General features: G+C 38.5%; 8 protein-coding genes, 1 non-coding gene and 1 pseudogene across 13 annotated transcripts in view; 5 read left to right on the forward strand and 5 right to left on the reverse strand.

The window, feature by feature from the left end:
* Positions 1 to 1912: 1912 nt before the first annotated feature.
* Positions 1913 to 3531, forward strand: LOC121769442 (piriformospora indica-insensitive protein 2-like). Its single transcript, XM_042166248.1, has one exon. It carries the CDS (start codon positions 2046 to 2048, stop codon positions 3402 to 3404), a length of 1359 nt encoding a protein of 452 aa, XP_042022182.1. The 5' UTR covers positions 1913 to 2045; the 3' UTR covers positions 3405 to 3531.
* Positions 3532 to 3649: 118 nt separating this feature from the next.
* Positions 3650 to 5371, reverse strand: LOC121772075 (CRIB domain-containing protein RIC6-like). Its single transcript, XM_042169028.1, has 4 exons — positions 4986 to 5371; positions 4802 to 4905; positions 4600 to 4699; positions 3650 to 4393 (listed from the first exon to the last, which is right to left on the reverse strand). The coding sequence occupies exons 1-4, from the start codon at positions 5053 to 5055 to the stop codon at positions 4020 to 4022; spliced, it is 648 nt and encodes a 215-aa protein (XP_042024962.1). The 5' UTR covers positions 5056 to 5371; the 3' UTR covers positions 3650 to 4019.
* Positions 5372 to 11507: 6136 nt separating this feature from the next.
* On the forward strand, positions 11508 to 17446 carry LOC121792653. Its single transcript, XM_042190679.1, has 3 exons — positions 11508 to 15671; positions 16089 to 16205; positions 16341 to 17446. Exons 1-3 carry the CDS (start codon positions 11699 to 11701, stop codon positions 17333 to 17335), a joined length of 5085 nt encoding a protein of 1694 aa, XP_042046613.1. The 5' UTR covers positions 11508 to 11698; the 3' UTR covers positions 17336 to 17446.
* Positions 12251 to 12357, reverse strand: LOC121793204. The gene has a single exon (XR_006049042.1). It is a non-coding gene; the product is annotated as a small nucleolar RNA R71 (small nucleolar RNA).
* A 6855-nt stretch (positions 17447 to 24301) lies between the features above and the next one.
* LOC121779583 lies at positions 24302 to 26493 on the forward strand (annotated as a pseudogene).
* Positions 26494 to 30363: 3870 nt separating this feature from the next.
* On the reverse strand, positions 30364 to 31729 carry LOC121768163. The gene is made up of 3 exons (XM_042164546.1): positions 31500 to 31729; positions 31153 to 31220; positions 30364 to 30933 (listed from the first exon to the last, which is right to left on the reverse strand). The coding sequence occupies exons 1-3, from the start codon at positions 31656 to 31658 to the stop codon at positions 30465 to 30467; spliced, it is 696 nt and encodes a 231-aa protein (XP_042020480.1). The 5' UTR covers positions 31659 to 31729; the 3' UTR covers positions 30364 to 30464.
* A 3496-nt stretch (positions 31730 to 35225) lies between these two features.
* LOC121792654 (mitochondrial intermembrane space import and assembly protein 40 homolog) lies at positions 35226 to 36985 on the reverse strand. The gene has a single exon (XM_042190680.1). It carries the CDS (start codon positions 36123 to 36125, stop codon positions 35502 to 35504), a length of 624 nt encoding a protein of 207 aa, XP_042046614.1. The 5' UTR covers positions 36126 to 36985; the 3' UTR covers positions 35226 to 35501.
* Positions 36986 to 47909: 10924 nt separating this feature from the next.
* Positions 47910 to 53085, forward strand: LOC121792655 (protein NPGR2-like). Of its 5 annotated transcripts, none has more exons than XM_042190682.1 (7): positions 47910 to 48253; positions 48394 to 48463; positions 48813 to 49067; positions 49512 to 49764; positions 50419 to 51632; positions 52093 to 52246; positions 52585 to 53085. In XM_042190682.1, the coding sequence occupies exons 3-7, from the start codon at positions 48831 to 48833 to the stop codon at positions 52902 to 52904; spliced, it is 2178 nt and encodes a 725-aa protein (XP_042046616.1). In that variant the 5' UTR covers positions 47910 to 48253; positions 48394 to 48463; positions 48813 to 48830; the 3' UTR covers positions 52905 to 53085. The 5 variants fall into 5 exon arrangements, with proteins under 5 accessions (XP_042046616.1, XP_042046615.1, XP_042046618.1 ...); XM_042190681.1 differs by having other exon boundaries at positions 48817 to 49067; XM_042190684.1 differs by lacking the exon at positions 48394 to 48463.
* A 1349-nt stretch (positions 53086 to 54434) lies between these two features.
* LOC121765880 lies at positions 54435 to 56797 on the forward strand. Its single transcript, XM_042162163.1, has 4 exons — positions 54435 to 54688; positions 55099 to 55202; positions 55319 to 56419; positions 56495 to 56797. Exons 1-4 carry the CDS (start codon positions 54602 to 54604, stop codon positions 56505 to 56507), a joined length of 1305 nt encoding a protein of 434 aa, XP_042018097.1. The 5' UTR covers positions 54435 to 54601; the 3' UTR covers positions 56508 to 56797.
* Positions 56798 to 62814: 6017 nt separating this feature from the next.
* Positions 62815 to 70040, reverse strand: part of LOC121792657 (telomerase reverse transcriptase-like) — a 7688-nt gene continuing 462 nt past the window's right edge. The window contains exons 2-13 of the mRNA XM_042190686.1: positions 69640 to 69717; positions 69396 to 69461; positions 69137 to 69305; positions 68490 to 68597; positions 67939 to 68399; positions 67488 to 67614; positions 67020 to 67164; positions 66550 to 66688; positions 64920 to 66041; positions 63672 to 64240; positions 63317 to 63589; positions 62815 to 63245 (exon numbers count right to left, since the gene is read on the reverse strand). Of these exons, the coding sequence (XP_042046620.1) occupies positions 62975 to 63245; positions 63317 to 63589; positions 63672 to 64240; positions 64920 to 66041; positions 66550 to 66688; positions 67020 to 67164; positions 67488 to 67614; positions 67939 to 68399; positions 68490 to 68597; positions 69137 to 69305; positions 69396 to 69461; positions 69640 to 69717 (3528 nt within the window). The 3' untranslated portion in view covers positions 62815 to 62974. The remainder of the gene's footprint in view (positions 63246 to 63316; positions 63590 to 63671; positions 64241 to 64919; positions 66042 to 66549; positions 66689 to 67019; positions 67165 to 67487; positions 67615 to 67938; positions 68400 to 68489; positions 68598 to 69136; positions 69306 to 69395; positions 69462 to 69639; positions 69718 to 70040) is intronic.

Below are 70040 nucleotides of genomic sequence, written 5' to 3' on the forward strand. Positions count from 1 at the left end.
AAATTTTCTTATAATATTAAATATCATGTCAAATATAATATCAGAAATTGTATAAGTGAAAATAATTAATAATTACTCATCTAAAACTTAATGTAAAATAAATATTAATTAAATAAAAATATATAAATGATAATATATTAAAATTTCAAAGTAAGAGCTAACAATTTATCAGTCATTATACCCAATTATTAATAAAATCATTTGGCAAATATGAGCAATTACCTTGAGATATATTTGCATTTTTTATAATTATAGCCCATTAATTAAATCCCATTTAACATCCACAATTAATAGAAACCTAAATTAAAGCGTAGTTTGTGTTAATCTTCTTCCCCCTATCCTTTGCGTTCTGTCTTCTCCTCGGTTCTCCGTCTTCTCCCTAAAATTTTTGCATCAGACGACATGTTCTCCACAAATTAAGGTAAGTCTTCTTGTTTCTATTCGAAAATACACAAGCAGAATGATCCAATTGCAATTTCAGAAAGTTCATAAACTGAATATGCAGTAGCTACAGTGCTACTGTATTTTTGGTGTGTTACTGTTCAATATCCCAAAAAAAGACAGTTTAGGGATGAGTTATGGAGTATGGTTGGAGCTTAATTCTACTCCAAAGATGCGTTTTACAGTATGGTTGGTGATGCCCTAAGAACTGTATTATCGTCGTAAAAGTTTAAACGAGAGTGACCCCTAGTATTTCATTTTTGGTTTTGATGTTATCTCTTTAAATTAAATTTATATGACCATATATGTTCATACACATGAAATTATTTGGTAATCCAAACACTCAGTAGTCAATACGTCAAAAAGAGGTGGAATAAACACGTATAGGCGCATGCGAAATAGAGAAAGGATTGTATACCATTTGTGTTGGATCGGCATTTCCAATGTGTTTTGTTTGTCTTTTTGAGTGCAAAGAGAAAATAGTGATGAGGGAATGCAGGCTACATATACTGATAGATCAGACCTACTTTTGCTGATTTAAATACGACAAAAGTGTATTATGCAGCAATTAATTGGCTGGTGGATTATTAATCACAGCCGTCAGACACTTCGACACTTTTTCATCGAATAAAAGGTGGTGTTGATGTGACTGACTTATCACCTCGATCTCTACTCCCCATGCACCTATAACTTCTCACTCACTAATTAACCCCTCTCCTATCTCTCATTTCAAATAAGTATTGGTAATCAAATAGGAATAGGACTAGTAGTATTCAATTCTTAACTATTTTGTTAATCATTATTAGTACAGTACATGTTTTATTTTAATTTGCTATTTTCAAACGTCCATATTACGTCAATAACAATTTTCTATTCACATAACATGCTTAAGGAATATAAATCTCTTATATAACTATTATTTGGATCATATCACAATCTATCAAATAAGTAGAACATGTATAGAGATTTGAACATTGTAGTTAAATTTGTCAAATCATTCTTTTTATGGAAAGACAATGTGATTGCATAAACTTTATTAATTATGACAAATATAGGTTAAGATTATAGTAACTTCATAGGAAAACCATACACGCAAATAAATGTACATTTGAAACCTTTCAAACCACTTCATGTCCTACTGTATTATGACCTACTTTCTGTTTGATAATTATTTCCTAATGCTCACTAATCTAATCATGGTATATAATTACGCTTCGTTTTAAGCATCATCAAAATATCTTACGTCTTTTATACATAAACAGAAAAATTTAGAAAATTGAAATTTATTAGTTTAATATTTCATGTAAAAACCATATACTACTATAAAGTAACTCTGATTTGACATGATAATTAGTACTACAAGTTTATGAGAATAGATGCAAGTAATAAAAGTATGGAGCAAGGGGTTGGAAAATAAAGGAGAAAATGGTCATTGCATTTGACAGCAAATCTGTGCACGACAATCCTGTTGCTTGATTTGTTGCTTTTTCATACTTCCACAGTTACACATATCCACTCCACCCCTAAAACCCTCTAATAAAACCTCGCCTTATTTCTCCGTTCCTTTAATTCATCACTCCCCTTTCTTCGCTTCCAACCTCGATATGGCGCAGTGGCGTCTCTCCCTCACCATTTTCACCATTCTCGCCGCCGCCGCCGCCGCCGCACAGTCGCCGCTCAACCCGGAGGAGCAGGAGGCGGTCTACCGGATCCTCGACTCCGTCAGCCCCGGCACCCCGTGGCGCTCCCTCTTCCCCGACGACCTCTGCTCCTCCGCCCCCCACGGTGTCGCCTGCGACTACTTCTCCTCCGCCGCCACCCCTCACGTCACCGAGCTCAGCTTCGGCTACGTCTCCGACTTCTCTCCCAACCCCGCCTGCAGCCCTAACTCAACCCTAAACCCTTCCCTCCTCTCGCCGTTCCCCCGCCTCAGGAAGCTCATGTTCTACAAATGCTTCACGCAGTCGAAAACTCCATTCCCCAATTTCTCATCCCTCAGCCAGGCTTCCTCGTTAGAGGAGTTGATCTTCATCGAGAATCCCGCCCTAATCGGTACCCTCCACGGCAGGATCGGAAACCTAAAACGACTCCGGCGGCTAATTCTCACCGGAACCGGTGTCTCCGGCGGGGTCACCGACTGGATCGGGAAATTCGCCGATCTCGAGAAGCTTACCCTCTCGAGAAATGGATTCTCCGGCGAGATTCCGATTAACGCCTTCCGTAACATGACGAAGCTCAAAATTCTTGATCTGAGCAACAATGAGTTTGAAGGATCTCTGCCGGAATCGATTGGATTCGCAACTTCGTTGCTCAAGGTTGATTTGAGCCACAACAAATTCTCTGGCAAAATTCCTGAGAATCTCACGTGCTTGAAGAACGTCCAGTTTCTCGATCTGAGCTACAACAATTTTGGTAAATTTGGGTTTCCTTTGTCTTTAGCAGAGATGCCAAATTTGAAGGAAGTGTATCTGAGCGGCAATTCCCTCGGAGGGGAGATTCCTGACATATGGGATAACATGAGGGGTATAATGGGGATAGGCCTTTCCAGCATGGGGCTTGTTGGCAGCATTCCCAGATCAATGGGGGTACACCTCAGGAATGCATGCTACATAGGGCTAGACAACAACATGCTTCAAGGGGTTGTACCTCATGAGCTTGGTGATTTGGAGCTTGTGAGAGACTTGAATTTGGAGAACAACAATCTGAGTGGGAGGATCCCATTTTCTGCAGACTTCTTGTCGAAATTAGGGGGGAAGCTGAAGCTGGAGGGCAATTTGGACCTTTGCATTGATGAGACTCTCAAGTCTGCAAAGGTCAGTCTTGATCTTGGCCATATCAAGGTGTGTAGAAAGCCTTATGTTTCCAGAAATGCCCTTTTCCATGAGAGCTTTTCTCCTAGTTCTACTTTTCCATTTTTGGCTTTGGTTTTGGGGGTTTTAGCATTAATCGTGGTTTCAATGTAATACTACTACATATTATTACAAGAATGTACAAAGTTGCTCTAACTAAATGATACAAGAGGCTTTATCTTTATGTAATTATTGTTTAAGATTCAAGAATTTGTACCAACGCATTTAGCTCTATCTATGAAATGACATCATCTATATATACCTGGCCAAAATAGTCTACAATCCACACTGAATGATGCTCTAAGCCTAACTAAATCATTATGTAATTATTATCAAGATTCAAGAATTTGTGCCAATGCGTTAATCTCTACCTTTACATTATATATATGAAATGACATCATCGATATATATTTGGCCAAAAGTAGTGTATAAATAAATACCACACTAAAAGAAATTGAGAGATCACAACAATGTTAAGCAAGAACCTCTGCCAAAATAAACTGGCATTTACATAATAAATATGATGCTAGATATACTAGTTGTTGCCTAGCAACATATCCCTTTTAAGAAGGAAAAAAAGAAAGAAAATAGAAAAGAGGGGAAAGAAAAAGTATTATAGTTTATTTTCTAAGGAACCATCATATACCCTTGATATGTTGAAAATTTATCCCTTGGTGTATTAGAGCTAACAATGGATCAAAAAACACCGACAATTGTTGAGAAATATGGTTAGTTGTTTTGGTTGTTATCCAATTTGGAATTCTTGACAGATGATTCACCATCGGGACCGGGATCGATGTTAGCCTTTGATCGTGGCCGTGCGGATCCGCTTGTCCCGTTGGACTCCTTCGACTTTTTTCTGCGTGATTTCTTGGCTGGATCCGGGACCCCCGGGTTGGCCTGGTCGGATGGCTCCCGGTTCGACTTAACACTGCCTCCTTCTGATGTTTCCCTTGAGTGGTTTCTCCTCTGCTTTACCTTGTTGGGATCTTTCTGCTTCTTCGGGGACAACTCGCCGTTGCCTTCCGCTGATTCACTGCGCCTTGATGATCTCGGCACGTCAGGTAGATCAGCACTTCTGTTACTTCTCTTAGTGCTTGGATCTATCAACGAATATTGCTTGTTAAGACGTTTTTCCTCTCAATCAATTGAATCTCTTAGTACGACACAGTGTACATAAAGTTACATTTTTAACGTGGTGTGCAACATTCACGGCCCAAATAGAAAAACTACTAATGTTGACATGCCTAATAGACTCACTGCCACCAACAATATCATCAAATATATTCAAGATTATGCAAATTAATACCTTCAGATACCCATTTAATTTCAGGCTCCCCCTTTTCTCCACCAGTTGGGGGACCTAAAGGTGCAGAATCCAGATCTGGAGATCCACTGAATTGATTCATCTGAGAAACAAAAAATTATTTCTTGCAATAATAAATAAATAATGTAATATTTTATAATAACCCCTAAATAATATTATAAGAATATCATAATTAATTTATTACCCAGCTTGGGGTATCAACAGCAGGTCCATCCCACCCAATATGAGCTACATGCTTTACATCTGTGGGCAAACCAATTTGTATGTCGTCCTCTTTTTCTTCATCCTCTAATAAAAAATGAAAATTAAGATAATGAGTAAAATAAAATAAAATAAAATAAACTGTTATGATATAAAAGAATGCTAACCAAAAATCTGGGAAATGTACTTGAAGCCCTTGAAAAAACCCTTCATCTTAGGCTTGGACGCACTTGTCATTCAAATATTATGTATTTACAGATTTTATATATTCAAGAAAGATATTGGAGATATTTTACAAAGTTAAAAGAAGATATTAAAACATGAGCCAAACCAACCCCCTTTTTTGTGAGGAAACTCAGCTTTTTCTTCCCATCCCATGTAAATACAGGAAAAAAATTAACTCAGAAATCGATCTTCAAACAAAATTAATAATAAAAAGCTCGAGGAAGATCAGAGAAAACACTCTAACATCTGAATTTCCTCTTAGGGTGGTTTGACTCTTTTTTTTAATTTAATTTTATTTCCTTTTTGAATAAAGTTGATAAAAAAAAGGATAACCGTATGTGGGAAAAAAAAGAAAATAAAAGAGGGATTCCACAATGGGAAAAGACGAAGTTGTTAATGCAAAATAAACCTTTCATTTTTCAGTGGCAACGAATTGTTGAGAGCCCTCGAAAATTTAGGTGGGAATTAGATAAAACTAAATCTAAAAACAGGATTGTTTTACAACGTCAATTGTCTAGTAAACATTTTGGATTATATAAATTAAAAATAACTCAAATTATTATTGCTCGGCTATATCTTAAACTATCGATTTTTAACCAATAAAAATTCAAGTCACGTAAAACAATGCAAATTGATCATTTATAAAAAAAAAGGTACATAAAAAGTTAATTAGAGCATCCACAGCGGTGGCGGTCGTCGCCACCGCCGTCCGTGCCAGCGGCAAGGAGAAGGGTCGCCGCCGCTGCGCTCGCGCCGCTGGAACGGCGCTGCTCGATGTATCGAGCACGTCCGTGCCAGCGGACGCACACGTGGCGGCACGGGATTAGGCAACGGCGTAGCCGTTGCATTCAAATTTTTTTTAAAAAAATCGGTATTTAATTATAAATAATGCTAAAAAATAAAAAAAAATATTTTCCAAATCCCAAAAATATGGCCGTTTTTTCCCGTTTTTTCTGATTTTTTTTTTATTTTTTTTTAATTTTTTTTCCCAAAATCATCTATAAATACACACATTCATCACTCATTTATCACATCAATTCATCTCTCATTCATCTCTCATTCATAATTCTTATACAAACTATCAACACATTCAACCTTCACTCAAAACATCAAATGGATTTCACTCATCTCATGGTATCTACCCAAGGTGGTCGACGTTCGTGAAGACGCTCCACAACCCGCATGACCCGAGACGGGTTCTTTTTGCGCAGCGTCAAGAGTCAGCGCGGAAGGACGTCGAAAGAGCCTTCGGGGTCCTCAAGCTCGATTCAACATTGTGAAGGCCCCGGCTCGGCTGTGGTACGTGAATAATATCGCCGACATCATGTTCACGTGTATTATATTACACAACATGATTATAGCCGACGAAGGGCCGAGGGCGGCTAGCTTCTACGACGAGGACGAAGCCGGAAGCTCAACAGCGAGGTCTCCCCCACGCCGAGGCGAGCATACGACGGTTGGCCAGAGGATCGAGACAAGACACACAATGCGCGATACTCGAATCCACAATCAACTACAAGAAGACCTAATCAACCACATGTGGACGAAATTCGGCAACGAGTAGTGGTTTTTTTAATTTTTAGGATTTTAATTATGTAATGTTTAATTTTATTTATCATTTGTAATATTTATTGTGGTTTTTAAATGAATTTTAATATTATGGAAATGTTATTGTTTAATTGAATTTTAAATTAATTGTGCTCGTCCTTGCGGAAGAGCACAGTTGTGGGTGTTGTGCTCTTGCCAGAGAGCAGGCATGAATAGTACCGCCCGGGCCCACAACCGTACCGCTGGCAAGAGCACGGTTGTGGATGCTCTTAGAATATTAATTGATAATGCTAGTTTTTTTTTCTGAGAAGAATTCATTTTGATTTATTTTCTCTATTTCCATTATAGTTTCAGCATGTTGGGAGAGTTGGGAGCAACTGAACAACTTACTAAGTTGAGGACTAGTTTGCAAATAAGGAAGAGAAAGGGGGGTTTAAGGTGTTGAAGAAGAATCAACTCACTTGATTAGTTTGAGCTGAAACCGTAAGCCATGGAGAGTATATATACATCTCTGATTCAATTCCTTGAGTTAGTTAATCAGTTATGGTTGATTTTACACTTTTTTTTGTGAGATTATCATATTCTTCAAGATCATCCGAGAGCAAGAGAGTTCTTGAGAGATTGTGATAGTTTGAGTGTGAATTGATTGTATTATTCTTCTATAAATCTCATCTTGAGGGTCAGTGAATAAAAGAGGCTCATCTTCTCCGTGGATGTAGGCTTTACAGCCGAACCACATAATCCTTTGTGTCTCTTAGATTTGGTTTATTCAATTTGTATTTGAATCAGCATTGCAATTATAAGCATATATGAAATTACTTTTAACTATTTGGAAGCAATCATCCATTGATATCTAAGTAGTAAGTAGTAGTAGTTAATAATCTTGGTATCAATTAAGTCACACTCGCACTATCGGATTCGAATTTTTCGTTGATATCTCACGAGTAGTAGTTAAATCATTTAAGTCACACCCGCTCTTTCGGATTCGATTTTTTCATTGATATCTATTGATCTTCCATTGATGATGAATGCTGATTTCTTCGGAATTTGATGCCAATTGACTTGTCATCGTAATAGGTTTTAGCGTGTGGGATTGGTATCTTGTTCATTTTCTCTAATTTACATAATAGTACCCTCTGTTCTTCATCTTTTACTACCATATTTTAAACAAGGAACAATAGTCATTATTTAAATTTTAAATCAATTTTTTTAACTTCGTTGAAATATCAAATTTAATTTTACTCCGTCCGTCCGTCCTTAAATATCGCATTTTTCCTTTCGTCCAGACACCAATAAATATCACATTTCACTTTTACTATATTTAGTAAGTGGACCCTACATTCTACTAATTCATTCCACTAATATTTTATTATAAAACTAATATATATATATATATATATATATATATATATATATATATATATATATATATATATATATATATATATATAGGGTCATGATCTATGGCAAACACCTCTTAACCATATAACTAGAGAACAAATTATAGCCACAAGATCAAAAAAATCAAGGGTTAGTATTAATTTTCGAATTTAAGGAGAAATTAGTTCTCTCAATCACAAATTTACTCCACAATAACAAGACGGGGGTATAATGGTCATTGCATAGCCAAAATTAGGTTACGTCAGCTTGTGAGAGTCAAGGTCGCCGACTGTTTCAACCATAAAAAAAATGGGGTATGACTATGAAAACGTGGACATTCCATGAGTGAGGTCGAAGCCGCCGCAGAGGGCGGCGGCGGTGAACATCCAGGATCTGTTCCCGCTCAAGCTGAGGAAGACGACTAGGGTTTTGGTGGTGAAACCGACAGTGGGGAAAGCTGATGAGGTGCCGGTGCTGGAGAATATAGTGACGGATAATCGGAAGCTAATTAAGCTCGACGTGTTTGTGAACGATGAAGATGATAAGCCGGAGGAGGTGGATAGGGCGGAGTATGCTAGGGGTTTCACGCAGGATACAAACGGCGGATACAAGCTCTAGGAGGTAGTTTATACTTGTGATTGTGTGAGGGATTGGGTTTCGTGGAGGTTATAGAAAAATAACAATCAAATTGTAAACGCAGAGAATCAATTTTGCATTTACGCATTACTATTTCATAATTCATTCGATTACAACCATATTGGTATTCATTATTCGGTATACATAAATGCTAAATCCCCAATTAAATTTGTTGATTGCCAGGTTTCTGTTAAATCATTTATTACTACGCCACTAGTTTGATTCCTAACCTTCTCCGCTCGCAATTCTCTCGTCAAATCCGCCCAGATTTAAAAACGAGATCAATCCAACCCCACACATACACTAAATTCATTCAAAATCATGCTAATAGTGATTTGTTTTGTTAACAAGAGTGAAGTAAAATCATGCTAATAGTGATGTGTTTTGTAAACAAGAGTGAAGTAAAATCATGCTAAGAGTGATGTGTTTTGTTAACAAGAGTGAAGTAAAATCAGAATAAGAGTGATGTGTTTTGTTAACAAGAGTGAAGTAAAATCACAATAAGAGTGATGTGTTTTGTTAACAAGAGTGAAGTAAAATCAGAATAAGAGTGATGCGTTTTGTTAACAAGAGTGAAGTAAAATCAGAATAAGAGTGATGTGTTTTGTTAACAAGAGTGAAGTAAAATCACAATAAGAGTGATGTGTTTTGTAATCAAGAGTGAAGTAAAATCACAATAAGAGTGATGTGTTTTATAATCAAGAGTGAAGTAAAATCACAATAAGAGTGATGTGTTTTGTTAACAAGAGTGAAGTAAAATTGTGATGTGTTTTGTTAACAAGAGTGAAGTAAAATCACAATAATAGTGATGTGTTTTGTTAACAAGAGTGAAGTAAAATCACAATAAGAGTGATGTGTTTTGTAAACAAGAGTGAAGTAAAATCACAATAAGAGTGATGTGTTTTGTTAACAAGAGTGAAGTAAAATCAGAATAAGAGTGATGCGTTTTGTTAACAAGAGTGAAGTAAAATCAGAATAAGAGTGATGTGTTTTGTTAACAAGAGTGAAGTAAAATCACAATAAGAGTGATGTGTTTTGTAATCAAGAGTGAAGTAAAATCACAATAAGAGTGATGTGTTTTGTAATCAAGAGTGAAGTAAAATCACAATAAGAGTGATGTGTTTTGTTAACAAGAGTGAAGTAAAATCACAATAAGAGTGATGTGTTTTGTTAACAAGAGTGAAGTAAAATCACAATAAGAGTGATGTGTTTTGTAAACAAGAGTGAAGTAAAATCTCAATAAGAGTGATGTGTTTTGTAAACAAGAGTGAAATAAAATCATGCTAAGAGTGGTGTGCTTTGTAAACAAGAGTGAAGTAAGATCATGCTAAGAGTGATGTGCTTTGTAAACAAGAGTGAAGTAAAATCATGCTAAGAATGAAGTGAAATAATGCTTGAACAAACATTATTTTCCTAGCAGAGTAATGAATAATTACAAAATTCATGAGCTAATTGATGCGAAGCATATTTCTTATATTTTTCCCCCTAAACTACACACTTTCCATGTACTTGTCACTCATCAAAGTGTATTTGTAGGGAAGTTTAGGAGAGTGAAAGCTGGAAGTTCGCAGGTGAAATGGGCAAAGCATGAGAACGCCCGGTCGGGCGATTCTGAGCTTCAAAACGCCCGGTCGGGCGTTACGCATAAGGATTCCAGAAAGTTCGCCCGGTCGGGCGGTTAGTGACGACACAAAACGCCCGGTCGGGCGTTTCACCGCGATACCCCTAGAAGCCTTTCGCCCGGTCGGGCGTTTCGTTCGTTAAATTCGCCCGGTCGGGCGTATTTGCCGAGTAACTTCTAAATGGCAGTTATTTCAGAAAAGGAGGGGATAAGTTAGAGGAAAGAAGAGGAGAAAGGTGACGAATTTTACAGAGAAAAAAAGACAGAACGGAGAAGAAGGAAGAAGAGAAGAGAAGGAGGAAAATCTACCCGACACTCCGACGATCCGACTCCGCCATCCAATTCTACTCCGAAAGAGCATGCCTTCTACGGTTTTAATCATTGAGTTTATCATGTATCAAGGCTAGGCTCATTTGTTGCTCCAAGTTGTGAATTAGACTCGTTAGAATGCTTCTACACTTTTGAACTCATGTTTGATATCATTGATTGTGTTTAATGCGTAATTCTATTACTTTAGAGGCATCTTTTGTGATAGATATCTAATCCTTGTTTATTGTCTCTTTAACATAGACATGGATGGATTAATCAATTGTTATGCTATCAAATTAAAATTGTTCAGAGGATAATTTGATAGTGGATTAGGTAAGCTCGTATAGTAGATGATGTTAGATTCCCGCGCTTCCGCAGGAGTTGAATGCCTTCGAAAATTAATTCATGGAACAAGTGTTCAGCTGACTGTGAATTATACGTCGCAAACATGTTCAGTGCAAGCGATTAGGTTGATAAGTTAATCCCAAATTTGTGTGTGATAAATGTGTAGAATGATTCGAGTCTAAGGAGCAACTTGGAGTGACCTGTTCTTCTCGTGTTTAAAATCCTTGCGTAGTTAGTTTGTTAACTTAGTGTCATTAATCATCAAAACCAAAAATCGAACCTTTTTATGCTTTGTTTAGTGTTAAGCTTTAATAATCATTTCCTTCCCTGTGGATCGACACCTAAAATACTACACACGAAGCTGTATTCTTGCAGTTAGTGATAATATTTGGGTAATTAAATTGAACTTGCGTGCGAAATTGATCTGTTTTACAAACCAGTATTATCCACATTAAGTTTTGGCGCCGTTGCCGGGGAAGGCAATCGATTATTTAGCTTATAGTTTTTGTTTGTTTTTATTTTGTTTGATTTTTCTTTTTGAGTTTTATAGGTACATTGTTCGTGTTCTACGGTGTGATAGCCATCTACCACGTCCGGACTTGAAGACGAAGGAGTGTATTATTTTAGGTAATTTTTACCTAACTCTTAGTTTAGTTTTAGGTAGTTTTGTTTGCACACTAGCACACACGTTTTATAGGACTTACCCCGAAGTTGTCGAGAGGTCTCGCTTTCGGTAATTAGGAAATATTTTATGCTTGTGCTTGGTGTATTTTCTGTTGTGTAGGTAAAAATAAAAAAATAAAAATAAAAAAGTGAATGCACACGCGATCACAGGGTACACCACCGTTTGGGTTGCTCTGTTATCAAAGAAGAAGAGTTAGAGGATCGCCTACTGAAATCTTCCCGGACTATCCGAGTCCAATCAGAGGCAACTTGTTCAGCGAGCCGAGTACAGAAAGAGATTCAGAATCAGAAAGTGAGATGGCAGATAACAATGAGATACCACCACCTGTTGTGAGGTTTGGCGATACACTGAGATCGGGAATTGAGTACCCCGGAGAGTTTGCTTATGCGAACAACAACATCAACATTCCACCTCACTATATTAGTTTGGTGAATGGGGGGAATCTTTTCCATGGACGGGATGATGAGGACCCGGTGAGCCACCTCAATGCCTTCTACGAGTTGACGAACTCTCACAGACCCCCGAATGTGGAACACAATCTAATCAAGAGGGTCTTATTCCCATTCTCTCTGAGGGAGAAAGCAAGAGCTTGGTATGACTCTATCCCGGGCTACAACATAGCAACGTTCCAAGAGTTGAAGACGTTGTTCCTCTTGGAATACAATTCTCCTATGAAGATTGAGAAGTTGAGAGAGGAGATCACCTCTTTCCGACAAAAGTATGACGAGTCCTTCGCGGAAGCATGGAAGAGATTCACGGAATTGATAAGGAAATGCCCAAGTCACGGACTAGCTCCGGGGCATGACCTTTTGAAATTCTACAAGGGACTCAACAGTGAAGGCACGGGATTGGTGACTGCAGGTTCGAATGGGAACCTAGATGATCTAACTCACGATGAGGTGAGGGCTTTGTTTCAAAGGCTGGCCAACAATCAACGGAATTGGCACAATCCAAGGCGAGGGGCTGATAGAGCGGGAGATACATTTGGTGCTACCAAGGATGCGGAAAGAGTGACCGCAATTGAGGCTCAACTGGCGGACATTAGCACTCAAATGTCGTCGATGACAAAGGCAGTTAAATCTCTTCAACTGACTCCTCAACCCCAAGCTGTGACGGTGATGAGATGTGGGTTGTGCCAAGGCGGGCATCATACTGATCAGTGCCCAAATCTTCAAGGACCACCTGTGGAAGATGTGAACTATATTGGCAACAATCGCCAAGGGTTCAATCAAGGCAACCAATACAACAATCAGCAAAATTGGAGACCTCAACAAACGGGATGGAATCAGGCTGGTCCTAGCAACAACTCGGGAAATCAATGGAGGAACAACACTCAACCGCCGGGTTATGAGAAGAAGCCAACCGTCGAGGATCAGTTGGGGCAGATTCTCTCTTTCATGACTAAGAGTCAAAAGGAGAACGAAAATTTCAAGGAAAGGACGGTGGAAAAGTTTGGGCAGATGGATGCGACAATGAGGAATCTTGAGACGCAGATAGGGCAGCTTGCCACGGCATCACACACGAGGATTCCTAACACCATCCCGAGCAATACCGTACCTAATCCGAGAGGCAATGAACAGTGTAAGGCAGTGGTCTTGAGAAGTGGTCGTGAGTTGGATTCGACACCATCAATGGACGGCCAAGGTACTTCCGGCATCTCACACGCAGGGGCGGATGAGATGTTAGGCTTGCATTCCTCGCACGCAGGGGCGGACGAGGCATGTAAGGGAAGTCCCGCGTTGGTGCAGGGTGCCCAACATGGTCAAGAACAGGCTGCATCCGGCAGCAAGGAAAATGGTGTAGAAGCCGAGTTAAGTGAGAAGTTTTTGGCAGAAAAGAAGGGAAAGCAGAAAGTAGAGATGGGATCAAATGGACAGTTGATGACAAGTCCGGCATTAGACCCGAAAAGCAAGTTCAACTTCCCTGATCACATTCCTCCTCCACCATATCCACCGAAGAGGAAGAAGAGAGCTCCAAAGGAGAAAAGCTTCGAGTGGATGATGAACGTGATTCGAAAAGTGAATGTGGATGTATCGTTGGTGGACCTCTTCACTAATTTCCCCAAGTTCTCCAAGTTCTTTAAGGACATGATGGCAAACAAGGAGAAACTTCAAGACGAGGGAATAGTGGCATTGAGCATGAATTGCTCACAATTGATTTCGGGAATGATGCCCATGAAGAAGAGGGATCCGGGAAGTTGTGTGATTCCTTGTGAGATAGGCAACACAATTTTCACCAAATGTCTATTGGATCAAGGATCGGGGATCTCACTGATGGCATTGAAAACAGCACGTGCCATTGGACTGGAGAACAGAATGGAGCCCATCGACATTGCTCTACAACTGGCTGATCATTCCATTGTGAAGCCCACTGGAATAGTAGAGGATGTCTTAGTCAAGGTAGACAAGTTCGTCATCCCCGTTGATTTCATAGTATTGGATATGCCGGAGGACAAAGAGGTGCCAATTCTGTTTGGCAGACCGTTTCTTGCCACAGGGGACGTGTTGCTAGGAGCAAAGGACAACTCGGTCACGTTTAGAATTAATGGTGAGCAAGTGACCATTAATGTGGAGAAAGCGATGAAGCATCCTAGTGATGCAAAAGCGTGCTTTAGAGTTGATGTCCTCGACAAGTGTATCTTTGACAAGATGCGTTGCTCGGCAAGTATAGAAGGAAGCGTTTATGATAAGGGGAGCTTGGAAAGAGACTTTGGTTCGACAATTAAAGTTGATTTTGATTTTGATGAAAGTGAGGATGCTCAAATTGATCAACCAAGTCTAGAGAATGAATGTGTGGTGGATACTTTCGTGGCGGATGTGCAGCCCTCAATTGAAGTACCACCAAAGCTAGAATTGAAGCCACTCCCGACAAATCTGAAATACGCATTCCTTGGTGAGGATGAATCTTTACCGGTTGTGATATCGGCGATGTTGAATGATGAAGAGGAATTGAAGTTGATAGAGCTACTGAAGTCACACAAGAAAGCTCTAGGTTGGTCCATTGCCGACATCAAAGGAATTAGCCCCGCAATATGCATGCATAAAATCTTGATGGAAGATGGAGCTAAGCCGGTAAGAGAGAGACAAAGGAGGTTGAACCCACTTATGCAGGAAGTGGTTGAAAAAGAAGTGAAGAAATTGCTGAAATATGGGATGATCTATCCCATTTCCGATAGTGAGTGGGTTAGCCCGGTACAATGTGTACCAAAGAAAGGGGGAATAACCGTGACCGTCAATGAGAAGAATGAGGTTTTGGCAACTCGATTGGTGAACTCATGGAGAGTTTGCATGGATTATAGAAAGTTGAATACGGCGACGAGAAAAGATCACTTCCCGTTGCCATTTCTGGATCAGTTGCTCGATAGGATTGCGGGTTATTCCCATTATTGCTTTCTAGATGGATATTCGGGGTACAATCAGATTGCAATTGCCCCGGAAGATCAAGAAAAGACGACATTCACATGTCCTATTGGAACTTATGCCTTCCGTCGGATGCCTTTTGGTTTGTGTAATGCACCGGCTACATTCCAACGTTGCATGATGGCAATTTTTTCTGATATGAATGAAGACATCATGGAGATCTTCATGGATGATTTCTCCGTCTTTGGATCCTCATTTGACTTTTGCTTAGAAAACTTGAGACGGGTCCTACAAAGATGTGAAGAATCAAATCTCGTGCTCAATTGGGAAAAGTGTCAGTTCATGGTCAAGGAAGGCATAGTGTTGGGACACAAGGTGTCAGAGTTGGGGTTGGAGATGGATAGGGCGAAGATTGATGTGATCTCAAAGTTACCTCCCCCAACGAATGTGAAGGGCATCCGTAGTTTCCTTGGACATGCGGGATTCTACCGACGTTTTATAAAGGATTTTTCAAAGATTGCAAAGCCACTTTGCAACTTGCTTGAAAAGGATGCCAAGTTCGTCTTTGATGGGAAATGCCTTGAGGCATTTGAATTGCTGAAGAAAAAGCTAGTCGAAGCTCCTATTATTATCACACCCGACTGGTCAAAGCCGTTTGAGCTGATGTGTGATGCTTCGGACTATGCTGTGGGGGCCGTTCTAGGCCAAAGGAGAGACAAGGTTCTACACGCTGTCTACTATGCTAGCAAAGTACTCAACGAAGCTCAACTGAATTACACCACGACAGAGAAGGAAATGCTAGCAGTAGTGTATGCTTTTGAGAAGTTTCGTGCTTACTTACTTGGCACGAAGGTGGTAGTGTTTACGGATCATTCGGCTATCAAGTACTTGATGAACAAGAAAGATGCAAAGCCTCGGTTGGTGAGGTGGATCCTTTTACTACAAGAGTTTGATGTGGAAATCAAAGACAAAAAGGGGACCGAGAATTTGGTAGCCGATCATCTGTCTAGATTAGAGGGATTGGAAGAGACGTAAGATGAAAGAAAGAAAAGGATAAATGAGAAATTTCCCGACGAGCAAGTGTTGCAAGTGGAGGCTCGGGAAACATATGTGCCGTGGTTTGCCAATTTGGCAAACTACCTTGTCACGGGCATTATACCAGAAGGGTTGTCATCTAACCAAAAGAAGAAGTTTTTGAGTGACACCCGCACATATGTTTGGGAAGATCCGTTTCTCTTCCGGATTTGTAGTGATGGAGTGATTCGAAGGTGCGTTGGAGAGCATGAGCACCTTCAGATTTTGTCTGCATGCCATGATTCGTTGTATGGCGGCCACTTTGGAGCACGACGAACTGCTTTTAAAGTGCTTCAGTCCGGATTCTTTTGGCCATCGATCTTCAAGGATGCAAAAGCCTATGTAGAACGATGTGACAGTTGCCAAAGAGCCGGCAATATCTCGTGGAGGAATGAAATGCCGATGAATAATATTCACGAGGTAGAACTTTTCGATGTTTGGGGAATAGACTTCATGGGACCGTTTCCCAAGTCTAATGGGCAGCAATACATTCTCGTTGCTGTCGACTACGTATCTAAGTGGGTAGAGGCAGTGGCCTCGGCAACCAATGATGCCAAAGTGGTGTTGAAATTTATCAAGAATCACATCTTTAACCGCTTTGGGACACCACGAGCCATTATCAGTGATGGAGGAACTCATTTTTGCAACAAATTGTTTGAAAACCTCCTAGGAAAGTATGGTGTCCAACACAAGGTTGCTACCCCTTATCATCCCCAAACAAGTGGTCAAGTTGAAGTCTCCAATCGTGAGATAAAGCGGGTGCTTGAGAAAGTTGTAAGGCCGTCTCGGAAGGATTGGGCTCAAAAGCTAGATGATGCTTTGTGGGCCTATCGAACGGCGTATAAGACCCCGATTGGAACTTCACCATACAAATTGGTATTTGGGAAGGCTTGCCATTTGCCGGTAGAGCTTGAGCATAAAGCTTTTTGGGCTTTGCAAAAGCTTAATTTGGATTATGATGCTGCAGCCGAGAAGAGGATGTGCGATATGAATGAGATGGATGAGTTTAGGCTTCATGCATATGAGAGCGTTGATCTCTACAAAGAGCGTGCTAAGAGGGTACATGATGCAGCCATTAAGCCTCGTCAATTCCATGAGGGACAACTGGTCCTTTTGTACAACTCTCGGCTTAGACTGTTTCCGGGCAAGCTCAAGTCAAGATGGTGGGGTCCCTATGTGGTGCACAAGGTATACCCCTATGGTGCTGTGGATGTTCGGGATCAGAAGAATGGTAGCATTTGGAAGGTGAATGGCCAACGCTTGAAGGCCTATGTTGGAGTTGAAAGTGGCACGGAGACAGAAGAGGTGGTCACACTAGAGAATCCGAAAGTGTAGACCAAAGATGAAGAAGGTCGAGCCAACGACTATAAACAAAGGCGCTGATTGGGAGGCAACCCAAGTTTTTATCTTTCTTTTATCTTTTGGTTTCATATGTTGGAGGTTTTGTTTGCTCAATTCTTTCCTCCAACATTTATTTTGAATTGAGTGTTTCTTTTTGTAGGTTTTGTTTCTTTTTGTAGGAGCAACATGGAGATGTGATGTATGTTGGAGCTTAGGAGGAAGCAATCCCGCTGAGGATTTTCACACCCACCCGCCCACCCGAATGCACTATGTATTTCATGCAAAGTTTGGGGGAGTCTTCTTTCCCTTTACTTTTTATGTTGTCTTTGCATGCATTGAGGACAATGATGCATTCAAGTTTGGGGGGGTTTGTATGGTTTGGTGCATGTTTGTGGGTGTTTGAAATGATTTGAAATAAAAATGTTGTGAGTCTATGTAGTTGACGGATGCATGTTAGATCTTCGGCTTTCTGGTTGGGAAATCTTATTTGATTTTACTTGAACTTTGAAGCCTAGGATGAATGGAATAGGTGCATGAATCTATTTGAAAAAGCATGTCGTGATTACATCCGATTTCTTGAGTTGAGGAGAGTATGAAAATCGCTTGGCTTGTGGAAATTATTTAGGGTTGTTTGGCTTTATCAAGTTGCGTACTTGCGTTCGTTTGTGTTAACGATATGGGAGGATAAGGCACTAGGATGAACTCCATGGCCAAAGGATCACATGTCTAGTCCATCACATGATCCCATAGAAGCCACCTTGAGCTTAATTCCCTATTCTTTGTGTAAACACTTAGCCAAACACTTAGCTACTTAAATAAGCCTAACCTTAGCCTAATCGATTGACCTTGCTACTATTTGAGTGCTAAATACAAGTTGAGCTTGGTGTTTTGAGTTGTGAGTGTGGGGGTGGTGAATTGTAAAGTATAGATTTTCCTAGACTTGATGTTATGAGAAAGGAAGGAAGTTCTTAGAAAAGAAAGAAAAAGAAAAAAAAAAAAGAGGAAAAGACGACCTCCAAATTCGCAAAAGTCGAGGTCTTGTCAAAAGAAAGACAAAAGAAGAGAAAAGAGAAAAGAGAAAGAATAAAAAGTTTGAGAATAAAGTTAGAACTTCTTTTTGTTTAAGTTGTGATCTTGTTTAGAATACGATCTCAAGTTTGGGGGAGTTTGAGTTGAGTTGTAAAATTTTGTGTTGTTCGATCTTTGGAAGGATGTTGTAGGAGGGAAGATTTTGGCACTCAAATGTGTAGCCTTTGAGCTCACCATCCATACTATCCTACCTCGTCCCTAGCCCCATTACAACCTTGAACGAAGACCTTGGACCTTATCGTTGATGCTTGTGGATGTTGTATCAATAGCTTGGTAGAGTTGAAAAAGTTCGATTTGAAATCCGTGAGTCTATGTGATTAGTAATGCTTGATGAGTTGATGATGACGGTTTGAGTTGTTTGATCATATGCTTGGACTTACTTTGAAGTGTACCTTGACTTGAAGTTCTAGGGGGATGAGTGCTTGTTCTTGAGAGTGGGAAATCTCGGTTGGAAGTGTTGGGGGTTTAAATTTTGTCACTCACGTCCCTATATGATTCTTTGTGATGAAAATCTTTGCGGGTTAGATTTGGTTGAGTCTTGGTGCTGAAAATGTATCTTGCTCGGGGCGAGCAAGAGCTTAAGTTTGGGGGTATTTGATGCGAAGCATATTTCTTATATTTTTCCCCCTAAACTACACACTTTCCATGTACTTGTCACTCATCAAAGTGTATTTGTAGGGAAGTTTAGGAGAGTGAAAGCTGGAAGTTCGCAGGTGAAATGGGCAAAGCATGAGAACGCCCGGTCGGGCGATTCTGAGCTTCAAAACGCCCGGTCGGGCGTTACGCATAAGGATTCCAGAAAGTTCGCCCGGTCGGGCGGTTAGTGACGACACAAAACGCCCGGTCGGGCGTTTCACCGCGATACCCCTAGAAGCCTTTCGCCCGGTCGGGCGTTTCGTTCGTTAAATTCGCCCGGTCGGGCGTATTTGCCGAGTAACTTCTAAATGGCAGTTATTTCAGAAAAGGAGGGGATAAGTTAGAGGAAAGAAGAGGAGAAAGGTGACGAATTTTACAGAGAAAAAAAGACAGAACGGAGAAGAAGGAAGAAGAGAAGAGAAGGAGGAAAATCTACCCGACACTCCGACGATCCGACTCCGCCATCCAATTCTACTCCGAAAGAGCATGCCTTCTACGGTTTTAATCATTGAGTTTATCATGTATCAAGGCTAGGCTCATTTGTTGCTCCAAGTTGTGAATTAGACTCGTTAGAATGCTTCTACACTTTTGAACTCATGTTTGATATCATTGATTGTGTTTAATGCGTAATTCTATTACTTTAGAGGCATCTTTTGTGATAGATATCTAATCCTTGTTTATTGTCTCTTTAACATAGACATGGATGGATTAATCAATTGTTATGCTATCAAATTAAAATTGTTCAGAGGATAATTTGATAGTGGATTAGGTAAGCTCGTATAGTAGATGATGTTAGATTCCCGCGCTTCCGCAGGAGTTGAATGCCTTCGAAAATTAATTCATGGAACAAGTGTTCAGCTGACTGTGAATTATACGTCGCAAACATGTTCAGTGCAAGCGATTAGGTTGATAAGTTAATCCCAAATTTGTGTGTGATAAATGTGTAGAATGATTCGAGTCTAAGGAGCAACTTGGAGTGACCTGTTCTTCTCGTGTTTAAAATCCTTGCGTAGTTAGTTTGTTAACTTAGTGTCATTAATCATCAAAACCAAAAATCGAACCTTTTTATGCTTTGTTTAGTGTTAAGCTTTAATAATCATTTCCTTCCCTGTGGATCGACACCTAAAATACTACACACGAAGCTGTATTCTTGCAGTTAGTGATAATATTTGGGTAATTAAATTGAACTTGCGTGCGAAATTGATCTGTTTTACAAACCAGTATTATCCACATCACTAATCCAAGCCAGATAAATATGATCTTGAACAAAGTTGATGCCTTAAATATATATATTTAAGCTTTTCAATTAAAAAACAATTGCACCTCCACAACTGACGAGGCTGTAGTTTCTTTTTCTCTCAACAAATACAAGATACAACTCAAGCACTTGCAACGGCTGCCTCTTCTTTATCATCTTCGTCTTCTTTATCATCTTTCCCTCGCTCTTCCTTAGCAAGGCAATGACATCGCCACGGCGTAACCTCCTGAGTTTCTGTTGGCGGTCGCCCCTCCGAACATCCCCTCCTTCCCTGGCGGAGCATCTCGAGCTTGATCCAGCCTCCGACTCATAAGTTTTGCAGCGAGTTTGCTGCGGCGAACGCGATTATTGACGCGCTCTGCGGCCACCTGACGCAGCTGGAGGACGGGGCGGCGTACGAATCGGCTTTCGCCGCGATTCACCACCGGAGGTTGAATTGGATTCCGATTCTTCAGATGCAAACGTACTTTTCCATCGCAGACGTGACGGCGGAGCTGAAGAAGGTGGTGGAGAAGAAGATATCGGAGAATGACACGGAGGTGAACAAGGGTGATTGTGCGGCGGCGATCGACGGGGAAGAGAAACATAAAGATAATAATCACCATAATTTCCAACTAGATTTGGAAATTGAAACTGCATAATTTCATATTTAAATCTCATAATATAATTTCCAAAAATACCCTTGGCCTATTTTGTATTATTGAAATAAATAATATTTGTTCCATTAAAATGTGTGGCTGAGATTTGTTCTCTAGTTATACACTTAAGATTAGTTATATCTTGATCACTACCCTATATATATATATATATATATATATATATATATATATATATATATATATATAGGATTGTGATCAAGATAGAACCATTCTTAAACGTAGAACAAATGCCAAACGGAGGTCGTTAGATCTTTTAATCCAATGGTGTTGATTTGCACAACAACTTCCCATTACAACCAAAACTATTATTAATGGGTGAATGCAGATAAGTGAAAAAATAAAGCATGCATGAACTCTTCTTCGTTTCATTCATTCTTCTATCAACATGTGAGTTTTTTCACATGTTGAGTCCGGAATGTCGTGAAAACATAGTCTAATATGTATGATTTTTAATCTTGACCGTCATTTTTTCCTCATCCAATGAATAAAATATGTAGAGTTCTAGGTATATATATATATATATATATATATATATATATATATATATATTAAATATCTATATACTATAGTAATTAAATTAAATTAAATTTCAAACACACATTGATCAAACGATTACGGGCCCATTAACCGTCAAACGGCCCCGCAACGAGCCTAGGCCCATTTAGCTATAGATAAATGGACAGAGAATTATGTTCCAGTCTAGCCTGTTTTTTATTTATTTATGTTGAAAATTATGTTGCGTAATTGCTATAGCTCACTTGCTCAGCATAAAATTCTATAAACGATTATAATATATTAATGTTATCCTTTCAGAACGATTTTTGTAATTAGGGAATTACAAATAATAATACTCCCTCCTCCGTCCACATCTCAATTTGCTTTCGGAAAGTTCATAACTAAAGTTTCACTTACTTTTTTTTTTGTTTTAGATAGTGGATTTCACCCTCTACTATATTCTTACTGCTATAAAATAATATATAAAGTGATTCCTTCACATTTTCTTAAAATCGTGCCAAGTCAAACCGAGACTCTAATAATTAATCACACTATCATTTTCAGGGGTAACCTTCTCCCATCTGATATAATGGAGAAAAAATTGAGCAAGTATTTAAATTTGTAATAGTATTATATACTCCCTGTCCATTTATACATAGATAAATGGGCCTAGGCTAGACGGGAATCATAATTCCGTGTCCATATTTATATATAGCTTAATGGGGCTAGGCTCGTTTGTGGGGCCCTTTGACGGTTAAGAGGCCCGCAATTCAGTATGAATTTATGATCAATGTGTTTAAAATGCTAGTACTGTATTCGGTATCTTTGTGATGCATCATCATACATGCCCGTCAATGGATACCGTCAAATATATACTTTAATACAAAATTTAGAAATTTCAGCTCCTATCAATAAATATTTCTGCGTCCGCCACTGCCTATGTATATGCAGTATGTGGAATTCGAGTCATTGCCAACTTGGCATCGCAAAAACAAGATAATTATACCATTTGTACAATCCCCTATTTTGAAGAAGGAATTTTCGCGCAAATTGAAACAGTTTAATCGATCTTCCCTAGCATTTGGCTTTTTCCCATATTCATCTTTCCGTTTTTATACTTAGAAATCATCCAATTTTGAAGCTACATTATTTTAGCGTTTAAGCAAGATATAAAAAATGATCCATATATAAAATAAACTTGTTGAAAGGAAGATACAACAATATAACTATAATAATAATCTATACTAATCTAAAGTGCAAGTTTGATGAAAAGTCCTTAATACCCTTTTTGGAGGGAAAATGGAAAGATGATGTGTCTTCTATTCAAAAATAATTTTTTAAGGCAAAAACAATTGGACAAATAATAGCCCAATAAAATGCTAACTTCTTGAAGAAGTGTTAAAACACATTTAAATAGTGCACTACCATTAAATTTTTTTATAATTAAGTTATTAAATTTATATATTAATTAGCCTTATATTTGAGTTAAATTGGAATTGTGCTAGAGAGTTTAGTTTGCCTTCCATTTATTTAGGTTAAAATTGAGATTTAATCATTTATTGCAATACTTTTTAATATAAAGAGTAGTGTAAATTCTCACATTATTCAAAACAAACAAGATGCATAAAATATTATCGTTATTTTAAGTGATAGTAGTAATTTATTTTTTATACATATATGTGGCGGGAAGTAAGAAATTTATTCTTTTCAATATAAAAAATTCATTTAGTCTTTGGAAATGTATATCAAGTTATGCTATGGTCTGAAATTAAAAGAAAGAAATAAACAGTCAACTAAAATGTGATTATTGGATAATACAAATTTTCTAACTTGACTTCTCAAAGAAGTTTTTAATTTTTTATGATTTAAATTATTCATATATTTAATGTGGATATGTTTAATATTCCATATATTTTTTTTCAAATTAATTTTTTATAAATTAAGCTATTAAATTTATATATTAATTTACCTTTTATTTGGATTAATGACTTGCATAGCACTTTCAATAAACATCTTTACTCACACATATTTTTTTTATTTGTATAACTTATTCTAATTAATTCATACTCTTTGATCATTAGTCACACATCTTATTTTTATCATTATTTTTTTAAATCTCCATATTTCTTTCAATTCTTATTTTCTATATATTTATTATATTTTATATTCATTATTTGAAACTCTTATATCTCGTGCATAGCTCGGGTGTTAATACTAGTACTACTAAATCACGACGAGAAACCACAACTTCAGTTTATTTAAATAAAGCCTTGAATTATCTTCTTTTCTTTTTCTTCGATTTCGGGACGCCTCTCCATTTGATGCATTGTTTGGAGATGGGGTTGATCTATTTTATCTCCGACGAGAAGGGAAATTGTTAGTTTCCTCCTTGGGGATCATTTTGATCCAAGCTCGATGGACTGATACACAATATAGGACAGGGCTATCATTCTCAAACTCTAGAAAATTACTATCTACTCCATCCGTCTTATCGAAGATGACTCACTTTACTTTTAGTTTGTCCCACTTCGGTTTTTTGAATTCTGTTTTCTAGATCCGTCACATGGACGAAACAAAGAATCCCCTAGATAAGCACGGGATATAAAAGTCCAAGCACGCAACAGCTCATTACGCATGTTGATGCGATTTTGAAAGCTCATTTATTGTAGTGTTATGTCGACCTTTCTGTCATTACATGGCAATCAGGCCACCGTTTTTGTCAGCTATATTAGATTTTCTGTCTCAATAGTCTCACGTGTCTTATTATATTAGTTTAATTATAACTACTAGATCGCTTGCTTGACTTTATACACATGTAGAAAACAGATATGGAGAGAAGTAAAATGAGTTTGTTGAGTGAAGGGAAGTTGGTGGTGAAGCCAAAATACAAGCATGGCTTCTCCTCTTCTCAGATTGATTCACTTACTGTTGTGTGTGAAGCTCTCATTCCTTCTGTTCCCATCAATGGAAACCCTCATTCCCACAATTACTACTTGTCTTCTGCTTCTCTCCCTCCATTCCCTCATGAGGTAACATTAACAACACCATCACTATTCACTAGTCATTCTTGAAACACACACTACTACTTGTCTTTTTTATGGACAGACTGCAGAGCTGATGGTGAAGAGAGGGATACCTAAAGCTGTGGTGGCGGTGAGCCTCGTGCTGAAGCTTCTGTCCACGCGCCTCGGCACCCTCTTCCTCTGCGGCGGCGCCTCTCTTGACTGGAGATGGCCCTTCATCCACAAATTCTCGGAGCTTTCCATTGACAAGAGAGAAGGCATACTACAAAAATGGTCAAGGGGAACTCTCTCCTCCCTCTAAGAACTGTCTTCTTCATGCTCAAAGTCACCTGTTTCTTCACCTTCTTCTCTCTGGTAATTAAATCACCTCTCTCCATCTTCATCTCCATCTCCACATCTTATATCGTGTGAATATGAATTCGTTGCAGACAGACGAGAACCACAAGAATCCGGCGTGGGAAGGCATAGGATACCATGTGGAAGAAGTCGAAAACGCAGTGGATTTGAACAAGGAGAGGCCGCTTGAAAAGGGAATCGTAGAAGCAGAGAATGAAGCAGATCTGAAGCAATCCCTCGTCAGGAAAGGGCTGCAGGTATCCGACAACGAGAAGGATAACATGATCAGCATCAAGTGTGATGTTGTGATAGTTGGCTCGGGCTGTGGGGGAGGCGTTGCAGCGGCTGTTCTTGCAGAGGCTGGCCTCAAAGTCGTTGTCGTGGAGAAGGGCCATTACTTCCTTGAATGAGCTCTATGCATCAGGGGGGCTTCTCTCCACTCAAGATGGCAAGATCATCCTCTTTGCCGGGTCCACAGTTGGCGGTGGCTCAGCCGTGAACTGGTCCGCCTCCATCAAGACTCCAGACCATGTTCTGAGAGAATGGTCTGTGGAGAAAAAAATCCCCATATTTGGAGGGGAGGAGTATAAATCAGCTATGGAAAAGGTGTGGGGAAGGATAGGTGTGACAGAATTGTACAAAGGAAGGGTTTCAAAATCAAGTCTTGAGAAAAGGGTGTGAGAAGTTGGGCTTGAAAGTGGAGGGTGTGGCAAGAAACTCTGGCGAAGAGCATTACTGTGGCTCATGCGGCTACGGCTGCGGGAGAGGGGAGAAGAAAGGGACTGACACGACGTGGCTGGTCGACGCGGTGGAGAAGGGTGCTGTGATCTTGACAGGGTGCAAGGCAGAGAAGTTTGTAGTGGAGAGTGATGGGAAGGGGAAGAGATGTAAAGGGGTGATAGCATCTGTTGAAGGGAAGAAAAAAGTGAAGATTGAGGCAAGGGCATCAGTTGCTGCTTGTGGTGCTCTCTACACACCACCTCTGTTGATCTCAAGTGGGCTAAAAAACAAGAATGTGGGGAAGAATCTCCCTGTGTTATATGCATGGGGATACTTCCCTGAAGAATCAGAGTCACAGCTAGAAGGGAAGAGCTTTGAAGGAGGCATCATCACCTCCATCAACAAAGTGATCATTGAAGGAGAGGATAATTTCAGTACCATCATAGAAACAGCTGGATTTGGGCCTGCAGCCTATGCTGTGTTCCTACCGTGGGTGGGAGGGAAGGACATGAAGAATAGGATGGCAAAGGCTGTTCGCGCTGATCAGAGACAAAGGGACGGGGGAGGTGAGGGAGGAAGGGAAGGTGACATATAGGCTGGATGAGGTGGACAAGAAACATCTAGAGGCTGGTTTGAGGCCGGGGCGGCTGAGGTGGGGACTTTTCAGAGTGATGGGCAGAAGGAGGGGGAGGTGGTGGCGGCGGGAGGGGTGGGGGAGGTTTTGGAATACATATGGGTCAGCTCGAGCAGCTGCAGGATGGGGGTGGATGAGAGGGAAGGGGGAGTGGATGGGAGGCTAAAGGGTTGTATGTTTGTGATGGGAGTTTGCTGCCTACAGCTATTGGTGTTAATCCTATGATTACTATTCAATCAACTGCTTACTGTATCTCTACTACAATTGCACATTATGATTTGTATCTTGTGGTGTGGAAATAAGATGTTCATGTTCATTGATATTATGTGAACATTCCAACAGTTTGACTAATTCAGTCAAACAAAGCTTAGTTTGATTATAATATTTTAATAATAATTTGAGAATTATTCTTTCTTGGCATAATTACAAATCAGTGTGATAATTAAATCTCCGTAAATTAAAACCTAAACGGAAACCACCCAAGGTAATTATATTTGCCCAAATGGGGTAGTCAAATTATTCAAGTACAGCTAAAATTTTAAAAGCCCAACTATTTAAATTAAATTAAGGCCCAACATTAGAGCCCAACTCATTCCCCACTTCCGCCGCACTTCACTTTTTCGTCGTGAATTTGCAGCCGAATGGGTCCCACCATATGACAGTTTTTCTTTTTATATTCTTTTCGTTCTATAATACGAGTCACCTCTGTGGGCGCGAATTTTAAGAAATATAAAAAATAAATAATTATAAAAATTAATAGAATATAAAATTTATTTTTTTATATTGATTTTAAAATAAAATATGGATGGAGTAAGTTAGTGGAATGTGAGACCTACATATCATTTATGGTAAAAATGAAGTGTGATTCTCAGATGAATCAAAATGATAAAGTGTGACTCTTATAGTGGGACGGAGGAAGTAATTGTAATTTAAAAAATTAGTACTTATATATATTAATATATTTGTTTTATATTTATATTAGCATGTGGTGTATGTATTTTTATTCATAGGAGTATTAAAAATATTCTTTGTGTGTTAGTAAGAATTTTAAATTTATATTATCGCTTGTTTCAATCGTGTTTATTTTTTATACTATTATAATTAAAAGTGTTGGCTTATATATTACCAAGGTCAAGAGGCAAGGATCATTTGTGGTTATTTGAAAATCAATGAAATTTACTATGGATTGATGCTTGATTTTATAATTAATAGTATTTTCCTATTCTCTAATCCTAGATTTTAAAATAAATGTTGCCTGTTTAGCAATTTTAACTCTTTATTTGTTTAAACTTTTTTTTGTTTACAGCTATGTTAAATTTTAGTTGGGTAAAATAGGAGTAAATAAAATATGAAGATATAAAGGAGAAATATAAGATTATTTTTGTGGACGGTGATAATATTAAGTAACTTATCTTCTTCTGCTAAACTTAAATGTTGGCTTATTTGTTAGTCAAGGGCATGGATCCTTTGTGGTTAATTGAATAGCATCAATGAAAGTTGCTCCGGATTGATGCTTGATTGTATAATCAATATTCATATTCTCTAATTCTTAATTTGATTGTAAAGTTATAAAGTATATTGTCTTCTAGAAACAATTATTAATTAAGTTTTTCTAGTACTCTATACTACATTAATACTAGCCATGAAATAACTTTTCTACTTTTAATGCTTAAATAAGAAAAATACCATGAAATAAATTTTAGTCTTTTAATTGTGAATGGGGTCTACTAGCTTCATAGTCTTCCAGAGTTTCACGAGACTATTCCTAATATATCCATATAAATATATAGAGGTAATCATGTATTTAATTATATTTCGAAATTAAAATATCTCACATAATTTAATTTCAGAGGTCAATTTTTTATATTATTATGACTGGGTAAAATTATTTTACACTAATATTTAAATACTACTACTACATTATGCCTTCTAACAAGTAGTCCTTGCACGTAAGTGCACGCAAGGTTACGAATGTCTATGTCATATACACAATGATTTATGAATAAAAAATCTAATAAACGTTGCCTAGTATAATAAAAATATGCTTTTAACAAACAAATACGACATTCTTATCATGAGATCGTGAGAATCATTTTCAGTTTTTGGACTCCTGTCATCAACGAATAAATGTAATTTCCAGGTGTGAATTCCAAATACATATTTTTTTTTCAAAAATTATAGTAAATTAAATTGATGACGGCTAACGCAACAAAAAAGCTTATCGACTTTTTCTCGCCAGTATTTATCACTCTTATTTGCCAAATTATTTTGCTACATGCATTGAATATTCATATCGAATTTATAATTGAAAATTATTTGATTTTAAAAATAAGACAATTTTATTATGAATATATCTCATCAAAATAATTTAACCAGCTTTAACCAGCTTTTGAATATATCTCATCAGATTTTGAATATATCTCATCAAAATAATTTAATTTTAATATTCGACTTTCAGATTTTAAAATATCTCAACTATAAAGGTTTTAATTTTATCAATCAACTTTTTATATTACTATTATGATTGAGTAAAAGTAATATACACTTATATTTAAATACTAGTACTACTATATTTTAAAGTTTTACTTATGCCTTCTAACAAATACTACTATTATTTTCTACTATTAACTAGGTCATTGCACGCATGTGCACGTAAGTGAACGCAATGTTATGAATGTCTGTATCAGATATACGATGAATTATTAAAAAAATAAATTTCGCCTTAGTGTAATGAAAATATGGTTTTAATAAACAAATGCTACATTCTTATCATGAGACCGTGAGAATCATTTTCAGTTTTTGGACGCCTGTCATCAACGAATAAATGTAATTTCTAGGTGTAAATTCCAAATGCGACACTTTCAAAAATTTTAGTTCAATTAAATTGATGACGGATAATGAAACACAAAAGCTTAATGACTTTTTCTCGACAATATTTATCACCCTTATCTACCGAATTATTTTGCAACATAATTGAATATTCAGTATCGATTTCATAATTAAATATTACTATTAGATTTTAAAAATAAGAGATTGTGATTACGAGAACGTTAGAATCATTTTAACTACCTTTTGAATATATCTTGTCAAAATAAATTTAATTTCAATGTTCAAATTTCATAGGCAACAAATTTTTCAAAATTTTTAGTACAATTAAATTGATGGGCAATGCCAAAAAAGGTTAACGATTCTCTCACCAATATATATCAATTCTCATTTAACAGATTATTTTCGTATGTATATATTGAATATTCAGTATCAAAATTATAATACAGATGCAAGGGTGTATTTTTAATATAGATAATTCAACTCATATAAAATATACTCATGTAGATATGACTAGAATGACCTATCAACAATAGAACTATATACATGCAGTGGCGGATCCAGACTTTTTATTTTGGAGGTACGATAAATAATCATAGTGATTTGAAGTTTCAAAATTCGAGAATTTTTTTATCTTCTTTCTAATAGTAGTTTTTTTTATAATTATATTATTTTTTTATTAAAAATATTTATCGTAATGTCCAAAATGAGTTACTTGTTGGTATTACTACATTCTACTCCTTTTTAAAATATGTATTTTTTTATATATATACACTTAAATGTAAGAGGAACTGAAAGCAGTGTCTATTGTTCTAAACAAATAAAGAGATTAAATTTTAAAAGCTGTTAACTGAGAACTTAAGAAATTAAATTTATTTGATGATAATTAAAATAATTGAGAAATAAAAAAAATTGAATTGTTTTAGAAGAAGATTAAAAAATGGTTTACAAGTTAAAATGAAAAATATTAGTGTTGAAGGGATAAAAAAAACGTACTAATATACCCGGAAATGAACCCGCGCCACTGCCATGGCTAGAGAGCTTCCTACCACTACGCCACTTGGTGGGATATGTTTTGAGCTACACTCGTACCTCTATTCTCACGTGGATCCGCCGCTGTATACAAGACCCATATTAATTAGCGTGACTTGTAAAAATGAAATACTACTACTAAAATGAATTGGTTATTGGTGGATCCACAAAAGCGAGAGAGGGGACACTTGTCGAAAGACCATTCTACCCTCGAGATTCTACCCATAGGCATTAATAAAAAGGGGTCCGGTGAACCTTAACCTCACCCAAAGTAGAACACCAAAACCGTCACCTAAAAATTCCAAAGTCGATAATATTATTATAAAAGAAATCGGGAAAATAGTAAGAAAACGACACGACGACGACTAGAAATGCATAAATAGTTACCATACATTTTTTACAAATAACATAATCCTCACAATAGCGATTTGAGCGATCTAGCCTTGATCGGCTTTCTCACCCTTTTCTTCTTCCCATTATCCCTTTGCTCCTCCTCCTCCTCCTCCTCATCCTCGTCTTCATCCTCGTAATCCGCGAAGAAATCCAACTCTTCGTCGCCGGTGTAGGAGATCGCTGCTTCCTCCGTTTCAGCATTACGAGTTTCTTCGCCTCTCCGCTTGCCCCACCGCGGCCCGAACCCCGAATAGTAGTAAAATTCATACGGATTGGATGACGACGCGGCGGCCGGAGCTCTCTTCGGCCTTGCAGACTTTTTAGTTGCGGCCGGGCTGCTGTAGTTTCTAGACATTGATAAGTGGTGCTCGCATAGGGAATTTCCCTTGGCGGTTTCCCTCCGGCAATGCCAGCTCTTCCCGTCGGTTTTGCAGCACAGGATAGCTTCCTTCTCCTCTGGCGGCGGTGGCGCCGCCGTATCACTAAGATTCCTATAATCGATAGTAGAAAAATGGGTATTTCCGATCGGCAGAAATGTAGGATCGATATATATATATATATATATATATATATATATATATATATATATATATATATATAAAAGGGAAATTTTCGTGTAGAAACTCATAAACCCTAACCAAATTATAAGATACGATAATGAGGAAAAATGCAGAAAACTATTCAAATTCAATCAATAGTAAACGGATTACCTCTCAGAAACGGAAGCGCAGTGCTCGGAGCTTCCATTTCCAGCACGAACATCACTGCTCCCAATCAACTGCAGAGGAATAATCCGATTTCGAAAAATCGAACCGTGGAGGAGAAAAAAAAAGCAGAGAAAGAGAAAAAATCAGAGAAATTAAGGATTCCTAATGCAAAATAACAGCGAGAAATCGACGAATTAACACATTCTGCACAACCCTAGCGGCGGGGGCGGGAGAAAACCCTAGAAGAAGAGGCGAGATACGGGCAGAAATGCAGGAGAGAAGGAGGAGAATAGGAGGGAAGCGGAGGCAGATCTGGCGTCTCGAAGGAGCGAGAGATGATTTAAACTGACCTGTAACGGCGGTGGAGGAGACGACGGTGGAGAGAAGGTGATGACGTCCCAAGGCGACTGATTGAGCTGGCAGATATGAGGTTGGAGGAGGGGGCAGGGCCTCAGAGACGACGTCGCATTGAGAAGCTGAGCGATTTTAACGTTTTTGCGTATTCTCATGGCCGGGGCGGGGGCGGTTTGAGGGAAGTGGCCGTTGAGCACGATGAAGTAGATCCAAAATTGCCTTTGTTGTTTTTCCCTCTCTCTACTCTCTATGTATTGATTTATATATATAAGCCTTTTTATTTCGTGAAGAAATTTAATATAGTACACTATTTGGACATTACTTTTTAATTACTTGTTAGTTGCAGCCTTGCAGGTAAGTCATGGACCCACGCCATGGCCGATTGAACTGCTAATATATTTTATATTTTATTTTATTTGATGTCATTTTGGTTCACAGATACTATTCTTATTAATAAATGTTCATGTGATTCCTTCTGCATCTGGTTACATTTGTACACTGTGTTAACACTCCATTTGTTCCCGAAGAGTATGCATTATTTCTATTTTCACCCGTCCCAAAAATTATAAACATTTCAATTTTGAAAACTATTTTCTCTCTAATGAGGTGTGATCCATTCTCCATTAACCATACTTAAAAAACTTTATCTATCTCTCTCTTATTTTACCAATAATATATTAAAACTCATGCTGAACTAATATTTCATACTTTTTGGAGACAAAGGAGTATGATTTTAACAGTCCCCCCTCCATTTATGAATAAATACCTCATTTTTTTACTGATTCGAGTTTTAAAAAATTGTTTGACTTTTATATATTGATTTTATAATAAAATGTGAGTGTAGTGAGTTAGTGGAATGTGAGATCCACTTGCTAAATATAGTAAAAATGAAATGAAACACTTATTGGCATATGGACTAATAAAAGGAAAAAATGAGACATTTAATGACGGACAGTAGATTGAGTAGTAATCTAGTAGTATCGAAAATTGGGATGATTGTATAATAGTGATTTGTTCTATAATAGGCAACGGAGATTGTTAGGTCCTTATTGCAAATCTGCACCTCCAAAACCAACTGCACTGTCTCTCTAGTCTCTATAGGAAGGGAGATTGCTAGGTGAAATTGTATATTGTTATTAATAACTTAATGCTACTACCGTATAAAATAGGGAACAAAACTTAATTTAGTTGGTAAAATATTTTCTATGTAACTTCGAGTTTAGACTATTTAGTGATAATGGTCAATTTATAAGAATTATTCTCCGACTACTAGTATTTTCAGTTGTAAACTTGTAATTAACCCTAGCTTACTTTATTTTCAGTTGTAATTAACCCTGATTTAAGTAAGAGTTTAAACAGTATCATTTGTTGTCAGAAATATAAGATTTAAACTTCAACTAAATATCAAATGTGATTCAAATTTAACTCAAGGAATTTAAGTACATTTCAGTATAATCTCTTTTCTACGCAACATTTTGGAAGGCTGGGTATCTCTAGTAATATACGGCAGTCTCTGCCACCGTAACTAATGTTGTAGTAGTATTTGTTTTTTTATACTACTCGTATATCAATTTTACAATTTATAAAAAAGTCAAAGCCCAATTTGTTCTTTTTATTTATTTATTTGAAATTATAGAAGTAATAGATAAACTAAACTTTAACTTTTTGTCGCATATAAAATTATTAATTTAAAAAATAATTTTTGGAAATAAAATTAAATATATAAAACAAAACTAATATTTTTTCTATAAATTTAGGGCAAAGAAGCTTGTATTCGAATATGATTACTGGGATGGAAGTTATGCAATTATGTTTAATAAAACGATTTGGGCTGAGCTTTTGTTGTTTTAGTTTAATATTTGGGCCTCTATTTTTAAATCCGTATATTTAGGGCTGAGCTGTGAGGGCGTGGGCAAATATTCATGCATGCATCTTTAATTTTCCAAGAAAATCGATCTTAGTTCTCTAAATTTTATTTTATTGTTTGAGGGAAAATATTAGACTCGTCCTTAGATAACATGCAATTAGGATCCTAAATTTTTTAAAATAAATTTAAAAACAAAGCCGACTATCATTTACATGTAGTCATGAATCAATTACAAAACTATTAATTACAGTCTGGCAATTTTCAATCATGATTAATTAATTGATCTAATTAGAGTTTAATTAAATCATTGTTTAGAGTTCAATTAAATCCCTAATTACAATTTTAACTATAATCTAATAGCGATCAAGTAATGTTTAGTAATCCTTTATTATATTAAGATTAAACTTCAAAGAGTTTAGAAATCAGTTTAATTAGATTTCTTATAAAAATAAATAAAAGAAGAGGATTATTTAGAATGAGGAATGCGTCAATCAAACATTCAGTTATTCCATATTTTGGCATCTTCTCCCTAACTTCTTCTGCATACTTTTCCACTCATCATGAAGTATATGTGTTTTACATACTCAAATATTTTGTTTTTTTATCCCTTTTTCCTCGAAATGATTTAAAGCCCCACCCTCTCACGCATCATTTGCTTGACCTCGTGTTAGATTTGCCGTGCAAACTACGAGATAAAACACCCAATATAGTATATAAATCAAAACAATTCTTTTGTCATATTACTAATGTGACTATATGATGATCAGTAGCAAGGTTCACTCACAAAGAAACGTCCCCTTCTCATGGGAGAATGAGCCCGGCATCCGCAAGCCTACACCACCGCATCACCACCACCACCACCACCAGCAACAACAACCACGGAAGCTTCCACTCCGCCGTGCCCACTTAAAAACTCTAGGGTTACCTATCATGACTTGCGAATCCCTCTCCCGCCGTGTGCGTTTCATCAGCCGTCGCGGTTGAGGAGGAGCTCTTCCAAGAAGATCGATGATCCTTTCCTTATTGCCTACAAAGAGGTCACAAGGAGCACAGGGGCAAAAAAGGGAGATCAAAGTTTTGGAGGATCAGTGATGAACATCTTTTCATGTAAACAATCTTCATCATGTGGTGTGGAACTCTCACAATCTTCATCATTTAGAGATTGACCAAATATATGTATATTTTCATTCATTTTCAGCTATTGGTTGAAGAAAGAGATGTAGTAATAAAGAAAATATACCGTTGTAACCCAACATTTACATCATTTTCCATAATACATGATGTTGAAAATTATTTATGCAAAGCAACTTGTTTTTCCCATTTCTGCGTTCAATGCATTTCATGGCCTAACAAGTTTACATTTGATTTATTTTTTGTATGTCCTAATAGCCCGGTCAAGTGTACATATTGTGTTATAATTATCATTGCTAATTTCCTAAAAATATGGAGGGGAGTATATATTTCTCCATGAGTCCATGACTGAATATATGTGCATCCACCCTGATTGCATCTTCCCTCTTGCATTCTTCAACTACCGTGTTTATTGGGAAACAATTTCTGAATTCTTGAATTATGATAATAATTGTAAAATGAGAGAAATAAAAAAAAAAAACTGGATAGCCAATTTTTACCTTTACTAATCTTAAAGTAGCTATTTTATTACTTCAGTTTATTCTGTAAGGAAAATGGATCGAGTTATGGAAGTTATTAAAGCATGTTGAGGAATTGCAAAACTTACATATTTCTTGCTTGGAATGATCCTAATAGTATAGACTGTATAGTACATAAGCATTCGAAAAAAAATGTGTGTGTGTGTGTGTTTTACTTGCAATTCATTCAAATTAATATACAGTCATAAAATTTGTAGAAACTATACTTCTGAAGTGACTCAAGTCAACATAAAATAAAATATTAGAAACCTCAACGAATATTTAAGGAAAACAAATTAAGCAATTGCACTAGTCCTATAAAAGATCTCATTGAAACGCAGGAACTAATAATATTGCCAATTTATTGCATAACAAGGTGTCTCAAGAATATCTTGCTTGCCTAAGAAACTTATTTTCAATGCTAAAGATGGAGGGGAAAACTCACCAATTTCTAGAGAGGAAGATATGGCATCTCCCCAAAGCTACTGAGTTGGAGTTTTAGACTTTCTAGACCAAAGGGGAGGCCGGACTCTGTATTTAGGGGTTGGTTCATCCTCTTTCTTGACCTCCTCTTCATCCTCCAACACGTCTTTAGAAAACGCGTCTGGATTGGCTTTTATGCAGTTCTGTAGAGCGACAAAAGGATGCACGCAGTCAGACCCTTTCTCTTCAGCCGTGCTCTTGAGGAAGCAAACGAAAGCACTGGAGAATTGGTCGCCGCATGGCCCACTTCGCAAGTGAGCAATGCAAGGGCACTCTAATGCCTTCTGTGCTTGTGCTTCAAGAGATTGGCTGCTGTCCTCGCCACCATATGCAGCTGCTTCAGCAATTAAAGAATCAAGCGAAGGCTGTGCTGAATTCTCTGTTATTGGTAGGGAAGCTGTGGTTTTTGAATCCTCTGAAGTTACAGCACTCTGTGATTGGCCCATTACCACCTGAAATATGGTTGAGTATTTAGAGAAATCAAAATAGACACTGGTTGCATTAAGAAGCAATGATACATAGGCGAAGAAAATTGGTAAGACGGATATAGGATTCAAAAGATTGGACTTGAAACGGGACAAATGGCACTTAGAAGGAAAAGCCATGCAATTTAACAAGATCATAAAGAAGAGATTGAATATGTAGTTGATGATTACATCATTATCCAGCAAGAACAAGTTAGATATGTGTCAAGAGGTACCATGAATATGTTCAAATGAAAACCTCACATAACTGATTCAAGTAAACGTTATTCAAAATACATCTTATACCAGGAATACCAAGGCTTATGTGGTTTCTGATAATATCAAAAACTATACAAACTAGCCAGCGCTTGCATAGACACCATATACAACGAAAACAATAATCGACGGAATCTACCATAAGAATACAATATGGTATGCATATACCCAGCCCCATACCCATTTCAAAAACGAAACTCCAACTCGAGTTTCTATCGAAAGCAAAATAAGAAATCTTGAACTCAAGGAGCATTGTTGGGGTTCAGATCTTACACCTAAAGTTAATGATCCTTATGGGCATAACCCAAGTCATAAAAGAATTAACCCTAGAAATGGTATCAGGCAAGGCACAAATTTCAATTCAAAACTAATTTTCAAACTCAATCCAGCTGCATTCCTGAATTAATTGTCAGACACACTCGCACACAAAATAATCCAGCATCACACTATCATACATTCGCCAATAATGCACATAATCAAATCAAAAGGGGACGCAAGCAGGAACAGTGAAACATATCAGGGAAATTCACTAAGAAACATTTCATCGAACAGCTGGTGGCCCATTTCAGAAACCGCATCAAATATCTCATACGATTCCCCTCAAAAGATCAATAGTCATTCTTTGAAAAAAAAAATTACTACTACACTAAACTTTTAGTTAACAGTGGAGTCCTAGAAACAAAAAGAAAAAAGAAACAATCGAGAAAATCAAGAATGTCTAAACATCCAAATCAACTTCAGATTATCAGTAAACCATGTGAACTGCTCACCTATTAACCGATGGAATGAGAAATCCCGTATCTCTGCGCGTGTTAGTATAGTGTCAATTGTGTGTGAGAGAATTGAGATACAGAGAGATTATTGATTCAATTGTGGGTGTGTCGGTGTGTCAATTCTGCATTAAAATTTGTGTTGGTTTAAATGTTTCTATTTTTTTTAATAAGGAGGGAGCACATGGAAATAACTCAACATGCGTAATAAGTATAAGTAAAAGTAAAATTGATTTTAAATCACATTATAATACGACATATTTTTATATTTATGGGAATAAAGTAATTTATATTTTTAAATTGTGAAAATTATTCTCTATGAATACAAAATAAAATTACTTATACAAGATTAGTAGCTATTATATAAACTTACTAGAGAAAATAAACATAATTAGTAACGTTAGAAATCTAATTAATAAAATCTAATAAGAGCATCTCCAGTGGTTCTGGACATGCAATAGCCCTCCCATAACCTTGTCACTGCCACATCATCAGCACTAAAATCCTCCTGTCACATCATCTGGACATGCAACTGGACAAACAACTGGACATGCAATTGCCCAGCCACATCACTCAATTATGAAAAGCAAACTATTAACAATCACACAAAATACGGAATTAAATATACGACACATATACGCGAAAATATACCATTTTCATTTAAATTAAGATAGAGAGAGCACTCGTTAAAACAAGTGGTGCGAATGAAAATGACGTCCAAAACGCGTATGTATAGTGTCTCGAAAAATTAAAAAAAATAAAAATCTGACGCCGGTATGACGCCGATCCGGGGCCTACAATGGCGCCGTGCAGATCGGCGTGAGAATCGGCGTGGGCACGCCGATTTCACCGACGCCGGCTGCAATGGTTCGGCGTCAGCACCGGCGTCCGTGAAAAATCGGCGTGCCGGTGCCGACGCCGCCATTGGAGATGCTATAAGTACTAGAACATAAAAGAATTTAAGTGAAAAACTAAGGAGCCATGAACAAATACAAACAGAATGGGGAGGACGGGACTTGACCCGAGATCAATCGCATCCTTTTCAAATATCTATACCAGAAATGTGATTTATAGGTAAAAACGATATAAAATAAAGATCAGATACTATTTATGTGCGAAAGTGAAAGATCAGACACCATTTATGTAATTCACTCTATGTTTAAATATGCTTTCATAGGGTGCGTTAGGGTCAGTGGCGGAGGGAATTCAGGACAAGGGGGGACGGTGGTACCCCAATTTTTTTTTAGTAATGTATTTTACAAAAATTTCCAAAAGATAGCTATGAATATTGAAGGAAGAATCATCTAAATCTAAGGAAATAAATCAGAATATAAGGTTTGAGATAAAATTTAAATTAAAAAATTAAACCCTGATTAAAATCTATAAAAAAACCTCCTTCCGTCAATTGCCAGACCAAGTCTCTAGTCCGCAATCCTCCACCTTCCCTTCCCATCCGGTGATCAGCAGTCTGCAGGAGCAGAGTCGTGCTCGGCGCTCCGTCAACTGCAGAACATTCAATCCAGCCATCCAGCCTCAAAGCCTCCAGGTTTGTTTCTTGATTTCTATGAGTATTAAAAACTTTATTGTAGTGCTGCTAATCTGCTATGTTGTTAAAACTTTAATTTAATGCTTGTTTAATTTATCATTCTAGTTATAGTTGTAATCGTAGACTTGTAGTTGGGAATTGTGAAAGCATGAGTTTTATACTTTTATATAGTTTGAGTTATCTATAAGCTGCAAAATACCCTTTCTAGCTAGATATAAGTTTGTATATTTTTAATATTTTTGCAGAAAGTAGAATTAAAAAGAATGAAGAAATAGTCTGATCTTCGAAATATGTTCAAAAGAATGAAATCTCATGATAGTTCAAGTTCTTCGGCTCCAAATGATAATACGTCTCCTTCAAATGCTAGTGCGTCTCTGGCTCCTCCCAATGTCACCGTGACTCCTTCAAATGTTAGTGTGTCTCCGACTCCTTCAAATGTTACCGTGACTCCTTCAAATGCTAGTGTTCTCCGACTCGAAGTGTCCCGTTAGAGGAAAAAGAATTGATTTACGATGTTGAAAAACTTAATCATGATCCTGCCAAAAGAGATAGTATAATGAAATATCCTCCAAATGAGCGAGATGCAGTTAGGAGAGCTTGTATTCTTAAAAAGCCTTGTCAACCAAGATCTCACGACTCGTACCCCCAGATGACAAATCCTGGATCCGCCACTGACTGCTGGTCATGGTGGTGGTGCAAGACCGGAGTCTCCGATAATCAGAACGGTGATCGAGATCCCACCTATATGTAAAGAGCTACTAGACGAGAGAGACGAGGGAGAAGTAACTTGCATTAATTCATAGATGATCAAATACAATGAAATGGCAGCATTATACACGCTGCATGTACGGATTAATACGAAGAATCAATCTAACTAACTCCTAGCTCACATGCGTCGCGCACATGGTCGTTTGATCCCGTGTTTCTCGTGTGTTGCATGCACCATGCACCACTTATCTAGTTTCCATCCTTGCGCTTATTCAAGTAATACTTCACGTATCAAATCTTCCCCTTCACATAAACCTTGACCTCAAAGTTTCAAATGTGGAAACCTCTCTTCCATATCATATAGGTGTTGGTTTATAGATTATAAGAGATAAGCGGACGTAATACAACCCAAAAGAAGGAATACAGAATGAAAAAAACTGAAACGAAATTACAACAGAAAATGAAACAGTAAACCGTGAACAATATTAGCCAAGTCGAGGAGTCCTCTTTCCACAAAATGAGATACGCCCCGGTTGTGCTCTCGGATTGGCGTTTCATCCCCAAAGATAAAACGGCTACGTCTCTGATGAAGCAGCACCGCTATCAGCAGAGCTCCGACGAACTGGATGGAGGAGAGGGCAGAACTTCGACAGAAGAACAATGCAAAAGAGAGAGAGAGCTTATGGATACAGAATTATTTGTGTATTGGTGTGGAGATGCATGGACGTATGCGCGTCTAGGTTCGTTCACGACGTGGACTTCATCACGTGTCAGCCACATTGGCTTTACCGCGTCATATTGACGAGGTGTCATCCCGCTTGGCTTGCTGACATGGAAACGGTGGTGGTCTAAAAAGAACTAGACCAGCCTCGGGTCGAACCCATGCATCGAGCCCCACAACCAGGCCTAAAGAACAGTTGTGACATTCCTAACCCGAAACATGCATCATTTTACATTATTGCATATTATTTTATCACTAGCATAATGGATATATTAAAAGAGTTTTATAGAGAATAATATTAAATTAATTAAGAAAAAGAAAATGTAGTTAATCATATAGTTGGATAAGGTACTAAATTATTATTAATAGATTTATGTATACGTATAAGTAAACAAATGTAAGTATAACTAAATACTTAAGTAGATAAGATTTGTACCTATTGATAAACTAATATATATATATATATATATATATGTCCATGATCAATTGAGATTTTTTAAGCTAATTGAGAAATGAGATGCAATCTCAGCCACTCATTTTTATTAAATGAGTGGTCTAGATTTTGCCACACAAAAAATATTTTTAAATTAATTTATTATGAAAGGGTATAATGGTAATTTTAAGGTAATTAAAATTCAGCAACTTTCATCTCTTGCTCTATGCTTCTCGATCTCTCTCTCCATCTCTGAGGCGTTCCTTCCATACGCTTCCGTACACAAAATTGCACCTCCAATTCGAGCTCCATCTCATCTCATGATTGTATTCCCCCATCAGAGTGAGAATTGGAGATCAGAAAATACAGAAAATCGAGATGAAGATGAAAATTGAAACCCTAGGTAGAATCTGAACGCCGTAGAATGTGCAGCAACTGCTTATCGAGATCAGTGAAACCGAATTTCCGACGAGTCTAGGTGCGGAGTACAAATTTGAAGGTATGGAGAGAGGATCAGAGTCTGATAAGCTCGATTCAGGCGGAATCAGAGACGTGAGTGAATATTCGGCGCTGGATAATGTCAGCGGCACCGACGATTCCGTGTGTAATAAGGAGAACGAGTGCGTTGCAGTGGCGAAATCGATGTTGAGTGCTGCTGAGATTAGTGATGGAGTGAATTTCGTGAAGCCGCTGGCTTCTGCGAGGTTTACTCACCGGTGCGTTTCGGAGCAATTTCGCTGATTTGATTGCAATTTCGCTTTACCTTTCTCAGATGTTAGTAGTTTTGTTCTATTGTTTGGCTTTGCATTTGAATAGTGGTTTGGCGATTGGCGGAAATGTGTATTGTTTGTGTAAATTGGAAGGCTTTCATTACTGGAAATGGATTTTAAAGATTGGAGGAGAGTAATATTGTAGGGATGGTTAATTTCTTGTTGCATAGCTTTGAATTTTGATAGTTAATCACTTAATTATAGCTTTGTCCTTCAAGCAGCCTGTTTTGTGATATGCAGCCATCTTTAGAATAATAGAGTGACAGTTTCTTGTGGATTAGTTCTTTGTGTGTGAAGCTAATAAGCTGAAATCTTCTTAAATCTAAGAAAGCATTTATTTAGATCTAGGCGGAGACCGTAGAAATCAGATTCAAAGGTGGAGGAGGAAGGCGACGGCGGCGGAGGCAGAACGGCAGTGAAAAAGCAAGCGCCGAATGATGGGGAATCGATGAGCTTGAGTAAGAAAGCGGTGGGGCTGTATGTCGGCAAGAAAGGGCTGCTGTTTTGGCTCAACAAATTCGCCTATGCTTCCATCTTCATTGTGATTGGGGGATGGATTCACTTCTGGTTTGTGGGTCCCGCTTTGAACTTGTAGATGAATTGTGAAATATGTAGATAGAATTTGAGAAGGCGATTTATTTGACGTCCAACCATCACGATTAATTTGTGAAATATATGGATGCAGTTTTTAATTCGATTGTGTTGCTGGAATTTGTGAGTTGTGTAGATAAGGTGGTTGTGATATTGCCTAAAATACTATTGTTGACATAAATTATATAAGTTGTTGACATGAAAATGTTTGTTGTTGAGTACGAAAACAATGTCAACTATATATATGTAAAATGTTGTTATTTGACATAATTTATACATAAAATGTTGTTGTTGACATTAATTATATGTAAAATTATATAAGTTGTTGACATGAAAATGTTTGTTGTTGAGTACGAAAACAATGTCAACTATATATATACAATGTCAATTATATGTAAAATGTTGTTATTTGACATAATTTATACGTAAAATGTTGCTGTTGACATTAATTATATGTAAAACATTGTTGTCGACATTAATTATATAGGTCGTTGACATGAAAATATTTATTCTTGACATGAATTATATAGCTCGTTGACATAATAACGTTTGTTGTTGACATGAATTATATAGGTCGTTGACATAAATTTTATGAAAAATGTTGTTGACATAAATTATATGTAAAACATTGTTGTTGACATGAATTATATGTAAAACGTTGTTGTTGACATAAATAATATAGGTCGTTGATATGGAAATATTTGTTGTTGACATTAATTATTTGTAAAATGTTGTTGTTGACATAACAGTTGACATAAATAACGTTTAATGTTGACATCGTAGTTGACATAAATAACGTTTGATGTTGACATCGTAGTTGACATAAATAACGTTTGATGTTGACATCGTAGTTGACATAAATAACGTTTGCTGTTGACATCGTAGTTGACATAAGATCAAGATGTTTTTCACTATCTCTCTCACTCTTTCTCTCAAATAAATCAATATGTTTCTTACAAGAACCAAGAAGCTATGGAAATCTTAACTCAAGAGACAAACGGGGAGAGAGAGATTACCTATGGTAAAATATCAAGACCAATAAAAAAATCAGCAGAATTAACTAAGACAACAACTCCATTAAGAACAATTTCAGCTCAAGAATAAGAAAAACAATCCACCAAAAAAAATCCCTCATTTAAAAGAAAGGAAACATTTGCTAGAAAAACATAACACATTCAACCATCACTATAAACAAGAAAAAAGAACATTTTTTCTGGAAAAAAAATCAAATCTTAATAATTAGATTAGCCAGACAAATCACTCTAAACTTTGACACGCACAAACACACACACCTTCTGAATCAATTCATCAAACACATGGAGAATCCGATCGAGCTCCACCACCTCCGCCGTCTCCTTGCGCTGCTGGTGGCTCCGGAACGACACCGACGCTCTCTTCACCTACTGCAGCACGGAGAAGAGCTCCGGCGTCACGCCCTGCGGCGGCTGCTGCTGCTTCGAGATCCACCACGACGACATCTTCTCCCTCGAAGCCTTCCTCCTCTCCAATGGCTTCACCGTCCCCCTCAAATTCGCCATGGAAATCCTCACCAACCTCCAACCACTGGAACAGCCGGAGCAGGAGCAGGAAAATGATATGACATGGCGGAGGGTGGCAGGGGATACATCACAAAAGGAAAGTTATGATCAAGAAACTGGACATCCAAAATTTACATGAGGATTTCTTTATTATGTTAGTATCCTTTATCTCAAATATATATCAACATGCTCTGCCATACAAATATTTTTAAGAAAAGAAGCATAGTTTTAAAGAAAATAGAAATATTTAGATTCAATAAACTGCACTTTCATGGGAACATGAAAACAAGGACCAAACTCAAGAAAGCAAACCAAAGGAAGCATGGTATAAACTGCATTTAAACTTCTCTAACGATATTCATAAGACAAAAGGATGGATAATAACTAGCTTAACCTAGAGAAAGCATGGTAAATTTGAACAGCAGATGTACCAACATCAAAATAACTACTATTCTTTGGGCAGTATACATCAGATGTCAATTGAATCCATCTCTCCTCCTCCAATTGAACACAAAATCAGATCTGGAAGCTCGAGAATCCACGAATTCACACTCCTATCCTTCCGATTCTGGAAAATCATTTACAGAACGAAGCAATTGCTCGTCACCAACACATTGCAAGCCGTAGGAGTCGGAATCGTGCTCGGCACGATCTACATCAACATCGGATTAGACAAATTGGGGATCGAGAAGCGATTAGGTCTCTTCGCGTTCAAACTCACCTTCCTTTTCTCCCCCACCACCGAAACCCTCCCGATCTTCCTCAACGAGCGCCCAATCCTCCTCCGAGAAGCCTCCAGTGACGTCTACCGCCTCTCCTCCTACCTAATCGCCAACACGCTCGTCTTCATCCCCTACCTTCTCGCCATCGCAATTGTCTTCTCCTCTTCTGTTTACTTCCTATATTCATGTTTCAATTGCTCAAATTCTTCAGCTTCAATTTGGGGGAAAAACGGTATTGCTCAAATTCTTCAGCTTCAATTTGGGGGAAAAACGGTATTGCTCAAATTCTTCAGCTTCAGCTTCTGTATACTTCATAGATTTTGAAGGTCTTCGATTTTGCACAATTGTGTGAATTGTATGAAGATCAACTGATTTTTCAGAGAGAATTTTAGGGAGGGTTTTAGAAAATGATTTCAAATACAATTTTATTTTTTTCTATCATCTTATTAATGAAATGACACTTATACCCCCATGTTGACATAATGTGATAGCTGTTGACATTTCATTAATCTTGTGGATTAGTGGCTGAGATTGCATCTCATTTCTCAATCTAGCTAAATAATCTCAACCTAACAGCACCCTATATATATAGGATTGTGATCAAGATAGAACTATTCTTAAACGTAGAACTATTCTTAAACGTAGAACAAATGCCAAAAGGAGGTCGTTAGATCTTTTAATCCAATGGTGTTGATTTGCACAACAACTTCCCATTACAACCAAAACTATTATTAATGGGTGAATGTAGATAAGTGAAAAAATAAAGCATGCATGGACTCTTCTTCGTTTCATTCATTCTTCCATCAACATGTGAGTTTTTTCACATGTTGAGTCCGGAATGTCGTGAAAACATAGTCTAATATGTATGATTTTTAATCTTGACCGTCATTTTTTCCTCATCCAATGAATAAAATATGTAGAGTTCTAGGTTCTACACTTAAGAATGGTTCTATCTTTAACGCAACCCTATATATATATATATATATATATATATATATATATATATATATATGGATGTATTCATTTCCTTTTTGTATCTTTTGTTCTTTGTTTTTTTTAATCTCAGTCCCACGATTTTGTCATCCGACGGTTAGATTGGTGCCACATGTCATTTAATAATGCAGATTTTCAGTTGAATAATGCACACCGACTAATAATGCACCATTATTGTATAATAATGTAGATGTTCAGTTGAATAATGCACACCGACTAATAATGCATCATTATAGTGTAATAATGCTGATCATCTGAACCGTTGATGAATGAGATCTAACGGCCCATATTAAGAAGAATAAAGGATCTAAGGGATGAATAGGAGAAAAACGCTCCCCTATATGTGTGTGTTTTACATTACCTTTATGCATACATGTTGTACTTTATATATTATGTGTAATAGGTGTACTTATAGAAAATAGATGAGATCAACCACATTAGTGGTTCAACGAGTTATTTTGCCGACTTAGGTAGATTATATTAATTCTTATCATATAAAGCTTTTAGGCTTCTCATATCACACGAACAGAAGAAGAATAAATTTTAAAAAAAAACCCTATTCTAGTGCTTTGCAGAGGAAGAAATTGAAGGGGTGATTAATTTCTCTTCTAAGTAGAAATGAAATTTGTAGTAAAAGAAGAGAGAAACTTGTTAACAACAAGTGGTGCAAATGAAATGAAGTTCAACGAGCCGTATATATAGAGTTTTAAAAAAAAAAATCGGACATCCGAGCAGGATGTCCGAACCTTGCCACAGTGGCGGACGTCCGCCCGCCCGTCGCAGGGACGTCCGAGGACACCCGACGTCCTCACGGGACGTCCGTATCCGACCCTAAACGCCACAATGGCGGACGTCCCGGTCGCCCGTCGCGACGTCCGACCGGACGTCCACCATTGGAGATGTTCTAAGGTAATACACACACTTTGATTAGTGGCGTAAGAGTACCCCAAAATAACGTGTTCTTACAGTAATATTTATATTGAAACAACAAATAAAGTCAAGTGATCTGTTTGTTGCGGATGCACTGTCGCATAGGATTCAGCTGAGTTCGATTCCCCATCATGGCTATGGCCTTTTCTCAGCCTTTTGTTTTAGTAGTTCAGTTTTTTTTTTTATATAATTTAGGTGCTAGTACTTAGTTTTTCTGTTCGCAGATTTTAGGTTGGATTTGTAAGTATTAGGTAGTACTATATTTTATTATTTTTTATATCTCATTTATATTTTTGATGTATGTGTATGAACTTGTTTTTTTCTTCTATTTTTCTATTTTAGATATTGGTATTTGCATTTTATTTATTTATAATTAACATTTTAATTTTTTTAGTATGAAATTAGAAATTCAATTAGTTACACTTTTTATTCTTTTGTTCTATGGTTATATTACCTGATTTTTATGGGATACGAACTCTAAGTTTAATTATGCTGTAAAATAACTTAAAAATTGAACATTATTGTAAGATGTTATTTTATGTATTATTTTATTTTTAATATGTTATATTCTCTTCGGTCCATAATAGATATCATACTTTTGTTTAGTTTGTATCACAAAAATGTCACATTTTTTTTAAAAGTCCAATCTCAAATTTTCTCTCTCCACTTAACACATAAAATATCATCCCCTAAAATCTCGTACCATTACTCAAGTCTGCCATCTATTACTAGACGGAGAGAGTATTTTACAAAAAAATCGCACGCCCAATCCAAAAAGTCTGGATCCGCCACTGGTAAGGGTGACATCAGTCTTAAAGCGACAACTTGACAACAACGTATCATGCAATCTGCGATACAACCCAGCATATAATTCCAAATAATCTGCGATACGAAATCAGAGCACTATGGTGACACCATAATTTAAATGACGATCTAGGCAAGCAATCTTCTATACATAAGCAAGTAATTTGTGGTACATAGGCAAGCAACTCGACATATGATTCCAAGCAATCTGCGATACGAAATTAGAGATAATCAAGTAATCTGCGATACGTAAGTAAGCGATACGGGCTCGTCCCGGCGAGACGAGCCCGCAGCGAGACGCCGCTGCAGCCTATCCGTCTTGTCGCTTAGCTAGTTGGGGAGGGAGGGTCGGCGGGCCATCTCGCCGCGCGCCAACGCCACATGGCGAGCTCTGGCGCGCGGCGTGACGCCCACTCGCCGCCCCGCGAGTGGGCGTTGTCATTGCTGATGCAATAAATATTTTTTTAAAAAAATCGATTTTTCGCAAAAAAAAATTAAAATTTTAAAAATTTCAATGGTAATATTAGTAAAAAATTTTGGGCAAAATTTGGCAACCGTTAGACGATCACCGCATCACTTTCCATGATTATGCGGATTTCAATAAATTGTAATATTAGGATTTCAATTATGTTTTTTCGTATTTTCGAATGTTGCAATTTTCGTGATTTTAATTATTTTATGAATTGTTAGTATTAATTTAATATTTCAATGAAATATTAATTGAATTTGTTGGAAATAAAAATAAAAAATGAAATTGAATGAATAGTTAAGGGATGAGATGGTTAAGAGATAGAGGGATGCATGTGATGTCTCTTAGTTAAGAGATTAGGTGAAAAGTGCAGTAGGACTCATGAATAATGAAGAGATGAGACGGTATTGAGAAACAGATGTGGATGGCCTGATGGTCTTACAATGTTTTGACCGAGGAAGGTTGAAATTTATTTAATCGATAATCAGACTAAGGGAATCGCATTTAAATGTTTTCATAATAATGAGAAATATTCGATTCATCATGTAACAAATATTTTACTGATTAGATGTTAATACAAAGTCCGTAGATAATCGCATGTAAATAACAATAATTATAAATTATTAAATGTGGCGCACATTTGACCTTAAATTCGGCAATAGTATTTAATGTCACAACTTCTGCTTTAATTGCTGAAATCTTCTTTCTCACGCTCTCCGTCAAATTCCGTTCATTGTTTTCCGTTTTCTCTCTCCAAAGAATTTCGCGTAGACCAACTGTGGAGAAAGCGGAAGGATCTGTGGCGTTGGAAACACTGCAAAAAAGAGAGTAATTGTGGAATGGAAAAGCGAAGTTGTAAATTTGACTTCTCTGTTTTGATCATCGGAAATTCAGTTTAGTTTTGTCTTTTGGGGAAAACAAAATAATTTGGGAATTTCCAGTGGTGAGATGTGGACTGGTGTTAATGAGCTGTGGACGTCTATCAGCTGTGCCTCTTGTTGTTATGATAGCGAAAGGTGAGATATATATCAAGTTATCTTCTGATTATTCAAAATTTTCTGTTTAATTTGATAGTTTTTTGTTATTTTTTAACTTTGCTTTCCTGTTTCGAATAAACTCTGAGAATTCTTGCTCTCAATGCGTTTCCCTCCAATAGTTGGAATGAGTTCTGTGATCATTGGTGAATTGTTGGAATGAGTTTGGGGGATGTTTATGGGATCTATAAGGTAAGAATTTCTGGTTTTGATTATTTGATTCATTTGTGTTTGTTAAAGCTTGAAGTTTCTTGTTTAATTATGTTTTTCTGAGTCCATGCTGCCATGTGTTCTGATTCTTTGTTTGTAAGTTGTTTTCTGATGAAGTCTTTACTGCAGCTTGTGTTCATGATTGATTAGTGGGAATTTATTTGTTTTTTGTTTATGCCAATTAAACCAAATACTACCTCTATAGCCAATATCACAGTTAAAAAAACTGTGTTAGCTGTTTTCTGATGAAGTCATTCATGCAGCTCGTGTTCATGATTGTTTAGTGGGAATTTGTTTGTTTTTAGTTTGATTTCATGCTTGTTCGGATTAGATAGGGACTTGATATGCTATGAGGGATGAGAAGCAGATTGGAGAACAACGGAGCAAAAGAGCTCGTACTAGGCTGGGAAAGATAATGCAGTGTCTTTGCACAGGGGAGCAATTACATGCAATTGAAATGGTAGCCAAGGATAGTTCAGCTAGTGTTCATTCATCGCAACCTGGAGAAGCCGAAAGGAAGCCTGACACAGGCAACATCGAAGAAGCTGAGACATCACTGCGAGAAAGCGGTTCTTTAAACTATGAGGTCTTTCTCTAATAATCTTGATGCAAATCTTTATTCATTGTCTGATAAATTAAAGGGCCTTTAAGAGGAAGACAATATCAATTTTTCTTATGGAATTACTGGAAAATCATAGAAAAATGGAAATCCATAAAAAGTTCAAAATAATGCTCTGCCCAACTCCAAAGGTGTAATCAACTACTTGTATTTTGGAAACAAACCACATAATTGGTAGTTAATTATCTAAAAACAAGGTAAGCAAAGATTGTTTGGATAAGTTATTTAGATAGTTATGGTAGCAACATAAGGAAAGACTCCATTAGACTGTCTTCTCTAAACCAATCGCTAGTTTTCTCTTTTAGTTCTTTGGCTGGGGTTCATCAAAGTTAGATCATTAGTGTGCTTCTTGAGAATAACTACTTCAATGTCTTCAATCGCAACTTGACAATGTGTTGCTTTCTTCTACAGGAAGCCAGAGCATTGTTAGGGAGGTATGAATATCAAAAAGGAAATATTGAAGCAGCTTTACATGTGTTCGAAGGGATCGATATAGTTGCTATAACTCCAAAGATAAAAATCACGCTCTCAGTAAAGGGAGACACTCGTAGGAGACGATCACAGAATTATGCAGCCCCTCCAATGTCAATACATGCAATTAGTTTGCTTTTTGAAGCGGTCTTTCTGAAGGCAAAATCATTACAAGCACTTGGGAGGTATAAAGGTATATCATCCATTTGTTTTTGTTTGGCCACATGTAGTACTATCTTGCAAATAATGGTCTATTATTATTGACTAACTCTTTAGAAATTATATGGTGTTTTCATTGATTCGGTTAGCACTCATATGGTATAATGAGTGTCATTTTCAGTACCAACCATCAACTGTGAATTTGCAGAGGATTTTAGGTTAAAGGAAGCTGCTCTCGTTGAGAAGCAGCATCCTGCTAATAAAAGAGGACAGTGTCATCAACTTTTAAAATGATTTCCCACCTAACTATTCCTCAGATTTATTTGTCTAGCATATGCATGTGAAAGCTATCATTTTTTGTGTCCATCTCTCTCTTATTTCCTAAACCTGTGTTGTTTCAGGGAATACACATTCCTTATCGAGTTTGCTCATGTGAAATATTAGTTTTAAATCTTTTCATATTTTGTTGAATTAGTTTTCTTAAGTTATTTTCTGGAGTCCCATTATGCATCATTTATTAGCCTTTTCAATAGTTTTTTGTTCTATGACTGTTCTAGTGATTTCAGTCCATATCGTTGTTGTTGCTATCAAAAGGTCGGTGCAAAATTGCTGAGAGAACATAAGTCTTCAAGCTTATTTCACAGTTAATTGTGAATAATGATCTGAGTCTTTCCAATCATCTTTGCAGAAGCTGCTCAATCATGCTCAGTTATTCTGGACATTGTTGAATCATCATTACCAGCTGCCTTCCCTGAAAACTTTGGTGCTGACTGTAAATTGCAGGAGACTCTAAATAAGGCTGTCGAGTTGCTTCCAGAATTATGGAAACTTGCTGATTCTCCTCGTGATGCAGTCGTGTCATACCGCCGGGGCCTTCTCCATCACTGGAACCTGGATGCACAAACTACAGCCAAGATCCAAAAAGAGTTTGCCATTTTTCTACTATACAGTGGAATTGAAGCAATTGCTCCAAACTTGAGAGATCAAATGGAGAATGCATTTATACCCAAAAACAATACTGATGAAGCCATTCTTCTTTTGATGATTCTTTTAAGAAAAGTTTCTCTGAAGAGAATTGAGTGGGATCCTTCAATTTTAGATCACCTTTCATATGCATTATCCATTTCTGGTGGACTAGAGGCTTTAGCTAATCAAATCGATGAACTTCTTCCTGGAGTTATAGATCGAAAGGAAAGGTATCATACGTTAGCTCTCTGTTATCATGGAAACGGTGATGACACGGGGGCTTTGAATTTATGGAAGAAAAATTTGAAAACTCAAGTGGATTCGACTTATTTATCAGCTTTGTTATTCATTTCAAAGATATGTGGAGGGAATCCTGAGTATGCTGGCGAAGGGATTAATTTTTCTCAGAGTGCGGTTGGCAACTTGCATAGGGGATGTGATCAGTTGATGGGTGTTTCCCAATGCATGTTGGGCATCTCACTATCAACATATTCTAGGTTTGCTGCAACTGACACTGAGAGAGTTCAAAAACAGTCGAAGGCACTTAAATCCCTGGAAATAGCTGGGAGAGTTACAAAAATGAAGGACCCTTTCATTATTTACCATTTATCAGTAGAAAATGCTGAGCAGAGAAAGCTGGATGCTGCACTTCATCATGCAAAAAACTTGCTTAAATTGGAGAGCGGTTCTAATATTAAAGGATGGGTCTTGTTGGCTCGAATATTATCTGCTCAAAAATGTTTTTCCAATGCTGAAACTATCATAAATGCGGCGTTGGACCAGACTGGAATATGGGATCAGGGAGAACTGTTGAGAAGTAAAGCTAAGCTCCAGCTTGCTCAGGGTCTAGTGAAGGAGGCTATTCAAACTTATTCTCAGCTGCTTGCTGTCCTTCAGGTTCAACTTAAAAGTGTTGATTCAGGGAAGAAGCTTAAGGTATGTAGCACTAGTCACTTGTTTGGCATACATGTAACAAATTTTATGGTCCTTGTATTATAGTATGTTATTTGTGAATGATTGAAATGATTGTTTGTGGAATTTAATGTTGCATGGGTTATACATGCAACTTTGCTAGCTTCCAAAAGGATATTTACTACCATGAAGCTCTTTTCACCATTTATGAAAATGTATAAGAGATCTGATACTGTGCCTTGAGTCCATGCAAAAAAGTTGTTTCTTCTGATGGATTGACTATTGGGTATATTCAACTCATAATGGACCTTAATTGCTTCTAAGTCTGAATAAGTTCAATACTGCCCTATCTGAAATCTCAAGCCGTGACAGTGCCCTATCATGTCTTTGATTTCTCTTATTGTACATATTTGCATGCTAACTTATCTTAGTAGCTGGTCCATATGGGTTGTTTGATGAAAGCCCTTTGCTACTGAAATGACAGGAGAACCGCAATCGTATTAAGAACTTAGAGCTGGATACATGGCTTGGTTTGGCTTCCATCTACATCAAATTGTCTCGGTGGCATGATGCTGAGCTGTGTCTTTCAAAATCTGAAGGCATTACTGCCTTTTCTGCGTCTAGATGGCACACCACTGGTAATCATGCTTGGCCTTTTATTCGTTTCAAAATCCTTTCTTATGGAAATTCATATTTTGCTGTCTCTTATATGTGGAACAACACACTATATTGGAGTAGAAAGAACCAGTCCAGAGTTTTTGTCTCATCAGTTATGGACTCCTTTTACTGTGAGCAGATTATGTGAAAAGCATGTGATCTTATCCTCTTTATGTTTGATAAATTTATAGTGTCAGTATCAAAATGATGGAAATATTCTGGTATACTGTAGGTGTTATTTCTCCAATAGATGGAAGTATACACTTCGGCTGATATGATTTTTATCATAATACAAACTCATCTTGGATACTAAATGCAGGTATGCTTCACGAAGCAAAGGGAGACGAGAAAGAAGCTCTGAAGGCATACTCGCTCGCCCTGGAAGTCGACACAACACATGTCCCAAGTCTAGTCTCCAAGGCTAAGATTCTGATTGGTAGCAGTTGCAGGTCCCCAGCTGTCATAAGAAGCTTCCTGACAGAAGCTCTACGACTCGATCATACCAACGTATCGGCTTGGCATCATCTGGGCATCCTTCACAGGGATGTAGGAGGTAGTTTATCAGCTGTGGAAGCTGCTGAATGTTTCCAAGCGGCTGCTGCCCTCCAGGAGACCGAACCCGTTGAGCCATTCAGATGACTGCCGTTTCCTATTTGTGAGCACCCTTTCTTTGTATATTGTTGAGCAAAATAATTGTATCTATTCCATTTAAAGAAGAAGAAGGTAATACAGATACAAGTTTTTGGGTCTTCCATAGTTTTCCATATTCTGCAAATGTAATTGTGATGTGAGTAATAAAAAATCCACTTTTGTTTGATCATGCCGATTTTTATTTTTATTGTTTTATCTTCATTTTTCATGAATTCTTTCTTGATTTTTTTTGTTCGTTGCGTATATATAACTAAGTAAGGATTTCAGTTTTTACCAGTATCTGCCTTTATTCATTACTTCCTAGACCGAAAATATTAGTACATGATAATTAGATGGTTAGCTTCTTTGCTATTTTAATATGATGATTCGTTAAATTGAATATTCTAAATTGGGATTCCATAGTTCTTTCAGAATAAGTAAATACTCATTTCGGGTGTTTTATAAATGAGAAAATTGTACTTTTAATATTTCAATTTTCCTATAATATTATTTTCCGACGATGCTCTTTAACATATCTCTAAATTTGATGAACATTGATGTGGCATTGATAAAATTTCACTTTTTTACAAACAAATTACCAAAATGCCCTTCAACATTTAAGGGTTATTTTTTGTCAAATGTAATTACTCATATTTTTTTATCCCCTCTCGTGTGTCTCTTATCTCTTCTTTCTTTTTCAGATTAAATAATTATCATTCAAAGATTCTCTCTCATCTGATTCTTAGGGACAAATTCTATCTCAACAATATGTATCCTTTTGTTTCGTTGAATTATTGGATTATTTTCAACCTGTGCAGAATGAAGAGGGTAATATGAATATGTAATATATCCATCCAAGTTAAAAATCATATACACTATATATAATATAATTGCTTTTTAGAGCATTTAATCTAAAAAATAAAGAAAAGAGATGAGAGAGGATATAAAAAGTAAAAAAAATGACAAAATAAAAAATCCTAAGGGCTTAAAAGCATTTTTGTCTATGAAAAGTCTAAAAAGTGCAAATAGTAGTATACTTATATGGTATAGTTTTAGAGTTTTTTAAATAAGTGTGGGTAATTTTTTTAAATATTATAGCAAATAATCATTTAAATAGTAGTAGTAGTGCTTGGTAATACTTTAGAAATTTGAAATTTTGAAAATATATGTATCAAATAATCATGCAAACTAAGTTAATCAATCAACGTCATAATTCATAAGTACTAGTAGTAACCGTTTATTTGCCTAAAATTCAAATTCAAATTCAAAATAGGGATAAAACTAAAAAATATTCTATGTTTAGTAGGATCCCACTACTGTTGCTTTGCCTCCCTGTATATTTATTTAGTCATAAATATTAAAAACTGGTATTTAAATTTATTAAGTAATAAATGTTTTTAAAAATGAAATAAGTATGCATACTAGTAAAAAATTAACAATTGAACTCTAGAAAAAATACTCAACATCAAATTCTAACGGTCACTTCCTTTTTAGGTAAAAAAATGATTGAACCCTACCCCTCCAAAATCGACCGTTTCCACCCCTCACCTTTTTCCCTCTCTTCTTCTTCATCTCTCTCTCTGTTTCTCACTCTCACTTGTAAGAAGAGTAATAAGAGATGGAGTTTCACCTCTGATCATCTGAACCGAAACTTTTCCCCAAGTCAAGAGATCGAAAGAAGCGCTCTACGCTTTCCCTCTCCGAAAATGGGCTGTTTTCTCGGATGCTTCGGTGGTGAAAAGACTCAGAAACGCCGCAGACATAGAGCTCATCGGGCCAGCCCTCAGCGCCATGTAACCACTCTCTCCTTTCACTTTTCACCTACATTCGTTTGAATTTCATGGAAATGTCTGATTAACGCCCGAATCGTTGGTCATTATTTAAATTTTGGGGTTTTAATTATGTGTTTTAGCTGTAGTTTTTGTTTGATTAGGTTTTCTGTGTTTTAGAGGTAGCTTTTGTTTGCCTTTCCTAGAAATTTGAACTTGTTATTCATGCTTCTCTTCCCTCCTTTTGTTTCATTGTGTATTGTTTAATTTTGCTGAATTAAGGAGTAGGATCCCACCGATTGTTCAATGCACTTCAGTTCAGTGTTCTTATTCAAATTGGTGAAGGAAGAAGTGCTTTCTTCTTCGGTATACATTGTTTATCTTGTGTGCTGTATTTTGGGATGAGTGATTCAATCATAAATTTTGTGATGCAGAGAAACAGGATCCAAAATGTTCAGCAGGAGAACAAAATCACTCCAGAGCAGTCTGTAGCAGAAACTAATCCTGCTAACTTGCTTTTGGAGGTTTTGGAACTGGGGTGAGCCTTCTTGAGTGAGCTTATTCAGCTGGATTGGATATTATGTCATTAATGTTTTTTTTTTTGCTTTGATCCTTCTCCTAACTACTGAAACTTGGATTAAATTCGGAGTGCAGAAATAAACCTGAGGCGGTGGAGCAAGGGAGCCCAAGCACAAGCCCGAAGAAGAGTCCGAGCCCGAGTCCTAGAAAAAGAGTTACGTTTAACTCAAATGTCACGACATACGAGCATGTTCGAGTCCATGACAGCATCGAATCGTTGCCAGATTGTGCTGCGAATGAGAAAGATTTGAAATCACCAAGTCGTTCGCAGTCATTACCTAAAGATGATGATTCTGTTGCATCCAGTGTCGCGTCGTATCCACCAAATCATAGGTATCATAATGCTAGAGAAAGTGACGATGAAGTTGAAGAGTATGGTGATAGCGATTTGGAGGATTTGGATGATGAGGATGAGGATGACGATGAATATGATTATTACTCTGATGAAGATACTGATGCTAGATTTCCTGGCCATCGAGTGTGGTCTGAATCAGTTGAAACTGTATCAATGGAGTCGAGGACTGGAAGCTCTTCACCTCCTGCGCTGAAGCAGGAAGTAGAGAGTGCGATGGTGAAAACTCAGCTACCTGACGAGGAGGCCAAAGAATTCGGATCAAAAACCAATGCAAGAGATAGAAGTGATTATATCAATTCAGTGCTCAACCCTGTTGAGAATATTATTCAATGGAAGGCAGCAAAATCAAAAGGGACAGCTCTAGTGAAGCCACAAAAGGAGAACTTAGCAAACTTTGAGGCTCCCCGTATGTCGTTTAGCTCAGAACCCATATTCAGGCAGGCGGCCTCTAGTTTCAAGGCAAAGTCTCATCAGTCGAAAAATGCAAATCAAGAAATAGCTGTTGATGCAAGTCTTTCAAATTGGTTAGGTACTCCTGAAGTTGCACCCTCCAAGAAGACTAGCTTCAGTGGCTTCGAAACAATCACTAAATCCCCACCGACGAACACATCAGAAGGTTGCACTTCTCCAATGAGCTTCGAAGATAGGCCAATTTTAGGCGCACTGACAGTTGAGGAGCTGAGGCAAATCTCAGCAACTCCCTCCCCGAGGAAGTCTCCTAGTCGAAGCCCTGACGAGATGCCCATTATAGGGAGTGTTGGTTCCTATTGGAATAACTCAGGTTCAGCAAAAAATGCAAACAAACCAGCAAGTACAGAGAGGTGTGTACATTATTAATATTTGAAAATTCAAGATATTTGCATTCATGACATGACGAAGTTATGCTATATGCGCAGGACAAGAAAGTGAATTGGCACTCTGCTCCTTTTGAGACGAGATTGGATAGAGCTCTCAGCAACAGAGGTGCTGCATGAAGGGATCCAGGATCATCAAGTGTGTGAGAACTTTTCCCTCCGTTGTTTCGATTGTTTCTCATGTCTTAGAAAGTGAGAAGTTTGTTTTATGTTTGTGAATGAATTCCTACAGTGTTTTGTATGCATATTTAATTGATTTTTTTTTCTTCATATTCCATGTAATATTTATGTATGATCACTCGAGGTTGTGAAATAAAAACATTCCATATATGGTGATTGGATTGATTGGCTTGTTTTCTTGACGAAATTTATGTATAGAGACTGCAGCAACTTCTTAGTTTCTCTATATAGTAGCAGTAGTAGTCTTTATGAAATCAGCAGTCTACCCACCCTAATACGGGTAAAAGCTGGAGGGTCTATAAGCGTGGAGATAGGAGGGTAGTTAGGCCGGCTGAGGGAAACAAGGAAGCAGCTGGAAAGTAGTTCAGCCAGCAGAGAGAAAGAAGGAGGCAGCTGGGGAAGTTGAGAGAGAGAAGGTTGTTCCTATTTTAATGCATTTCGAATTCAATAAGTTAGCAGTTCCTAAATTTGTGTTGTAAGCGACTTAGAAAGCTATAAATAGATGTAAACCAAGAAGAAAAAGGGTATCTTTTTGGAGGATCAATTTGTGGACGACATAGTCGTTAGTCCTCTTCGTGAGGAGTGTTACTTGTTCCTTTCCTTCAATAAACACTTTGAGTTTTCCATTCCTAAAGCACTAGCCTTTACTCTTTAACAAATCGGTGCGGTGACGATGGTTGTTTCGAGGACGGATACGCGACTGGATGGGTTGGAGAAGGCTACGGAGGAATTCAACGCTCCGTTACAACAATCAGACGAGCGGGCGATAGCTTTGGAGGCGAAGGTCGACGCCATGGTGGCAGAAATCCGAGCAGGATTCGCGGCGATCAACGCCAAATCCGGTGGTCCGGGTACGGGCGAGAACGACCCTCCGGAGAGCTCAGAGTCGAACTCAGCACCCACGGGAGGCAAGACACCATCACCGATGCCGACTTTTGAAGGGACTGATGCCCTGGCATGGCTGGCACGGGCAGAATAATACTTTCTGATTGCGGAGACAACCCCGAAGAATAGAGTGGGCATCGCGATGGTGGCACTGGCAGGACCAGCCCTTCCGTGGTACCAGCTACTGCGTAAGTGAGTCCCAAATCTCTCGTGGGCTCGTTTTGCACGTGAACTGATGAAGCGTTTCGGCGGTAATGGGGCGCTGGACGAGTATGAAGTGTTCGTTGCGGTGCGACATACCGGATCTCTTGTCTACTACGTGGCTGCTTTCGAGGCACGTCTGGCGCAGGTTCCCGACATTGCCAGCCACCAGTACCTCGGGTTTTTCATGGTGGCCCTCCGTCCTGAGGTTCGCCTCCAAATGAAGGCAACGAAGATCACAACCTACGAGGATGCAGTCGAACTGGCATTGGACATCGACTCCCTCACAGCCGCACACGCCCCAAAGTCAGGGCAGTCGACCACACATGCCAGTTCCCATTCCAGGCAACCGGCGGGATCCTTTTCGAAGGGATATTCCCACACCTCGCCAACAGTGTCGTCAGGTTCATCTCGACCTGGTCCGAAACGTTTCCGGAACATGTCCACGGAAGAATATCAGAGACACATCGCGGCGGGCACTTGCTTCAAATGTGGATTGAAATTTGGGCCGACTCATAGGTGCCCCCCCAAGACTCTGAATGTTCTCGTCTGGGACAACGACGACGGGACATCAGACGACAATCCGTTTGACGAACAGGAAAATGCAGACCCGAACCTGGAACTACAATTGTCGGAGTTGTCCCGACATGGGATCGACACGGCGCGAACCATGAAGCTTTTTGGTATTATCGGACAGGAACAGGTTAAGGTTATGGTGGACAGCGGCACCAGCCATTGTTTCATTTCGGAGCAGCTCGCCAGTTCGTTGAGGCTACCAATCACCTCGACCTCGCCGTACTCCGTGCTACTGGGAGACGGGACGAAACGGCGCGCCAACGGCATTTGCCATCAGGTGCCCTTAACGATGGCACCGGAAACATTTTCCCTATCATGTTACATTTTCCTCTCCGCAATATTGATGTGATTTGGCTGGCCTCTTTGGGAAACGTCCTAGCTAACTGGCTGCACTCATCAATGAAATTTTCGGTCGACGGCAGGCTGGTAACCATTCAGGGAGACCCCACCCTTATGCGCCTCGCATGTTCCCCCCAGGACCTTCGTTCCCTTGACGCCGGGGACTGCTGCTGGGTGCTCCGGTCAGTGGAGAAGGAGGCTGGACCGGACGGGTTCGGGATCAGTAGCTCGCTGGCCGCTGCTGCCCGCTCCCAGCTACTGCAACTGGTGGAGGCTTTTCCCTCACTCACACGCCCCGATCCAGGGCTGCCGCCACCCCGCCACACGGACCACCAGATCCCTTTGTTACCCGGGGCAGACCCCGTATCAGTCCGACCATACCGGTACAACCACCTGCAGAAGGACGAAATGGAGAAGCTGGTGGCGGAGATGTTGGCGTCAGGAGTAATACAGCCAAGTACCAGCCCATACTCGAGCCCGGTTGTTTTAGTCCGCAAAAAAGACGGGTCATGGAGGTTCTGCGTCGACTATAGGGAGCTAAACAAGAGGACGGTGCCAGACAAATACCCAATTCCAGTTATCCAGGAACTCCTCGATGAACTGCATGGAGCTAGATGGTTCAGCAAAATCGACCTTAAGGCCGGCTATCATCAGATTAGGGTGGCTCAAGCCGACGTGCATAAAACTACGTTCCGCACCCACTCAGGGCACTATGAGTTTCTGGTCATGCTGTTTGGTCTCACCAATGCACCGGCAACCTTCCAGAGTCTCATGAATGAAATATTCCGCCCGGCGCTGCGGAAATCCGTCCTGGTCTTCTTTGACGACATCTTAGTGTATAGCGAGTCTTGGGAGGCCCACATGGGTCACTTACGGCAGGTGTTCGACTCCCTACATGCCCACTCACTGGTAGTTAATCCGAAGAAGTGCCTTTTGGGACGCGACAGAGTGGAATACCTCAGCCATATTGTATCCTATGATGGTGTAAGGATGGATCCAGCCAAGGTCTCGGCGGTACTACGTTGGCCGACCCCAACATCTCTAAAAGGCATCCGGGGATTTCTCGGCCTCACCGGGTACTACCGTCGTTTCATAAAGAATTATGGTAAAATTGCAGCTCCCCTGACCGCCCTCTTGAAGAAGCCGCAGCCCCCCCAACCAAACCACGTTGGAGCTGGCCAACTGACGCAGCAGCAGCGTTTGACGCCTTGAAGACAGCTCTAACCTCGGCCCCCCTCTTGCGAACGCCGGATTTCTCCAAGGAATTCACTATTGAATGCGACGCGTCTGGCCGGGGCTTGGGCGCAGTTCTGATGCAGGAGCGCCAGCCCGTGGCTTACTTCAGCAAGACATTGGCAACTCGTTGGCTCGCAAAATCAGCGTATGAGAAGGAACTTATGGCCCTCGTTCTCGCCATCCACCATTGGCGCCCGTATCTACTTGGCCGTCTTTTTATCGTGCACACAGATCAACGGAGCCTTCGCCAACTGCTGGCACACCCTCTCGCGACCCCGGCGCAACAAAATTGGGCTGCCAAGCTATTGGGATATGACTTTGCTATCGTCTATAAGGAGGGGAGATTGAATAGAGCCGCCGATGCCCTTTCGCGACGGGATGAGACCTCGATTGAACTATCAGCGATCTCTAGACCGATTTGGCCGGAATGGGCAGCCGTCCAGTCGTCAATCACCGCTGACCCGGCATTGGCCAAGATAAGGTCAGATTTGGAGGCAGAGCTTCCGTCGAAGGCCCACTACGAGTTGATCCACGGCGCCTTATTCTATAAAGGCCGACTAGTCATTCCACCGCATTCCCCGTGGATCCAGAAGCTGCTGGCCGAGTTCCACATCACGCCAAGTGGCGGCCACTCGGGTGCCTATCGAACCTATCGCCGAATAGCCTCTAACGTCTATTGGACGAAAATGATGAAGCAAGTCACTAACTTCGTCGCCGCCTGCGCAACTTGTCAAAAGAATAAGTCAGAAACCAAATCCCCGGCTGGTCTCCTGCAACCTCTTCCGATCCCGGACAGAATTTGGGAAGATATAAGTATGGACTTTATCTCCGGTCTACCCAGGGCAGGCGGTATCGATTGCATCTTGGTCGTCGTGGACCGATTATCGAAGTATGCTCACTTCATCGGCCTGCGCCACCCGTTCTCGGCCCGACAGGTGGCGGACATCTTCACCAGCGAGGTCATCCGGCTCCATGGCATTCCTCGATCAATCGTTTCCGATCGAGACCCCATATTCCTAAGCTCGTTCTGGCGAGAGCTGTTTCGCGCCACCGGGACTAAACTCAAGATGAGCTCGGCATATCATCCGGAAACGGATGGACAGACCGAGGTGTTGAACAGATGCCTGCAAACATACCTGCGTTGTTTTTCGTCGGAGAGGCCTAAGCATTGGTATAAATGGCTCTCGTTACGAGCACTCACTCGGCGGCGGGTACGACTCCCTTCGAGGCGGTTTATGGTCGGCCACCGCCGACGATCCATGCGTTCCTACCAGGGGAGATTCAGGCCCAAGCCACCATCGACTGCCTGCGCGCGCGCGACGAAGCCTTGGAACTTCTAAGGCACCACCTTCGTCGAGCTCAGGACCGAATGACTGTATCGGTAAACAAACGCCGCCGAGATGTGGAATACGGCGTAGGCGACCTGGTTTACTTGAGGTTCAGACCGCATAGGCAGGCCACCTTATTCTCCGCCCGAAATCGGAAGCTGGCTCCTCGCTACTTCGGCCCTTTCAGGATCGAGGCTCGGATCGGCAGCACTGCCTGCCGCCTGCAGCTGCCGGTTTCCTCTCGCATCCACCCGGTTTTTCACGTTTCCCTTCTCAAACGAGCCATCGGGGATGAGGTGGCTGATCCGACGTTACCAGACGGGGTGGTCGAGCATGAACCCCCATTCCTTCCTGAGGCAGTATTAGACCGTCGCTCCGTGGACCGCGAGGGGGACTCGGTAGACCAGGTGCTAGTCAAGTGGGGCGACTTGGATGAGGAGGAAGCCACCTGGATGGATGTGGCAGACGTTCGAGGCCAATTTCCTTTCTTCAGCCTTGAGGACAAGGCTGTTTCGACCGGCGAGGCAGTTAATACGGGTAAAAGCTGGAGGGTCTATAAGCGTGGAGATAGGAGGGTAGTTTGGCCGGCTGAGGGAAACAAGGAAGCAGCTGGAAAGTAGTTCAGCCAGCAGAGAGAAAGAAGGAGGCAGCTGGGGAAGTTGAGAGAGAGAAGGTTGTTCCTATTTTAATGCATTTCGAATTCAATAAGTTAGCAGTTCCTAAATTTGTGTTGTAACCCTAGCGACTTAGAAAGCTATAAATAGATGTAAACCAAGAAGAAAAAGGGTATCTTTTTGGAGGATCAATTTGTGGACGACGTAGTCGTTAGGCCTCTTCGTGAGGAGTGTTACTTGTTCCTTTCCTTCAATAAACACTTTGAGTTTTCCTTTCCTAAAGCACTAGCCTTTACTCTTTAACACACCCCCACATTGTTTTAGAATGGGGACAGAGAAGAATAATCCAGAGAATGACAATGATTGGAGTCATTGTTCTGCCTTCCCATCAATCCATTGAGAAACGGGTAGAGATGAACGATAACCCCATGAGCCATAGCCGTTGTTGATGGCTTCAGAAACTCCGCAACCACCCTACAATTTTCCTTCTTAATTTCTGCCGGTGTTTCAAAAGGAAGTAAAATATAGTGTAAAAAAATCATGTAGATGGATACAGCTTCAATACTCACACACCTATTCTTCGACCTGTTTCCTCATTTATGCTGTGCAGCCTGTGCTTTTCATTTCGAAAAAAATTAATAAGACTCTATTGTTGTCTAGAAAGTGGAGTATTAATTATGTATTTTCATTACAAATAAATAATGTTATTCTATTCATCCGATGTGTTCAATTTACCATTTTAATTCATTTTTCATAAGAGTATTCCACCTTTGACGACAATCCAACCATTAATTTATTTACATAAAAGTCAAGTTCGAATGTAAAAAATTTTATGTCACGGTCCATGTCGGATATCTCGTTCTAGAAATTGGATTCATTGATGAAAATGATGCATGATTGGTTCAAAAGTTAAGTGTCGCATCACTTTATAATATTGACATATTAATTAAGTAGTAGTACTAATGAATATACTTTGTTTTCAGCTTATGAGAAGTTTCACATCTACAAAGAATATCGTAGCATCAAAAATATAAATAAGAGTCATCTCAATCCAACTGCTAATCTTCAATCTCAAGGTTGACATCTTTTGAGTGTAGTGCATAACAAAATCAATATTTGATGCACCAAAGTTGACATCTTTTGAGTTTTAATGCATCACAAAATCAATATTTGATGCTCCAAAACACAGAAGAGTGCACATCATCAACAGCATATTTCAACTCAGGTGACATGTTCTCCACCTCACCATAAGCCTTCAACTTGGCCCTTAGCAGAAAAAGCAGACTCTTGTGCCGCAAGTGCTTCTTCAGCAGCACCCGGCTGTAAGCGTATAACCCCAACCAGATTACATCCTTCCTCCCCACATCGTACCTGGGACGAAAACCAGCACCTTTGAAAGAATACATCCTCCTCCTGATTAGCCTGTTCATGTACCTGGAGTGGAAACACATCAAGCCTAGTATAAAGGATATAAACTGAAAAAGATTGTGGCATTACCTACATACCTCAGAGATGTCTCTATAGCTTTGAGAAGGAATTTGGGGTGGAATTTTGGTATAATTGACAAGTTGGAGAGGTGGCAAATGAATTTCATAGCACAAAGCAGAAAAGCTTGATAGATGTTGAGTCTAACCACCCCTGGAGAATTGATGTTGGAATCATAGAATATAGGGTGGCATTTAGGCCTAAGATAATTTCTCAGCTTTGACTTCAAGCTGTTTCCCACTTTGCCTTGACACGATACTGTTAGAGTTGAACGCATATGATGATTCAAGTATCTGTAGAACATAAAGAATCGTATATAAATTTACCAGACAATATTATTGCAACAAAAGCCAACAGATGGAGAAATAGACAAACCTTGTATAGTCAGCTTGAATTTCTAATGTGGAGCAGTTGACAAGGAGGCCACTCCAAAAAAGAAATGAGATATTATCTTTGCCAGTATACACCCTATTTGACAGGTGGCCGTGTTGATTTTCCATGATGAAGTTTAGACCATACTTCCCCTTATTCATGCAGCAGTTATAATCATGAACTCCTCTTTCCATTCTGGTGAAGAACATAGACGCCTGCTTCTTTGAAGGTGATATGAAAAGAAAATCATCAATGAACCTAAGCAGGAGAGATTCACAACCAGGTGCAGCAGCAGCTATTTCAGTTTTGTGGTTATCCCCTGAGACTGAAGTATCATCAGAAGAATGTTGTTTTGCCAACAAGATCCTATTAGCTTTCTCGAGAAATGGAAAAATTACATTCCTTTCCATGTGTTCATAATACAATGAACATAGTAAAGCTGACAGAACACTTCCTTGAGGTATACCAACTTGCTGAAGATAAAACTTGTTCCTAAACTGCACCATGTTCCGTGTAATGTGCTCCTTCAAAAGTGAAAGAATTTCTTCCTTCCTAATTTTCATGTTCGCGTCCTGAAACGAGAAAGAAGAGTGAATAAATTGGAATCACTTTTAGCACAAAATACTCCACAACACCGTTTGACACTAGGCAGACTCAATTTCTGCAATGTCGGCTCTCTGAATTCGGCATTGGCTAAATTAATATAGCTCATCACAGAAGTAACTTATAGATATAATGAGGAATCTTTGGAGGTTTTACAATCAACTCTTACAGACCCTTCTCCTATATCCACAAGCACTCATCTGTTATTTCATGGACCAATCATTTTATTAGATCAAAGCTGACTGCACATAGATATATGAAAACTAGAGGATAGTGATCTGATAGCTGGTTTTGTCACCCCAAAGACTCAGGCATATATTGTGCATGAAATGGGTAAAAAACAGAAACAGAATTGAAAGAAAACTGTTAAAGTAGATTTCGTTAGACTTGCTAGTCTCCAACTTAATTAATACTCCCTCCCTCTCCTAAAAATAGAAACTCATTCATTTTTGGTCCATCCCCTAAAATTAGAAACTTTCTATTTAAAGAAATTTCTTTCTCTCAAATGAGGTGGGACCCATTTTCCACTAACACACTTCTCTTTCGATATCTCTCTTACTTTCCCAATTTCGCATTAAAACCCGTGCAGTTTCAAAAGTTTCTATTTTTGGGGATGGAGGGAGTAAGATGAATTCTATTGAAAAATACCTTCTTAAGAACAATACTATCCAATGACTGGCCATGAATTCTTGATCTCATTCTTGTAGATGCAGTGCGAATATCTTGATGTGCTATCATCACATGAGGCTCAATCTTCAAATACTTACCAGTGCAAACCACTTGAGTGAACTTTTCCAGATAATATTCATCATCACATATGGCATCCTTCATCACACTGAGCAATTTTTCATGATTAACTGAGTCAAAAGCTTTTGACACATCTGAAACCACCATGAATACATTAGGCAGGCTAATTGACCCGTTTTTCAGATGGAACAAGAAAGGCACAAGCTTTTTATAGGCATCATTATAGTTAAAAACTGATGAACCCATCTTTTCTGGTTCCTTTGCCCGTAAACCTGTTAAAACTACATGGACATCATGAAGCACACTGTTAACAGGCTTAAAAAATCGATGAGCTCTGCGTTTGCTAGATGCTTTTCTCCATGATGTTTGATTGGACTGAATTCTAGAAGGTGCGTCTACGGGAAATCTTGATGGTGCTCGAAGATTAGTCAACATTCGGAATCCCTTACCCTTGGGAAGTAGTCTTGACCTAGAGAAACCAAAAGATCTCTTCCATAATATGTTTCTAGCAGAGTTGTAATCTAGTAGGCGATACCGATCATCAATCATGCACTCATTTTCTCTTATCAATTTCTCCCAAGTAGATTTTTGATAATATAGTACCTCCTGCTTCTCATGCTCACTTTCTGTAACATAAAAGTTGGCTTGGACCAGTGGTGATACTATATGCGTAAAAAACCAAAGCATCCAGCATTCAAGGATCGCATGTCTGGAAATATCTGTGATACCAAGAGCGGTAAACGCATTGTGCTTATTTGAAAAGATGGGAAACTTCGATATTTTTAATCTGTAAATACATTCCTTCAATGAGAACTTCTCAAATCTCCGTAGCCAAATGAACTTTGAGATGTTTCTTCTCAGGCATCTCCAGTTAGATCGTTCTCCCAGCAATGGTGGAGGGACTATTCTCCTACAAATTGCCCAAATGAATGATACTACCTGATTCTTGAGACAACACATAATCGGTCCAGCTTTAGCAGCATTGATTTCTTGAATCATAGTCCTATTTTTGGCTATAGCAACCTGAAACAATTTTACATCACTTTGTAAACCATCTAGTCTGCTCATAGTTAAGTGTTTCTAGAGTCATCCCAAATCTAAAGCTTAAAGGCATAAGATCATTCAGCCGCATACTTAATTCCAGTCATCCAGTGTGTGGGAAAAGTGCAGGAAACAGAAACAGGATAAACCACATAAATTGCTTTTAATGGAGAAAGGGTGAACCACGAGATTTCCAAGTAACAAAGTTGCAAGGAAATCTTAAGGAAAGATATGGGAGACAAAGGAGATATATGGACAATAGTAGGAATCTGGAAACTCCTTTCTTTGGAATTAAGACAGATTCAATAAAACATGAATATGTCTAACAGATGGAATTTATACAGTACATTTATAATTCAACTCAAACATTAGAGGATACAAGAGGCACAAAATTCAAATCACCCAAGGACAGTGAGTCAAAAATGTGTCATACTATACTTGGTACATGTTCATTGCAAGACATATTTGCATGTTGCTAAGATATACAAACCTCAAGCCCAGTGCCAGCTCCCCTACTAGCATCTTGGTATGAGGATCCTACAGAACAGTGTTTCTCCAACAGCCTCACATGTCTACAATTTCGACTCTCGCGTATAAGATTTTTTAGCAGCATTTTAAGGGAATGATACCTAGAGAAAAAAGGACGAACTCCTGTTAAGCGAATATGATGCAGGACAGGGGTGTATTTCTAACAAGTATTGATTAACATAGCAAAATTCCAAAAAGCATGCATGTGAAATATGTGCAAGCCTGGGTCATGTATTCTCTGTTATGTGATCTCATGAAACATTTCAGTAATGGATTATATTATATCCTATTCTTGCCGCTCTAGAATGAAGGTCTAAATGCACAACACACGCTGTCCCCGATATTAGTAATAGATCTGAAAAATGAATCAGTCAGATTCTAGAGTAAATAACTGCAAATTCATATAGTACATGAATGAAAGTAGTTGCTTACAAACATGTGGAATTGACGGGACAATCATTTTTGGTGTGACAGCATGGCGTGCTCCCAGAAATTTTGTCAGGACCAAATGCTTCAAAGATATTATTGAACAAAATGGAAGCTCCAGAATCATCAGGCTTTAGAGTATGCAAAATGTCTTCTAAATGTTAAGGCTGAACATCCAAGATAAATACTTAGAAAGCAAAAGTTCAAGATCTATAATGAAAAGCTTTCTTTTGGTATGCATATTAGAGTTGGAAGGCAGTGGAGGCATTTTCAAAGACAAGCACGGCTGTCAAGCTAATAAACTAAGCACACCGCGGAAAACCTAAATACCATTAACTTCACCAGAAAGTAAAGACTATAAAAAGTACTGTGGCAATCACTGAATAGCATATGGTATTAGATGATGATATATAGTGGCCATCTGAACTAGAAGCACAATAGTAAACAGATATGAGCACATATTCAGGAGGATACGCTTCCTTGGAAACATTGATGAACAATTCTCTATCCTATAGAATATGTTCCTTCTATCAATCTCAGCATTTCCCTTCATCCTTGGTTGATTTTGGAAAACCAAATGACAAAAGAAATGGGCCATGTTCTGCAAAACAAAGCCAAAAGGTAAACAAGACATAAATAACCTGCATAATGATGTAAAATTCAACAAGTAGTTCGGTATCACAATATGTTCGAAAATGGACTCATCCGGGCCAAATGAATTATGACTGTTGCCTGAACATGATTACATATACTATATTATCATGGATTAGGTCAAATATCTGTAATTTGACTCCATTAATCTACTAATAAACCAATGACATTCTCTTGCTCCACACCAATCTATAAAAGAAAATTCATTTGGGGTTAACATTATAAGAACTAGAGATAATGACATACAAGCTCTAACAAAAATAACCATACATACACCCATGTCATTTTGCCTTAAACTTGAGATGACGGATAAGTTATCACTGGCACTACTACTTCCTCTAGATGTTAACAGAGAAGGTGTTTCCGAAACAGCTAACTGTTTACGCTTTCTTTTACGCTGCCAGCGATACTCCCGTCTACGCTTGCGAGACTTAACAGTGTTTTGGTTACAGTTCCCTTCACTTTGTATGTGATAAAGTTCTTCAGAAACACAAGTAGACCCTGCATGCATAATGTCATTTCCACTTGATCTTGAGATGAGGGCTAAGTCATCACTGGTACTACTATTTCCTGTTGATGGTAACAAAGAAGGCATTCCAGAAACAGCCAACTGCCTACGCTTTCTTTTACGCTGCCAGCTATGCTCCCGCATACGCTTCCGAGGCTTAACAGTATTTTGCTTAGCGCTTCGTTCATTTTGTAGATGAGGAAGTTCTTCAGAAACATAACTAGACCCTGCAGGCATAATGCTTCTTCAGGAGGCTTTTTCTCTTTTTCCCCAAAAACTTATTCCAGTAGTAATACAAATCCGAGTCCTATAATTACCATTGCTTGCGGCAAAACTAGTACAGTTTGAAGAAGGCTCAGAACCAAAAGTGCATGGGTGTAGCTGTTTCCTTGGTCCCTCGGCCCTTTGCCTCTTAACCTTGTATTCTGATCGAAGATAAAGGGGAAAAGAATTATCGAAATCATGAAACAATTTTTTACTAAAGTTAAGTGAGGAGAAGTCTGGTGACTCAATAAAATAGTGAGCGAGTACTCAGATAGAAGAAAGCATTAATGAATCAGGGACTACCAGTTAGCACTAGCAGAGTAGCAAATCCATAGTAATTGTCTGGATATATATGGGTTTAAATCCTTATATCTAGAAACAACCCTAGATAGATTTCTTCCATGACATGCCATAGATATGTACTGCCCAACAACTATTCTCGACAAATGGCAAAAACACTACTTAAACTGAAGCATGAGTAGCCACCTAAAATGAAGAAAAGGTCCTCAAAGGATATTTATTCAATTTGATCGCTAAGAAGAAAGCCAGGTGGCTTGGAAATCAGATCTGGACATAACGACATCCAAGCTTAAACCTCCATTCGATCATATCTAGCATTAGTAGCATATAATGTACACATTCAACATGTGATGTTGCTAATATCCGTGGAGGCGTGGACCGTCCGCACAATAAATGTCACCTGTATGTGCTGGTGGTTGATGCTGAGCTCCAAACTTAGGCATGTTTCTTGAGACCTTGGAGCACAAATTGCCAACGGGACAACCAGAAATCTGATGGTGCTTATTCCGAGGGAGAGGAAGAAATATAGAAGTATTCTTCAACAGATACGTCATCAGAGCATCACCAACCTAAAATTTGTCATTAGCACACCAATCAAATCCTATGTGCAAATAAACCTAGAAAAGATAATATTAGTTGCAGCCATCTCATTCACTTACCCTCTTCGAGAGGAGGGCCCACTTTGAGGATGTCAGTTCATCAACCGCAGGACTAGACTGGCTTTCCTGCCACAGACAATAATACCCCATAACAAACAATTCAATAATTTTCAAATTCTTAAGAAAGATAAGCAATTGAGTTGTGCGATAGATGTAGAGCTCAGTGTAAATCAACTTACACTTTGCCAAGTGAAACCTCATCACCACCATATGATTAATTTAGTTTAAAGTTAAACACACTTACTTTATCATAACTGAAGCATATAAGATTTGAGGGAGATGGTTGTTCATGCAGTATCATTTCAATCGTTCTTCTCACAATCTGAAACCATAGAAAGTATTACATCCACCCACATACATGTCAAAGTTCTTAAAATGAAATTACAGTACTGAATCTTCAAAACAATCTTCACATACATGTCAAAGTTCTTAAAATGAAATTACAGTACTGAATCTTCAAACTAATCTTCACATACATATCAGAGTTCTTAAAATGAAATTACAGTACTGAATATTCAAAATAATCCTCAACAATGTCGGTGCATATGAACTTGTTGACTAATACGTCAGATTTCCAGGAATTTCTCATAAACCGCCGTTCAAAAAAGGGGGGAAATTTTCCCTCCAAAACTAGTCGAACTTTTT

This window comes from Salvia splendens, chromosome 2 (genome assembly GCF_004379255.2).
Source record: "Salvia splendens isolate huo1 chromosome 2, SspV2, whole genome shotgun sequence".
NCBI classification, from domain to species: domain Eukaryota; kingdom Viridiplantae; phylum Streptophyta; class Magnoliopsida; order Lamiales; family Lamiaceae; genus Salvia; species Salvia splendens.

Excerpts from the sequence above, each read along its gene's own strand:
- LOC121769442 (XM_042166248.1), top strand. The coding sequence starts at position 2,046 with ATGGCGCAGTGGCGTCTCTCCCTCACCATTTTCACCATTCTCGCCGCC.
- LOC121772075 (XM_042169028.1), bottom strand. The coding sequence starts at position 5,055 with ATGACAAGTGCGTCCAAGCCTAAGATGAAGGGTTTTTTCAAGGGCTTC. Across the intron at positions 4,906-4,985 it reads GTACATTTCCCAGATTTTTG|AGGATGAAGAAAAAGAGGAC; the intron begins GTTAGCATTCTT and ends ATTTTTTATTAG. Across the intron at positions 4,394-4,599 it reads AATTAAATGGGTATCTGAAG|ATCCAAGCACTAAGAGAAGT; the intron begins GTATTAATTTGC and ends ATTCGTTGATAG.
- LOC121792653 (XM_042190679.1), top strand. The coding sequence starts at position 11,699 with ATGCACACGCGATCACAGGGTACACCACCGTTTGGGTTGCTCTGTTAT. Across the intron at positions 15,672-16,088 it reads ACACGCTGTCTACTATGCTA|AAGGGTTGTCATCTAACCAA; the intron begins GCAAAGTACTCA and ends GCATTATACCAG. Across the intron at positions 16,206-16,340 it reads GATTCGAAGGTGCGTTGGAG|ATGTAGAACGATGTGACAGT; the intron begins AGCATGAGCACC and ends ATGCAAAAGCCT.
- LOC121768163 (XM_042164546.1), bottom strand. The coding sequence starts at position 31,658 with ATGAGAATACGCAAAAACGTTAAAATCGCTCAGCTTCTCAATGCGACG. Across the intron at positions 31,221-31,499 it reads CTCCTCCACCGCCGTTACAG|TTGATTGGGAGCAGTGATGT; the intron begins GTCAGTTTAAAT and ends ATTCCTCTGCAG. Across the intron at positions 30,934-31,152 it reads TGCGCTTCCGTTTCTGAGAG|GAATCTTAGTGATACGGCGG; the intron begins GTAATCCGTTTA and ends TATCGATTATAG.
- LOC121792654 (XM_042190680.1), bottom strand. The coding sequence starts at position 36,125 with ATGATCTTGTTAAATTGCATGGCTTTTCCTTCTAAGTGCCATTTGTCC.
- LOC121792655 (XM_042190682.1), top strand. The coding sequence starts at position 48,831 with ATGAGGGATGAGAAGCAGATTGGAGAACAACGGAGCAAAAGAGCTCGT. Across the intron at positions 51,633-52,092 it reads ATTCAGGGAAGAAGCTTAAG|GAGAACCGCAATCGTATTAA; the intron begins GTATGTAGCACT and ends CTGAAATGACAG. Across the intron at positions 52,247-52,584 it reads GTCTAGATGGCACACCACTG|GTATGCTTCACGAAGCAAAG; the intron begins GTAATCATGCTT and ends TACTAAATGCAG.
- LOC121765880 (XM_042162163.1), top strand. The coding sequence starts at position 54,602 with ATGGGCTGTTTTCTCGGATGCTTCGGTGGTGAAAAGACTCAGAAACGC. Across the intron at positions 54,689-55,098 it reads GGGCCAGCCCTCAGCGCCAT|AGAAACAGGATCCAAAATGT; the intron begins GTAACCACTCTC and ends TTTGTGATGCAG. Across the intron at positions 55,203-55,318 it reads TTGGAGGTTTTGGAACTGGG|AAATAAACCTGAGGCGGTGG; the intron begins GTGAGCCTTCTT and ends TTCGGAGTGCAG.